General features: G+C 38.7%; 1 pseudogene; it reads right to left on the bottom strand.

Moving 5' to 3' along the window:
- Positions 1–44,798: 44,798 nt before the first annotated feature.
- Positions 44,799–47,022, bottom strand: LOC149240740 (importin subunit beta-1 pseudogene; annotated as a pseudogene).
- Between the last annotated feature and the right edge of the window lie 25,067 nt (positions 47,023–72,089).

Here is a 72,089-nt window from a genome sequence, read left to right as displayed (position 1 = left end):
TATGCTTCTAGGTATGGATTGTTTTTACCTCCATAGGACCAAAGTAGATTGCTATGACAAGTATATTGAGTGCTTGGATGACAATGGAGAACAAAGAATCTTGCAAGGTAAGAAGAAGGAAAGATCAGTGAGGATGGTTATAACTATGCAGGCCAAGAATAGTCGCAAAAAAGGATGTGTATTGTTTGCAGTACATAGTTTAGTGACATAGGTGAGGAAGTTGAGCATGCAAATGTCTTGAAGAAGTATCTAGTTTTGCAATGTTTCCAGGATGTATTCCTAGCAGAGATTTCAGATTTTCCACCTCACAAGGAACTGGAATTTTCTATTGAGTTGGTACTAGGGGCAACACCAACATCAAATGCACCATACAGGATAAGCACTCCAGAGTTAGTGGAACTAAAGTTACAGTTGAAGTAAATTCTTGACAAGGGACACATTAGACCAAATGTATCGTCATGGGGTGCACCAATATTGTTTGTAAAGAAGAAGGATGGTACTCTTAGATTGTGCATTGATTATAGGCAGTTGAACAAGGTAACCTTCAATAATAGTTATATGTTTCCTAGGATTGATGACTTATTTGACCAATTGAAGGGAGAAATTCACTACCCTTTCCAATTCTAAACATTACAATATCATTGAATCTTATGTTGTGTTCGATCGAGAATGGCACAAATGGGACCATGTTAGGTCCCTATAATATTGGTGTAGACCCTTATTGTGATTGTTAGTGTAGCCCCATTATTGTTATTGTTGCTTCCATGTAGTCCCCATATTGTTATTATTGTGCCCCATAGAAGGCCACAATTGTTATTGTTGTGCCCTTACATTATTATTATTATGTAGGCTCTGATTATATTGCGACCCCTTAGACTCCTGTATATAGATAAGAGGTCTTGTCATTTGTATGATCCAAGAATTGTTCATTTATGTGATGTAAAGGAGGTTTCCCCCTCGAACAGGCTAATTCTCAAGTCTTCGATCTATCTTTTATTCTATTTTATGAGTTAGTTGCTTAACATTTGGTATTAGAGCTTTGGATTTTAAGGTTTCTTTGCTTCAAACAGGTCATCTTGGTATTTTTGCTATACATTATTTTATACAAAGCTTTAGAAGCTGAAATTTCGACCACATGGAACCGAAATTGTGGTTAACTTCTTGTAAAAATTTTAGAGCTTGGTTCACTATATTTTTAGAGATATGATCTGAGGTAGTTAGGTTTTTGTAGGCTCTGGAATTCAATCTCAAACAAGTGACCTACATAAACTCATCATAACTTTCTCTCCGAGCATCAAATTTGAATTTCATAAAAAATAACTGAAAGTGAATGGACTTGAGTTTTTTTTTTTTTTTTTTTTTTTCCTGATTTTGAAGGCTGAAGGTCGAAATAATGACACATGGAACTCCATACAAGTTCACTCTACTAAACTAGTCTATAATCAGGCCATCGTGGGAGATCAGGAATAACTCTTTCTAGAATAATCCAATCTCGGTCTGACTTGAGGGGTTCCAAATAAGACTTAGAGGGCTACCACAGGATGAAATTTTATAACTTGGATATCTGAAATTATAGAGATACAACAACTTCAATCGAGCTCCTAAAAAGAAAGAAAAAGGTGTGTATTTTTTTTAATTTTACATAACTTTTGTTTGAAAAATTAGTTTGAAGTGATTCCAAGGGAATATTGAAGCATAGATATCAATATTGGGTTCTAAAATTCCTCCCAAACAAAAGAATTATACACCCATTAATCCCTCAGAAAGCTCTACTATGACACATGAAGAGGAAGAATTGCAACATGATATATCAAAATTACGGGATCAAGTGCAACAAATTTCACTCTCACAAAGAGCAACCAAAGATGAACTAAAAGGGGACATGGAAGGTTTGAAGTATGGATTAAAAACAGACATGGAAGGTTTGAAGGATGAATTAAAAGCAGACATGGAAGGTTTGAAGGATGGATTTAAAGCAAACATGGATGCTAATATGGAAGGTTTGACAAAGTTGCTACAAGAAATGCTTCCTAATGGCTAAAAGGTATTTGATGAAAATCATGCCATGATCAAAATGAATGTTAATCATGATTTCAGAGACTCTAACTTTGGATCGAAGACCCACCATATTCCAAAGATCGATATGAGGAAGTTTTATGGCAAAGATTCAGTAACACAGATACTATAGATGGAGCAATATTTTGATCTCCATAATGTGAAATACACACAAAAGGTACACATTGCATATTTATATTTAGAACCCAATCAATTTTTATGTATCGATGGCTTTGTTCTCGTAAACCACTTGTCACTTGGTTCTTTTTACATAGGAAATGGTAACACATTATGAGGATACAAAGAGAAACACCTTCTTTAGTCAGTTAATAAATCTTAAACAAAAGGGTTCAATGAAGAATCACATTAAGGACTTCCAAAAATTGAACATGAGAGTAAATGGTATTCTAGAGGAGCATGGGATTTATGTCTTCATAGGGACTTTAAAGGATAACATCCAACATGAGGTTTGCCTTTGGGAACTTGATTCATTGGAGAAGGCATTCAGGGTGGCAAAAAACGTTGAAAGAAAAATTATGGCAACAAGGAAGTCTACCACTCACAACTATAAACATCAAAGTGTTGATTCTCCTAGCCTTCCACAACCTACAAGGTTGACACCACAACAATTGGAAGAAAAAAGAGAAAAAGGGCTTTGTTACAGTTGTGATAGAAAATACACTAAATGTCATAAGTGTGCTTAGAAGCAATTATTTTACATAGATTGTGAAGAGGAGGAAGAAAAGGAACAAGAAACATCAAAAGAAGAGGATATACATTAGGAACCAACCCAAGATAAAGAAAAAACGAATATGACCATATCTCATAATGCATTAGCAGGAATTACCACTCCTCAAACTCTCAAGATAGAAGGACATATCAAGAAGAAAAAGGTAACAATGTTGATTGATTAAGGTAATACCCATAATTTTATTCATTGTAAGATAGCCAAAGAATTGAATTGCTTCCTATATCCAACACCACAGTGTCAAGCGATGGTTGCAAATGGATGAACCATAAATTTCTCTGGAAAGTGCCATAATATCAAGCTAACCATGGGGGAATATGTATTGAATAGTCCAATGCTTTCCATTCCAATGGGTGGTGTTGATGTTGTAATAGGAGTTCAATGGTTACAATATTTGGGTATGTAGCTTTTAATTTTCAAGAAATTTTCTTGAAATTTTTTTAGAAGGAAAGGAAGTTGAATTAAGGGGTATCGTAGGGAAACTGGGAAAGATAATCAACTCTAATGGCATTACAAAGATTCTAAAGAAAGAACAACGGGGTGTAATTGCACAAGTATTCTCACTAGAGATTCAAACATTGAAATCATCTATTTCTACAGATCTCCAAAAAGTCTTGGACAATAATTTCAAGGCTTTTGAGACTCCTAAAGGCCTCCCACCTATTCATGACCATGATGATGCAATTCATTTAATTCTAGGAAGTTTTCCTCCAAACATCAAGCCTTACAAATATCCTTATGCCCAAAAGAGTGAAATTTAATGTATGGTTGCAGAAATGGTAGAGGTCAGTATAATTCAACATAGTTAAAGTTCTTTCCCTGCTCCAGTAGTATTGGTGCACAAGAAGGATGGATCATGGCACATGTGTCTGTATTATAGGGAGATCAGCAAGATCACTATTAAAGATAAATTTCCCATTGATGTCATTGATGAATTGATGGATGAATTACACGGAGCAATTTACTTCACCAAGTTGGATCTTCATTTGAGATATCATCAAATTAGAATGAAGACTGAAGACATTCTAAAAGCAACATCTCGAACTCATGAGGTTCATTATGAATTTTTGGTCATGCCTTTTGGCCTTACCAATGCACCTCCCACATTTCAAGGTTTGATGAATTTCATTTTCAAACCCTTCCTTAGAAAATCTATGTTAGTATTTTTTGATGATATACTAATCTACAACAAGTCTTGGAAGGATCATGTTCAACATGTTGACGGGGTGCTAAAACTATTGGAGGAGAAACAATTATATGAAAAAACCTCCAAATGTTTCACTAGAGTACATGAGGTGGAATATCTAGGTCATATTATATCTCATGAGGGTGTTAAGGTAGACCCTAATAAAATTAAAGCCATTAAGGAATGGAAAATACCCACAACCATAAAACATATTTGAGGATTTCTCGAGTTGAGAGGGTATTATCACAAGTTTTTTAAGAATTATGGGAGAATAGCAGCACTTATAACAACATCACTGGAGAAATATGATTTTTCTTGGAATCCAGGAGCAACTAAGGACTTTGAACATCTTAAAGAGGAAATATGCTAAGCATCGGTCTTAGCTACACCAGACTTCACAAAAACCTTTATTGATGCCTTAGGAAATGGAATTGGTGCTATTTTAATCCAAGAAGCAACACCCATTGATTTAAAATCCATCCAATCAAAGGAAAGTATTTACACAAACCTATTTATGAGAAGGAAATGTTGGCAATACTGCATGCACTAAAGAAATGGCGACCTTACCTAATGGGAAGACATTTCAAGGTAAAAACAAATCATCATAGTCTTAAATAATTTTTGGAACAAATATTATCTTCAGAAGAGCAGTAAAAAGGGTCACAAAGATGTTGGGTTATTACATTGAAATCATCTACAAAAAAGGGAAGCAAAATGTTGTTGCAAATACATTGTCAAGAAAGGATGAGGATGTGGAAGCATTTCTTTGTGCCATTTATATTATCCAACCAGATTGGATAACCGAAGCAAGGGTTGAATAAAATAATGATGAAGAAGTGTGGACACTCATTCAAAAGTTGCAACAAGATCCCAATACATTTGATACATTTAGCTGGAAAAATGATTCATTATGGTACAAAGTTCACTTATATCTTTGTAATAATTCCCAACTCAAACAAAATATTCTTTTGGAATTGCACACCTTGTTACACAGTATTTTGTCACGCCTCCTGCACTTCCCTGTGACATACCCTGAAGTGCCTGAAACATGATCATTATACATTATACTCATCCATGTATACAGCTCAAATCCCTCCTTTAACTTTGCTTGGAAAATATCTGGAGCTTTCCTTGAAGAAATGGCTCTTGAAACCCTAAAATGAGGGTCATCGCCCTTATGAATATCAAAAACACGATGATCACCTGTTGCACCTTGTTAAGCTAGTGATGGAATCTCTCTATTCTCTATCATATCCATGATGGTCTCAAAAAGGAAGTTGTCCTAAAGAGGAAGAGAATCTTCGTGATCTAGAACCTTCCAGAGCGGCGAGATGGAGGTGGTTTCGCATAGATGAGGTCGAATCCTCCTAATTTGACCTCTTGGTCTCATCCCTATGAGCTACCTCCTTGAGATGTGGGCCTAATACTATCTTTATAGGAGTCCTAACTCCCTCTCCCAGCTTATAAATTCCCCCTCTACCATTCCCAAATGGTTGATCTATGTCCATTTGCACCCCTATGTTGAGCTTGTGCTTCGAGGCTATTCATTAGACTTGGAGAAGGAGTGTGTGGATAGTTTCTTGGCTTGTACTTGGATTACCACTCAAGGAGAGCCTTTCAACATCAAGGCTATGGTTGTAAGCTTCCCTTTATTCTTTAAATAATAATACAAATGCTGGTTCATCTTCCCAAAATATATATGTTCGTGTATGTATTGGCTTGGCATTCCTTGTTCAACTAAGTAGGTTATTATTGGATTTTCTATTAGTTTTGGCATGCTTTGTTTGTCTCTTGATCACTTGTGCAGGTACATAAGCGCTGAAAGAAGTAGGAACAAGTCTCCGACACAAGCATTTTGAGGATCTCAATAAAGGAAATTGGATTAGCATCAGAGCAAGGTAGGTCATCTCTCTTGTTCTACTTTTCAATTATAATCTAGGAAGATGTTTAGTGGATTGTCACTTTAGCTGCTAGACCCACTCATTAGGCTAGAGGGATCATCTTTGTCCGCAGAGACAATTAACCTTGCCAACGCACCTCTCCCTTAGGAGGGCACCTAGGATTTTTAGAAACTTACCACAGGGTCAAGAAGGATTTTTTTTGGGATGGCCTTAATATGATATTCAAAATTTTGTGGCAGGATGTTTGGTTTGATGGGAAAATAAAGTTGATACAATTAAGACCCTCGGCCTGTTACAACCTTTAGCCTTTCCAAGTCAACGTTGGGAGGAGGTCTCAGTGGATTTTATCATAAGTTTACCCAAGTCTGAAAGAAAGAGTGTCATCATGGTGGTAGTTGATAGAATTACCAAGTGTGCATGAGATAATGCACTTTTCTGCATTATCTCATCCATTTAAACCCATTACAGTTTCTATTGAATTTATAGACACAATTCAAACGCTATGTAGAAACCCACAGATTACTGTAAGCGACAGAGATCCCATTTTCACTAGAAATTTTTGGACAAAATTATATATAGATATATATTCTTTTTTCTTTTTTTTCTTTTTTTCTTTTTCTGGGTACTCAATTAGCTCATAGCTCATCTTATCATCCTCATTCTAATGGGAAAACTGAGATAGTGAACAAATGTTTGGAAATATATCTTCTTTGCTTTGTATCTGATAAACAAACACAATGGGTCAAGTGGTTACCTCAGATAAATGGTGGTATAACACTTCCTTCCATACTGCAACAAAAATGACCCCATTTATGGCACTTTATGGATATCATCTACCATCCATCACATAATATTTAAGAGAAAATTCTAAGGTTCAAGTAGTGGAAGATCACATCGAGCATCAACAAAAAAATTTCTAACTCTTAAAGGATAACCTCACTTTAGTGCAAAATCGAATGAAACAAAAAGAATATGAGCATCGCAATGAAAGAAGTTTTGATGTAGATGACTAGGTATTTTTACGACTACAACCATACAAACAAATGTCCCTAAAGCAAGCTACGAAGGATAATAAATTATCGCCAAATTAATATGGTCCATATAAGGTGTTGCAAAATATTGGTACTATGGCATACAAATTAGAGCTTCCTACATCTTCTCGAGTGAACCCAATTTTCCATGTTTCATGGTTAAAGAAGGTTATAGGTGACAAGCTCTGAGTTCAAACAATATTGCCAAAACTTGACAAGGAAGGAAAAAGCATATTGGAACTTGAAGCAGTCACAGAAAAAAACCCGACAATTATGAAATCGATCAATTTTAGAGTATCTCATTAAGTGGAAGAACTTATCCGTTGAGGATTCCACATCGAAGGATGATAATTTTATACATAAGCATCTAGAAATACTCAAACATTGAGGACAACACTTTTTTGAAGGAGAGGGGCATGTTAGGCCCCTATAATAATAGTGTAACTCATTATTGCTATTGTTAGCGTAGACCCCTTATAGTTATTGTTGTGCCCATGTAGCCCCCATATTGTTATTATTGTGCCCCATAAAATCCCACTATTGTTATTTTTGTGCCCTTACATTTGTATTGTTATGTAGGCACTGATTATATTGTGACCCCTTAGACTCCTATATATATAAAGGAGATCTTGTCATTTGTATGATCCAAGAATTGTTCATTTATGTGATGTAAAGGAGGTTTCCCCCTCGAAGAGGCTAATTCACAATTCATTGATCTATATTTTCTTATATTTTATTAACTAGGTGCATAAAAAATCATGTTTATTCATAGGGCAAGTGGGGAGGCCAAATTTATCTACATGATGAATCAATACTCCCTGAAGAACTGAGATATTTCAAAAAAAAAATATTGACCGAGAAAGAGAAGATGGAATTCCAACAGTGTGTCACCAAGTGTTGTCGCTACTACAACACCCTCAAAAAAAATTCCTGCACCAAAATTTCGAAGCCTATGTTGGTCTTGTATGTTTTCATCGCAAATATTGAAGTCTATTCAATGTGTTTTCTCTAAGTGTTTTGGTCCCTTTTTCAAGAAAGACAAAGTGTTGTCTTTTTGCATGTTAACTATCACATAATGTGTAGAAGATATTTTTGGTGGTTTCAAGAAGTTATATTTATACGAATGAGTTTATCTAACCATGTAAACATTTGTCACTCTCATTCCCAAAGTTTTTAGCACTGTCACACAAGTGTCATCACGATCGTCGCAAAGTGTACCTTTGGTGTTGCACTTGTTGTAAGTCATCACAAAGTTGTCGCACTTAGGGAAACATGTGGTTCATGTGTCACAAATTATCTATGTTGATGTGTCTTAAAGAATTCTAAGTGTGTGGTCACAGTCAAGTCATGTCACTGATTACATCAAAGGAAAGGAAAGAAAGCGCAAGGGAACAACGAGATCAATAGCTACAACGGGTTTTCTTTGCAGGTACCAAGTTGCATGTATGATTTCCTTGGTAGTTTTGGCATGCATGGTGTATGCATGTGGTTGTTTAGTTATGATATGTCATTGGCATGGTAGATTGCCTAGATTTAAAATGGTTTTATCTAGCCTTGCCATTTCATGGATATCCATTGTGTTGTGGGTTTTCCATTTTATTTATTTATTGATGTTCATATTCCTTATGGTTATGGATTGAGTTATTAGTTCCTAGAGACTTGGTTGGAAAAACACTTTGGAAGCCCTGGAACAACTTGGGTTGAGTTACTAGTCCTAGAAGCCTTGGTTGGACAAACCCTTTGGTGCTTTTCGTAGGTTGAGTTACTAATTCTAGAGCCTTGGTTGGACAAATGCTCTAGAGCCCTAGGAAAATTGTGGGTTGAGTTACTAGTCCTAGAGCTGGGTTGGAACAAATGATCTAGAGCCCTGAACAACTTGGGTAGAGACTGACCTTGTGATGGTTAATAATGTTTGACCATGAGTTGGAATCACGGCTTGAGGGTTGAGGTCATTTTTCCTCTAGAAGCCCTAGTTTGGTTTTAGTTGGTTTATTCCATGAGATCCCACATTCATGCTTGGAATATGTCATGAGGGTGATGGACTGAAAGAGAGATTTGGTTCAAATTAATCTATGGTTGGGTGGTACGTGGAAGTCCTTGACTTGGTTGGTTTTTCATATGTTAATAAGAGGTCCTTTTTTCCTATAAATCTTTATTATTTATACTTGAAATTATGTGGTTTTAATGATTATCTCATCATTGATATTTCTCTAGTTATAAGCATGGTTTTATGACAGACTTGAGTTATGGATCTCATTATATTTTGGTTAGTAAATGGAATTTTAATGAATGGATGACCTAATAGATGATATTGCAACTTTTGTGAGAGGGAATTATACCTTCTTGATGATTCTTAGATAAGTATGAGAGCCCTATGTTCAATTGTGTATTACTGACCTGTACATTGCTTGTTCATGATGTGTTTGACAAAATATTTGTCATGGTCGGGATGGGTCAGGTTACGTCCTTGTTCAAGTTTTATATTAAAGGATTTTTCTACATATTATGTATCATTTCTCAGAGTTTCAGTCAGTTCTGGGCAGAGGCCTGGGTCCTAATGTTGAAAACGTGGTTTAGATCTCACGGACGCTGGCACAAAATTGGGTAGAAAAACTACATTTGCTCCCTTGGAGGCTTATGCATGCGACTGGAGGGTTATAAACAAATTCAGGCAATGTTATTCCAATGTCTTGGAGTCCAGATCAATGAAAAAACAAGTTAACTCAAGGTTTGAGCACTTTGAAGGGTGTTTTAGCTCTTCGGAGTCTTGTAGCACCTAAGGGAAGTCAGTAACGTCTTGGTTTGTTGACTCCATTTCCTTAAGGTGATCCATGAGGTTGAGTCATATCATAGTAAATTTTCATCACATATTTACCCTGGTGGATTGGTAAGCTTGGGTAAGTGTGGGAGGAGGGTGTTACACACTCTTGCCCCCTCTCACCCCAAACTCTCTCCCACTCACCTTTCTCACTCTTCCCCACTCCTATTTTCATCTAACCCCCTCTCTCTATCCATCCTCCCTCTCTCTTCCTCCTTTCCTATCCTCTCTCCCTCTTTCCCCCATCCCCCCACCTTCTCTTACACACATGCCCCTACACCTCTTCCCCCTAACTTCCTCTTCCCCATCTCTCTCTCTCTCTCTCTCTCTCTCTCTCTCTCTCTCTTCCTCTCTCCCTCTCTCTCCCTCCTTCCGTGTGTCTATTTCCATGATCTACCTCTCTCTCCATCTTCCCCTCTCTCTCTCCCCCATCTCTCTCTCTCCATCTACCCATCCCTCTGTCCATCCTATATATCCCTCTCCATGTTATCTCTCTCTCTCTATATGCCTCTCTCTCTCTCTCTCTCTCTCTCTCTCTCTCTCTCTCTCTCTCAACCGCTTTATCCTTCACTCCCTCCCATCACCCCTCTCTCCGTCTACCCCTTTCTCCTTCACTCCATCTGTCTCTCCCTCCACATTCCTCCCTCTCTTTTCCTTTCTTTATCCTTCCTTCACAACAACCCCCGATCTCTCTCTCTCTATCTCCCCCATCCCTCACTACCACCCCCTTCTCTCTCTCTCTTCCCCTTTGTCTCTCTTAGTTTGTCCCTCCCTCCATCTCTCTCCCCTAATATCTCTTACACTTTGTTTTTATCCCCTATATATCTCTCCCCATTTGTCTCCCACAACTTGCTCCCTCTCCATTTCACCCTCTCTCCTTCCCTCCTTCCCTCTCCCTCTCTCTCTATCCAACTATCCTCCCTTGTCTCACTCTTCTCAACCCAACCCATCTCTCTCTCCCTATGCTTTCCCCTCTCTCTCCCCCATCATATTATTCGACAAACATTATCATCTTATCATGTAACAAATAAAACCATCTTATTGTTTAAAAATATACATAAGAAACAAACAAGGAATGAGCATTACATGCACAAACAGAAGAAAAGATAGGCGATAAAAATATACAAATATGAACATAAAATTCTCTAACAAACAGAAGCATGCCATCTAAAAAAACATAATCACCATCATCATAATATCATCTAAAAAACATAATAATGTAATCTAACTGTTATACGAAATCTACGAATGCGAACAAAAGTATCTTCCCTAGACCTAGTGGCTTAGTCTAGGACAAAAAAAATAAAAGACTATATAATTTTCCTTAGAATAATTGGAGAATGGAAAGATTCTTACTTGTGATTTGTCGCAAGCTCTTATCTCTTCTTGGCTTGTCATCTCCAACAGTAACTCTCATCGTTATAATTAGAACTCGCAAAAACAAACAACGCAAGCCAAAGATCTACGACATTTGTGTAGCATTATCCAATCATTCTATTTAATGGATCAACATAGCATTGAAACACATGTACATAAACATAACATAACACATGTAGGAAAAAGATATACTCTTTGTATTTAAAAGGGAGAGAGTTTACAACCAAAAGTGGACGCTGATCTTGTATAGAACCTTCCATGTTGACTTGACCTTCCTTGCCATAATGTACACCTCAAAGCCACCCTAATGCATGGGAATGATGTCTCTCTTATGATCAGAGTAGAAACATAAGGGTATGATTAATATCCAAAATCCAACCTCTAGCTTGTGGATGGTAGTAAATATATAAGAGATGATGGTAGTTTAGGAATTATTATCCATTTGCCAATCTAGGCTTGAGATCCACTATTGATGGGAGGATGAGCTCAATGCATAAGAGGTGAAAAATCCAAGGTAGGGGAGATAGGATTCAAATTTATTATCCAAGATAAATGGTTGCAACAACTCTTTGAAGCTTCAAGAAGAGGAATATTCAAGAATCATTTTATTTTTCCCAAATTTCTCGAATCAACGCACCCCGAGCAAGGGAAAAACTACTCTGATCAGAGTAGGTGTAGAAATGAGAAACCTGCCACTCAAAGTAGGTCCCTGAAGGGCCAAAGTGTGTTGGGCATTGAAAGCACTAGAATGAAGTAGTTAAGGTCAGAAAAATAGGGATTTTAGAGAGTCATTCTTAGGGCTTTGTGTAGGGATGATGACAAGGTATTCATAAATGTTGATGGATCCAATTTGTAGGCCTATTGACTAGATGCGACAAAATCGACTATAACATATTTCCCCCTAAAGCGCAAAGTAAAAAATAATGGTTGATGACTGAAGTAATTTACCTTGTGAAAAGTTTGGATCAAGAAGAATTGGTTGGATCATCATTTTTTACAATACATTTTCATCATGATATATTTGTTGAGGGAGACATACCCATTCTCAAGACGTAGCTAACATTACATGTACAATGATCAAGAAGACATGTCCACTAATGAAAAAGGGTGGACCCATGATTGGATGACCATCTGTATGATCATAACCTTCATACATTGTGATCTTGTATTAATCCTGAAACCATAGCATTAATGGATGGAACTAGATTTGGGGTATTCTCTCTCATTCACTCGATCGTCCAATGTACAAGTCTAACCATGTGAATAAATGAGCTGAAGTCGAAGATGGAAGACACCATTTGATTACTGACCAATGATGTAAGTCATTAAAAAATGCAAGAGAAATCATCGATGATGTTAATGGCTCTCAAGGTACTACAGTACAATTTGTATGGTGTGAATCAATGAGTTGAAGTCGAACACCACACAGAATCTGGCAGTCAAAGGCCAATGATGTAAAATTGTTGCCAAGATTAAGGAAAATTTCCATTGATGTATGTAAGTCCCAAAGTACTAAAGGAGGAGTTTCTAAGTCAACTCCCTAGATAATGAGCTGATGTCGATAGGAAGCGACACGTCACAGGAGGGCCTTGATGTATCCCCAATCAACAACATGAAACGAGTATCATGATTCAAGACAAAATAAAATCAATGTGGAAATGGTTCAGGAATGACATACATTGTATGAAGGTTTAAGAGTATCGTAGCAGATATTTACTAAATGACTTCTCTTGAACACATCAATGACACTAAATGGAATTGGCAGCGACAAAAAACTGAAAACGAAGGCTTTGTAATGGTATGATAAACCAATTGATAAGCAAATTTCCCAACCCAACAACCACGAAGATGAAGTGGAAGAGTGTCGTGTCCAAGAGTGACTCACTGCCATAAGTAGGTAGAATATCCCATTATCTAAATTTTCCCAACCATTTCTAGTGAGTACCTATTTATTTTTTAACAAGCTTGAGGAGGATAACATATTCTTGATCTGTAAGTTCATCCTTCGAACGAATCCCTATGAGTATGTTTAATGAATGATGAGAAAGAGTGGTTCAGCCTTGTCATGTTTGATGAGTCCATCATTGTTTGATGCTTGTACGAATCCAATGAAGGCCTAACTCGACGTCTTTTTCATATTTAGAGAGTTTGAAAAAGAGGCGAAAAAGAAAAGTCCAAAGGTTCCTTTTCATAGATAGTCTCTTGAGTTTGAAAGGGGAGAAAACAATACTTAGGAGAACCTCTTAGTGATGTTTGACTAAGGTATTCCTTTTTTGTAGTTAGTATATCTTAGTCCAGAAAAAGGTTAAACTTATACCGAGTAGACATTTTTTCATTTACTTTAACGAGGTTGAAAAGATAAGTGCTCGATAATATTTTCATGTTTAGGGAGTCTGAAAAGAGCTGAAAGAGGATTCCTGGGGGTTCTTTTTTTTTGTAAGTTTACAAAGACCGAAAAAGTGATAAAAGTATTCTTCCTGGTCAAAATGGCCTGTTTTAATAGAGACACCGTCAAATCCATTAAAACAATGGTCATAAGCTCAAAACACCGCCAAAAGATTAAAAATACCTATTTCATGTTAAATATGAGTCATATTTAGGTCAAAACACTAATAAACTAATGATGAAAATGACCGTAAAATAGGAAAAAGGTAACTCTTTTTTAACATTTCACATTTACCTCTTGGAGAGTGAGTTTTGAGTGTTTTTTCCCCCAATATTTTACCACTGATTGCAACCAATATAGTGGATTATTTCAAGTGTCATCACTTCTAGGGAGGAGCTAGAACCTTCCTCTTTATTTTCATGGTTCCATTTTGTGATTTCATGCACATTTTTCAAGGTTTTGAGGCCCCTAGGGCTCTAATTCTTTGCCCTAGGTCCAATGCACCCCTAGAAGGTAAAAAGATACATTGATCAAGAGGAAAATACACTGGGGACAATGTTGAAATGCACTGTCTGACCTTAGAATGGTGTGTTGGGTGCAATCCCCAACTTGGTTTTGCTTGTTTGCCTCAAATTTTCATTGGTTTTTTGCATGAAATTCATCCAAATGATTCTGTTTCAGGTGCCTATTGGAACAAAATGGTCTTGATGTAGAGGGAAAGAGAACGTGAATAACAAGATTTGACTACAAGTAATGATCCTGCCACAATCCAGGCTTAAGAGATTGTGGGGTCTTAAAATTATTCTGGCTTTGTGGTATGAGGCAACATATAGAGTTATTGAGGTACCTTGTTCGTGCATGGGATGTTCAAGCGCAAGCATTTAGATTTGGTGTACACATTGGAAATAAAGGTAGAGGACATATATTTATTGACTGATCTATCAAGGCAAGGTGCCCCCATCTCTTTGTCTGGTTCAAGGAGTGGTGGAGAAACAATCAAATATTATGTCAATACATGTTGTCAAACGAGATCCTAATCAACTAAGGATCAAAAAACCGACATGAAAGATGTAGTCTATTTGCCTTTAAGAACGATCTTGTTCCTTATTGTCATATTAGCCAACAATGCATCTCTCCATGTGGCGAATAAGTCACATATGCAGTATGCTTTAGAATGTATAGAGCCGATGATATTCAACTGGAGTGAAGGGGTACTGGTAAACATGAAAGAGTAGCTGACTAAAGCAAAAGATGGAAGGTTGAAAAACTTTGGATATGGTTCGATTTTGATCTCTTTTTCTCTAGAGAGGATTCCATTGCTCAAGCCACAACATATTGCACTCGAGCTTGCAAATCAAGAGTCTCACATATGAGGAGACAAGTGGATCTCATGCGTATGCAGGTCCTTTGTCAATGAGCTTCACACCTATCTTATTTAGCTAGTTGTGCATGCATCTTATCATGATAGAAGACTATCCATATGTAGGGATGGATTTCCATAGAGAGTTGAAGCTCACGATTCCTGAAGGAAAGTGATGAGGTGCCATAGGTAAGAAATTTTGACCATTTTTTTTTATTTTTAAGTTTTACAATTTTTTGTGATTTTTGATGTATCCGAGACTAAACTACTAGTTTGTGCACATGCAAATATTGGATCCATTCGACGAGCAAGATCTTCTTATCTTCATCATGCAAGAGACCCACAATAGGAACCAATGACAATACATGTTATTGCAGTAGGACAAGATGTACTACAACATTGCCGAGATCCTAGCAGAGGTTGAGCGTCATATGGAGGGGTTGACCCATGACATAGATGAGACTAAGGTCAACAAGATCCCTATGCGATTGAAGTGACATACTATTGACATGTCAGGCTGTATCAGTTACTGTGAAAGATGGCTCACGTAGTGGCGGGCTACCATGAGTACTATGATTATTCTACTAGGAGGCTTATAGCCATATTTTGACTGCATGTATATTTTAGGTAGTGTGGCCATCATGTGTCTCAGGCACAAATTTTGTAAAACCAAAACTTTGATATATATAACTATCTTCAGTTTTTCTTATGGTTCTATTATTCCGTTTCAATGTGATGTTATGTGTATTGGATCAATTTATATGTGTCGCAAATGTCTATCTAAAACATGATTAACAAGTGTATCTATCAATGTATTTATATTTCTAGAAATATGTTGATATTGGATGAAATCAAAATATCTTTCTAGAAGGCGAACCCTCATGAACATGTAAAACATAGTTGGGCTTCTAACCAAATAGACATTAGTCAATTGTAGAACAACAAGCTATGAGTCAAGTCTGATGACTATACGGTGAAGACCAAGTGATATTGCATCAAACAAGAGTTCAATCACTGCGCTATACTCAATGCTGTTATTTGGAGAGAGAATGATACAAATACCTTATAAACTCACTAACTTTCCATGGATCATATATGGCCCAAGTTGCGGAAGAGAGGTTCTGAGTACTACAAATAGCACCATTAGCATAACCAATGTATGGTTCGAGGGATACCGACATCTACAAAGCAAATGTAAAAGAAATTAATAGGAACTTAGCAAAATATGGAAGGAACACACTGCAAACAAACTCAATCACACCTATATATAGTATGCACATAGTGCACTACGCAAAACTCAAGCATAGTATTTCTTAAGGTACAACCCATTTCTAGGTTATGCCAAGGGAACTCCATCAAAATCAACTAGCTCATATGCCCCTTTAGCAAGAACATGTTTGACAATATATGGATCCAACCACATTGGTTCAAATTTCCATGAACCTAATATATCAGACCCTTGATCGTATAACAATGCAAGGTCTCCTTTTGAGAAGACACAAGGCTTGACACTCTTGTCATATTGCACCTTGATATGTTTATTATGGGCTTCATTAGCTATAATTACATCTCGCCAGGTTTCATCTAAGCATGTTAAATGTAAGAGACATTCCTCTTCAGTGAAAGTATCACGACGTAGTTCGACAACAAGTTTGAGGGATGGAATTTCACATTCAATTGGAAGGATTGCTTCTAGACCATAGACCAATTGGAAAGGTGTAAATCTAGTAGAAGTCCTAATAGAACTTCAGTATGCCCACAAAGTCGTGTAAAGAATGAGATTCTAGTCTGATTTATGGACCCCTATCATATGTTGAAGCATCGTTTTAAGAACTTTATTAATCGCCTCAACTTTCTAGTTTGCCTAAGGGTAGTAGGGAGTGGATCTATCATGGGAAAGTCCCAACATGGAAGTTAATTTAAAAATCATGTGATTGCGAGAATGTTTTACATGGTCCGTAACTACAACTTGTAGAACACCAAACTGCACAATGACATGGTTGAGGAAAAATAAAGCAGTTGTTTCACTGGTATTGTTATATGTAGGCATAGTCTCACCCCATTTGGTAAAATAATCAACCTCTATGATGATATAACCATGTCCCCCAACCGAGTGAGGGTTACATGTCATGAAATCAATGCCCCATTTTGTAAAAGGACCAATGACGATAACAAGATGCAAGGGAGTGGGTGAATCACAGAGATTTTGATCAAAAATCTGGCATGCATGACACTTCTAAACAATGAGGATACAATCACGAAATATGGTGGGTCAAAAGTAACCATCACGTAGGATCTTCTGTGTAGTGGCATATCCAAACAAATGATCGCCACATGCCCCAGAATGACATTCATTTAAGAATTTCTTAGCCTCCTCATGGGTGAGGCACCTTCGAAAAATTGTATCGATACCGCGATGATAGAGAGTGTCATCGATTATAATATATGTTTGGCTTGATATCAGATACATCGTTGGTTAGAGCGAGAGGTATCAAATAGGAAAGTCTAGGTCTAGAGATATATGAGAATGTCTCCATACCATGGGTCAGATGATGAAATCAGAAATAACAACTCATCTGAAATAGAATCGCTAGATGTCGTTTCAGTTTTAGAATTGGGAAGGTCACAAATTAACTCAACAAAAACTAAGGATTTCTTCGACTTGGATTTGAAGAATTCCAAATTAAAATCTTGCAGGATGACAATCCACTTAGAGTATTTTCTCCCAAGTAACTCTCGTGAGAGCATGTACATCATGGGGTTGCAATCTGAAACAACCATAATTTTACAGAGCATGATATAATGGAGAAACCTTTAGATAGCTTGTACAACTACCCAAGCTAACTTCTCGACATGAGTGTACTTGACTTCAGTATCATTGAGATTCTGACTCAAGTAATAAATAAAGTGTTCAGTTCCTACATCATCCTCTTGAACCAATACCATAGCAATAGTAGTACTTGCAGCGACGAGGTACAAGAAATAATCGTGTTGGTAATCAGGGGGTATAATAAAGATGCCCAAACCAGTACCTCTTTCAAGGCATTGAATATATTTTGAGCAATGTCATCCCAATAACAGGAACAATATTGGATACCCAATGAGTTAAAGGTACGAGATAGATGAAACTAGTTCGTAGAAGCTTTTCAACTTCAGTTTTGATAACAACAACCTTCTTGGGATTAATAGGGTGAAGGCGTTTCCGCATTGGTTTAGCATTAGGATACGTTTTAATTTAGTGCACACCGATGTTTAGATAGATACAAAGCATTTCTTCATAAGACTAGGCAAAAAAATCTTTGAATTCCTAGAATAGGGATTTATAATTCTTGACCTCATCAGGAGAGCAAGATGCATTGATATGTAGATTTTCAACAATGCCGGGTTTAATTTAAATGTCGAGAGGGATGGTATCTTCAATGTTCGACAAGTTCTTCTCAAAATTGACATCGTAAATGGATGTGGAATTTGTAGATAACTCAACAATATTGGGTCGATAAATTTCATTAAGGTCTTCCTCGAAGGAATCTGACAAGGAGGAATGATGATGATGATCATCCCATGGTGCATCATTCGACATCATGATCTCCATGATTCTCTCATTGGTGGAAAACATAAGAGAGAAAGGATCAGATGAAGGATTAAAATAAGTCGTGCAAGCCTAATGGATGGCTACGTAATCTAGCTCAATGGGGCTAAGCGACATATGGTCACCAAAACTATCAATATTAGATTGATCTAGTACTACCCATGGATCAAATGGAGTAGTACAATAAAATATCATATTAATATAAGCGACTGAAGTGGATTTGTCAGGCAGTTGGGGAGGAGGAAGCAGAAAGATTCCCATGAGAGAGGAATCCTTAAGCAGTCCAAATCCAACATGCTAATATAGGTGAGAGGTCTCCCCCAGAAGAGGGACACTTCAAGTTACTAAAGAATCAGTGGAAAATAAAGTGATTTGATCGATGGCTATGATACCTCCTTTATGAGGAAAAGTGATCATTTGAAAGTATGTGGAAACAACCACAACCATGGAATAAATCCACGTATGACCTAGTATAAGATTATAATCTAGAGGTCTGTTGATAACTTCGACTTCTATTGATACAATATTTCCACCTAATTCTACCTATAGAGAATTCAAAATCCCACATGGTTTGTAAGTTCTTCCATCAAAAGCTTTCAAAGTGGTAATTAAGGAGAACCAATATCCTTCCAGCAAGACAGGGACATAATATAGGTTGAGGCACCTTCGTCCACAATGGAATGATGAATATTATTAACATGAATAACAACCTGGATCATGAAGGCTAGCTGAGATGGAAGTTGAGGTGTATGGTTCTCATGGTTAAAGACTACCAGGTTGGAATCCAAAGGATCAATACATCCAATTGCCGAGAGAAAATCATTCTTTTGGGTGGGGAAATTTTGCAACACCTCAAGAGTGAACATAGCTGATGGAGCCTGAGTCAGGTCCTCAACTATGTTATAATTTTGAGCAGCTCTTACACGAGGGTTGAATGTCAATTTATGAATAACACCCTTGGGAGGCTTAATCATTAATTTAATAGGTACAACATTTGGAGTAGAGTCTGATGGAGATGCGATCAAATTGGTAGGTTGATCAATAGCCTGACCGTTCGAAGGATTCACATTACCATAGTCCTTACTTCGGGTAGCCACCAAAATATAATTTTTAGGCTTAGTAGAGGAAAGCATTAAAACCAAATTAGAGGAAGTAGGGTCCCAGGAAACCAAATTGGTCTCCTAATTTAGGAATGGATCTGTCAACATAATAGGTGTAGCAGAGGATTTAAGGAAATGATTCACCTCTACCTGGTGTGGAAAATCATGAGTGAAATGATCCTCAATACATATTAGACATGGGTAACAAGGTTTCCTCCTCTCTTAGGAGACTTATTCTTTTTTTAATCCTGCAGAGCATTGTTTTTGTTCTTCTTTCCTTTGCCTTTCTTCTTAATTCTAGTTGCAGAGATTTGCCTTTAGATGATTGAATGGCATTGATCTCACAAGTAGAAGTTGCAGGAGTGAAAGGATGGTTTTGACCAATGACAACAAGATTTGAACCAAATGGTTTACTCATTGATTACTAGCTGGCAGAACCAATCACGCTATCAACATCATGTGATTCTTTACTAGGAGTTTGAGAAACATTATTAGTAGGCTGCGGAGCATCCAATATCTTATCATACAATGTGCCAGATTGGGTATAAATGAGATCTAAGTATTGGGCACAAGCGATCACCTGTTCTTTGGTTACGAATTTGCTTTTGGCTACGTCTTTTGTGATAGATGGCAATAGAGACTTAATGAACTATTCAACTAACAATTGATCAAGAAGGAAAGTCTTCACCATATGACGATGACGTTGCCACTCATGAATATGATCAAAAATTTGAGTGCCCTTACTCTATTTGAAATTGGTTAAGAGTTCAGTCTCAGTTTCATATCTGATGGATAAATGAAAATGTGTTATGAATGTAGTAGCTAAGGCGCTAAAGTTATCAAACAACTCTAGTGGTAATTCTATGTACCATGTAGTTGTCATACCAGTGAGTGTACGCTGGAAAAGATGCAAACAAATACAATTATCATTTAGGGAGTTTGAAGAAAACCATAAATGATATGTCATTATATGTGTGAATGGGTCTTCTCGAAGATTTCCATTGAATTTAGGAATATCAGAAGGGAACTTTGTAGGAATAATCGACCACCAAGGAGAATGAGCAATGGGATCGTTGGCGAGCCTGGTGAAATCCAGCAATTTGAGAGTCGCCACGAATGACAACTTCCTGTTAAGGTCTGGTGGAGGGTGTCCATGACAACAAGGTATAACCTGAGAAATAGGTATCTATGTCTTGGGATAGGGAGGATTTTAATAGCCAGTATATACGTAACCCTATTGTCCAATTCCAAGATGACCTTGCAAAGGTCAGAACATATGAGTTTCGACTTGCTGACCGTAAGGAATCTAAGGGATACCTTGATACAATGGATATGGTTTCCATGTGGGATTTTGCATCATCCCAGCATAAGGTGGATTCAGTATGGTTGTGCCTGTGCCATACCATACACATTCTAACCCATATGAGCTTGAGGAATGGCTTGCTTGTAATGCCTACTTAATCTTATCATGAAAATTTTACTAGGGTTTAAATCACCTTAAAATATTGACTTATAATTATCAAGAAATATTGGTACATACCTACATTGGTGAAACTGTAAATTTAGTACTGATATAAATTTTGTTATTATTCCCAATTTACCTCCCCAAATTTTTAAATTTTGAGAAGACATAGTCCTCTCCAATTAATTACCAAATTATATATATTCATACCTCATTCCCAAAATGTCCTCTCATATTTACTTGGGAGAAGACATAGTCCTCTCCAATTAATTACCAAATTATATATATATATATATATATATATATATATATATATATATATATATTCATACCTCATTCCAAAAATGTCCTCTCATATTTACTTGGGAGAAGACATGGTCCTCTCCAATTAATTACCAATTTATATATTCATCTCTCACCCCCAAAATATCTACTTGGGAGAAGACATGGTTCTCTCCATTTAATTACCTAATTTTATATTCATATCACATCTCCAAATGTCCTATCATGTTTACTTGGGAGAAGATAAGTCAAATGTAAGGATGAGGGAGAAGTTATGACATTAATGAGAGGTGGTTGAGGTGGAGAAGAGAAGGAGGCATAAAAGGGGAAGGATGAGGGGAGGAGGGGGGATCCTTGGTCTTGCTTTGTTTTGGTTTGGTTGTGGTTTTGGAGCATTTGTTTTGAGAGGAAGGTGGAGAAGGGAGAAGGGAGAGAAGGAGAGTACTATTTATCTTAGACACACACTACATCTGGTTGGACTTGGGCTCGAAGGGTTAGGGAACCTGTGGAGGTTTCCTAGGCTAGGAATACTTCCTAGTTGGCTGGGGGGTAAATCTAGTCGGTAGTCAAGAGGAGCGTTCCAACACGATCAACGGCTCAAGGGCATCTACACTGGACTATCAGTACATGTATTCCTCTATGCATAGATTACTCATGTAAGTGATTGAAATGAAATGTTCACTATTTAAATTGCAGGAATTAGATTTTAAACAGTAAATTATCATCGTTTAAATATTTTGTAAGAAAATAAATTATTTTCCTTTTATTGCATTTAAAATTAGAGAATATAGATATGGTAGAGGACCCTAGGATGGATTCTTATACGTGGTATTAGAGCACAGTTTCAAAATCTGGACCCAAGGCCCACTAGACACAAATCTCCACTAATTTTTTTATATAAAAGTATGGGGAACTGATTTCTCCACCTTACTCTAAAACTATGTATGTTCAGTTGCTATTGTCCCAGTCATTCCATAGAGCTTGGGAAACTGAAAAAATAAAATAAAAATTAGTAACTTATTGAAGCCAGTATAACAGTCTCATTCTGAATCGGTAAACCTTCCTTTGCTTCAACTTCCTGATGTAAAAAATATACTCTCCTTCACTACATCTTTTGTCCCTTCTCTCTGGTTATCCGTTGCATCGATTTGATCTTCTACTCCCATATCAAAATTTTCCATAATTTCAATTCCATTGCGCTGGGCTTTCTTCTTCTTTTTCTTGTTCTTCTTGTAATATGAGTCGATATTCTCTCCCTCTTCATCAGTTCCACTTGCGATTGCCTCTTCCAAATTGTCAACCTCTGCAATGTCATCCATGATTTCCATTTCCAAATTGTCAACCATTGCATTCCCATCCCTTTCTTCTCTATTCTTCTTCCCTCTGCTTCTTGCGAGCTTTTTTTCTAATTTTTAGATCGATAATTCTCTCAGGAGCTGCTTCTTCAAGTTCCTAGTTCTTTGGACAATCTGCATTAGCTTCGATTCTCAACTCACCCTGCCTCCTCTTCTTCTTTTTCTTATTATGTTTCCACGCTAGTCCGTCATGATCCTGGTGCTTTGGAATATCAGCATTATCTTCGATTCCCAACGCACCCTGCCTCTTATTATTCTTCTTTTTCTTGTTCTTATTACAGTTCAGCGCTGATCCTTCAAGTTTCTGGTTCTTTGGAATATCTGCTTCATGTTCGATTCCCAACTCACCCTGCCTCTTCTTTTTCTTTTTCTTATGACATTTCCGCGCCAATCCTTCTTCGCCCTTGAAATATTCGAAGGTTTTCTGTGCACTTCCATGCTCGTCCTCTTCATTCACCTCATAATCTTCAGCGCCAATGCCATTACGATTTCCCTCCTCGCCTGAATTGTTGTTGTAATCCATCACTCCATCTTCTTCCCTACATGACATGACCAGTAAATTCATCCACAATAAGAACCTCTTTGCCACGAACAATGTAATTCACATCTCTCAAAAACAATTCCTTTGCTTTTATGGTGTTTAATACAAACGAAGCCCATTGTTCTTGAGGATCATGTAGATTGTTTACACCCAAAAATCTCTTCAGCATCCTCCTATCCTTCCTTCAAAACTGAGAGGATTCTTTTGTATACTTTTGTACGTAATTCAAGACCATTAAGCGTTCCCTGAGATAAATCAGTGGAATAAAGTCTGTTCCAATTTTCATCAACAAAAGTAACACGGAGGAAGTCGTCAATGTACTCTGCATACTCCCGTGTGACACGGTTGGAGACATTGACTTCAGGTCCAAAGAAATACACTTTGGATGGAGTTATTTGTACTCGGCGGACATACATCAGCCCACTGTCTAGAGAAAAATCTGCTAAATCGTGGTACCTTTTTGATCTTTTATTATTGAATTCCTTCATAAGTGATTTTACTGGATCATAACTAGGGTTCCTCAAATTACTAAGATTTAATAAAGCCTGATCTATGTAGGAAAGAGGCCTCCCCTTCACTGGCTGTAGCAAACTGAAGAATTCCTTACCAAGGCTTGGCCCATTAAGAATGCCAAGTTGAACAAGTGAATTTACTTTGAACAGTATATTAAAAGGCAACTTCATACCTTCAGGAGGATTTATAATTGGCACCAGTTTAGAAGTGGAAGAAGAAAACGAAGCACCAGGTTTCATGGCAAGTCTCTCTTCAATTTCTTTGTAGTGAGTGAAATTTTCTTTGATCTGAGAAACGTTTGTTCCATATGGAAACTCCAAACACATTGATGAAGATTTCCCTACACTAAAATAAGGTGTGAAATCCGTGGTTCGGATCCACTGGTTATCGTTTGTGTCTCTGAAGAAATCAAGAGCATTATTATTATCAAAACTTGAGCATAATTCCTCCTTGTGATAGATCTTCGGAGCACTGACCAAATGAAGAAAAGGAGCCCATTCCCATTTACTCATTTGTGGTGATGGATGTAACAAATATCTCTAAATGAAACTTCCGCCCTGTACTCAATCTTGCTTTCCTTTAGATATATGCTGACTTTTCTAATGTCCAGTCCAAAATTAGCAATAACCTCATTAGTTGAAGACCATAATAAATACATATCGTTCGCATAAAACAGGCAGCCCAAGTGAAGTTTCACTATTTCAAGGTGAACGGGTATAGACTTTGGTCTGGATACAATGTCTCTTGGTAGAAACTGGACCTTCAATGTAGAAAACATAAACAAAATCCTCGCTAGGGTGGCATGATTGATGAGCTTCATTGCCAACTCATGACTTTCAAATTGGACACAAGCATACATTTTTGATTTCGAAGGCTTGGTTGTCCTAGGTTTGCACGCATACACACTCCCCTGTCCTGTAATTTCTTCCAAAAGTGCACCAACACTTTACCATCTTCTAATATTGGTAAATTTGATACTTGAACTGTTCGTTCACTCCCCATGGTCACACTACCGAGAACTTAGAATTTCTGTCAGTTGCAACGTTCAGGCCTACATACAGATGGGATTCGCAGACCTTGGCATTCGATAGAAACAACTCTATACGGATGGGATTCATAGAGCTTGACATTCAATGCTTTAATAATTTCTCAGATGTCACATTCGCTGGAAATATGTTGTGGTCGGGTTTTGAACCCAGTCCACCCCACATAGCTCGCCTCAAGCCAAACTAAACAAGAAACTGCCAAATGAGATTAGAAAATGATAGAGCAATGCCAATTTGAGTACTTAACAGATGCAAACATTATAAATACTACTGCAACACTTAACATGACAGTTTTGGCCAATGATGATCCTATTCTATCACCTACAAACAATATTAAAATCCTTCTTCCGTCAGAAAACCCAAGAAAATGATTGAACGGACCCCATATAGAAGACTGAACAGATGTCAAAAAATTTAAAGGTCGATATGACGCCTGCTAATAAATAATTCTACTATCGTGGTCAAATTGCACGCCTTGGGCCAACAAAAATGGGAATAACACTAAAAACAAAACAAAACAAAAACAAAAAACCTTTAATTCTTGGCAATAAATACGCCTGAGCTTTTCCAAGAGCACAACTGCACCTTCTATAGGCTTATAAAAAAAAATTAGTATTTCGTTTACAGTTTCTGTGCTCTAGTAACTGCTTCTATATGACATCAAAACTCAAGATGCAGCTCTAAAGTTTCCACTGGATGGTGGAATTGCATTGCCTAACAAAATGTCATTAGTCGATACTCGATTTCTAATATTCACACGTCAATGTGTTATTTAAAGTCGTGTCTGAAGATATAGTGAAAACACAAAACATTCCTATATTGAAACAGAAAGGGAGTTTAAGTATAACATCCAATAATAACCTAAATATCACAAAGTGGCATTCTTTCATCCCACCATATTTTAGATTTTGTATATGAAGCTAGTAAAGAAGTCACATTTATTGTGGCAATGTAATTTTTCTTCTTTAAACTAATGATTGCAAATAGGTATATATATATACACACACACACACACACACACCTATTTGCATCCATGGATAATTGCTTAGGAACCTTACTTCAAAGACACTGCCTCTTCAAGAGGTGAGACCAATTGTTTATATGTCCTATAAGGGGTCCCAAGATTCATAAAATGGACATAAAGGATTTTAAAAACATAATATAAAATGGTGGGAATGAACAACTAATGGCCATAGAAGGAAGACATGACTAAAAAGGGTATTATTCACATTAGTATTAGACTTAATTATTTGAATATATTAAACCAAGTTATTAATTAGCTCAATATTAAATTATAGCTATGGTACTAAGGAAAACAATTTGTGTTAGAGCGTGACTTACAAGTACATTGCACCAATACCCTAGCGGGTCTCAAAAGAAAATTTGTAAGTTATGTAGAACTCACACATGAGAGGATTTGGTATATCCTTGGGAATCTTCTCAGTACTAATAATGGTTATTTACGAGCATAGTAAAAGGAAAGCTTATGACTATCATTATACACATGTATGTGAGTCAGCCAAGAGGAACAAGTCATAAGAGGGGTTAATGAGTCTTCCGCATCATGCAGATATTTGGACAATTCAAAATGGTGAGGACGCGAAGAAATCAAGGTTAGGGAGATTCATCACAAGGACCTTCTACAAATAATCCATTACCTTCACTGGAATTGACTCTCATCTTGCGTTCCCTAGAAGAAATTAATGAGACTTTAAAAGGGTGCCAAACAAATGAAGTGGAAGTGGAGCACCCTCCATCAGGGGTAGGAAATCTCGTGGGATTAAGAGACTCTGATAGAGGACCTCCAATCGAGGACATTACTAGGAAGCTCCAGAAGATTAATCTCCTAGAGTTTATAGGAGGTCGTGCCAGTGAACATGCAGAATCCTGGTTAGAAGGAATGAGAAGGTGCTTCGCACTAAGGGATTACAATTCCAATTCAAAAGCTAAAATAACAATATTCCAACTCAGAGATAGTGCTCTGAATTGGTGGGGTAACTTGGAGCGTCAACTACACCTCACTCCAGACACAGTTACTTGGGAATTATTTGAGGAGAGATTCAAGAAAAAGTACCTGCCAGCATATTATGAAGAACAATAGGTAGGAGCCTTCCATGCCCTGGTACAGGGAAATCGTACAGTAGAAGAATATGAAATTCAATTCATGGAATTGGTCAAGTATGTCTCCTACATGGATACTGACCAGTGCCAAGAAGATCATTTTATTTATGGATTGAACCCTAAGATTAGGGCAATGGTACGGATGTGGAAACCATCCTCAGTTGCAGAAGCTGTAGAACAGGCTTGTTATGTCGAAGAACACTTAGAATTAAAAGGTGGAGGCAAAGCCATTTTTCCACGCCAACCAAGGTTTATGGGGAAGGCCCCTCGTACCTTCCCCAGGGGAGGAAATTTGAGGCCATCACCATATGGAAATAGAGTTGCACCTAGAGCACCGACAGTGGGGATTTCAATGGTTACTAGCGTAGCTTCACCCGCAGCTTCAAGGGCGCGTACAAATCAAAGTCATACGCGAGGAGAAACAAGTGGGGATAGGGGTCCCAGGGGAAGGAAATCTTTCCAAAGAACTCCACAACATTCAATTCAAGTTCTACCACGCATCACTTGTTGGGGATGTAGAGGACCTCATTACCAGTGGGACTGCCCTGAGTTACAAGCTGGTAACCACCGTGGAGAAGGAAAAGCACTAGTGGGGGGGGGGGGCAAGTAGCCACCATCGAATCTATGCAGTAGTTGATAACCAGCAAGTTGAACACCAGTCTACCGTGGTAGAAACCTTAGGTATGATAAACAAAGTAAAATTTAAAATTTTGTTTGATTATGGTGCTACAGATAGTTTCATTTCACCAATTGCATTATAAAAATGTGGGTTGGCAACCTATGAGCATGATGAATTTAAACAAGTTGAGATGGATTCTGGGATGAAAAAAGCAGTAGGTCTGAGTGTTGACCAATGTCAGGTAAACCTTGGGGTGTGTATGACTAAGTTGAAGGCATATGTCTTAGCATTAGGGACGTATGATGTAATTATTGGAATGGACTGGCTAGAAGGTCATCGAGCTTTGGTAGACTATTTCAAGAAGAAGTGATTTGTTTAGATGGTGAAGGTAGGCCAATTGAGATTTTTGGAATCAAGAGAGGAGTGTCACTATGATTCATATCCATGATGAAGGTAAAACGTTGTCTCCGACAAGGTTGCAAGCTATATGTAGTCAAGGGCGTAAGTTACCAGAAAGGACCCTCCCTAGATCAACATCCAATTTTGTTAGAATTCAAGGATTTTTTTCCCTAAGGAATTGCCTGGATTACCTCCTGTAAGGGAGATTGATTTCACAATCGACCTAAAACCTAGTGTAGAGACAATATCTAAGACACCCTATAGGATGACAACTCCAGAACTTTGTGAGTTGCAGATGCAATTAAAAGAGATCTTAGACTTGGGATTTATTAGACCTAGTATTTCACCTTGGGGTGCACGAGTGATTTTTGTCAAGAAGAAGGATGGTTCCTTACGGCTATGCATAGATTATAGGAACTTGAATAGAGCCACACTAAAGAATAGATACCCGATACCTTGAATAGATGACCTATTTGATCAAACGAAGGGAGCAATGATTTTCTCAAAGATCGATCTACGATCTAGATACCACCAATTGAGGATTAAGGAAGAGGACATCTCAAAAACTGCATTTCGAACTCGGTTTGGGCACTATGAGTTCGTAGTTGTTCCATTTGGTTTGACCAATGCACCAACAGTATTCATGAGCCTCATGAATGGTGTGTTCAAGAAGTATTTAGACCAATTTGTGCAAGTCTTTCTGGATGACATTCTTGTGTATTCCAAGAATGAAAAGGAGCATGAAAATCACCTAAGGGTTGTATTGACTTGCTTAAGGGAAAATCAACTATATGGAAAATTGTCAAAATGTTCCTTCTTTCAGAAGAAAGTTCATTACCTTGGGCACATCATTTCAAGAGAAGGGATTTCAGTTGACCCAAAAAAAGTGAAGGCCATAATGGATTGGCCAGTATCGAAAAATACTCATGAGGTACATAGTTTTATGGGGCTAGTAGGGTATTATCGCAGGTTTGTGGAGGGGTTTTCAAGGATTGCAAAACCTATCACCACATTACAACAAAAGGGGGTCAGATATGAATGGGCATATAAATGTGGCATCGCATTCACAAAACTAAAGAGGTTACTAACTAGTGCACCGATCCTTCGAGTACCAAACATGGAAAAAGACTTCATTGTTTGCACCGATGCTTCGGCGCAAGGATTGAGTGCAGTATTGATGCAAGAAGGCGGAGTAATAGCTTACACATCTAGAAAATTGAAGAAACATGAAGAGTTATATGCTACCCATGACTTAGAATTAACAGCAGTGATGTTATCCTTGAAACTGTGGAGACACTACCTCATTGGGAGAAGATTTGAGTTAAGAACAGATCATCAAAGCCTGAAGCATCTCTTCACTCAAAGGGATTTGAATGCCAGACAAAGGAGGTGGAGCGAATTCATGAGTGAGTATGATTTTGAGATCTCATACATCAAGGGAAAGGAGAATGTGGTGGCGGATGCACTAAGCAGGAGACCACGAACCTTCTCCCTAGTAGCCTTAAAGGTAAATTTAAGGGAACGTGTGTTGGAGAAACTCTTTGAAGATAGTTGGTATCTAAAGGTCATCTCAGCACTCCAGAGTGGGAAGCAGATAGAACCAAAGTTTGAGGGATATGTCCTTGAACCAGATGGGCTATTGAGATTTCAAGGGAGAATGTACATACCTAAGGAAGGGGGTATAAGAAGAACCATCCTCGAAGAGTCCCATAGAGAACTCTATTGTGCACATCCGAGAGTAAAGAAGATGTACACAGACATGAAGAAACTCTTCTCTTGGGTAGGCATGAAGCATGAAATAGTCCAGTTTGTCACCAAATGCCTTGAATGTCAACGAGTGAATGCTGATCATCGCCATCCAACAGGACTCCTACAACCACATGACATCCCTATATATAAATGGGAGGTAATTTCCATGGATTCTTTTGTGGGTTTGCCACTCACTTCACAGAGGCACAATGCTATATTGGTTATAGTTGATAAATTGACCAAAAGTGCCCATTTCATTCCAGTGAGAGACACTTAAAATGTTTTGTATGTGGCATGAGTGTTTATAAGTGAAGTTATTCGACTACACGGGTTACCCACGAAGATCATTTTTTATAGAGACTCTCGATTTACATCTACGTTTCGGAGAAGTTTTCATTCAACACTAGGGACTCAGTTGAACTTGAGCACTGCATATCATCTAGAAACAGATGGGCAGACTGAAAGAGTAAATCAGGTTCTAGAGGACATGCTTAGGATGTACATCATGGATAATCAGATTCAGTGGGAAAGGTACTTACCATTGGTAGAGTTTGCCTATAATAACAATTACCACAGTTCAATCGGGATGCCTCCTTATCAAGCTCTATATGGAAGACCATGTAGGATGCCATTGAGTTGAGAAAAGTTGGAGGACCGAGTAATAGTTGGCCCAGAATTAGTTCAAGAAATGGAGGAAGAGGTAAAGCGGATTCAACAAAGGTTAAAGGAAGCACAAGATAGACAGAAGAGTTATGCTGATTCACATAGGATTTATCGTAGTTTTGAAGTAGGGGACCAAGTTTTTATTCGTATCCGACCCAACAAAAGCACCATTCGGTTTAGGAAGGGGACAAAATTGTCACCTCGGTTCGTAGGACCTTTTAGGATCAAGGAGAAGATTGGAACAGTGGCCTATCATCTTGTACTGCCACCCCATTTGCATAAAACTCATGATGTTTTTCATGTATCTATTTTATGACATTATATTTCTGATGATTCTCACAAACTAGACTGAAGGGAATTATAGGTCTCGGACATGGGAACCGTAGTGGTCGAACCATTACGCATATTGGACCATAGGGTTCGACAGCTTAGATGACGCATGGTGGACCAAGTTAAGGTCCAATTGGACATGTATAGCCTGGGATCTGCTACCTGGGAGGATGCAAAGACTATACGTCGTGACTGCCCATCACTTTTTGAGCATCTGTTATGCCCATTTTTTTTACTTAGACAACTACCTATGTTAAGGTTCTATTTTGCAGTTCCATGTTATTTATTTATGAACATTATGTAATATTGATGCATTTGGTTGGACACGTGAAACTACTTATATAAATCATTTGATGGATTTGGTATTGATGATGGAAATGGTTGATGTATGGCCTAAATGTATGACTCACTTAGTGATGAATTATCTAGTGCGTGACTTATCAGAATTATTTTGTTTCATATATGGCTCAAGTGGATATGATTTGTTTAATGAATGACTTAGTGAATTTATGATTTATTTCCAATATGAACTGCAATATTGACACGTGGATACTAGACTTAATAACATGATGATTAAAGATCACTTATATATCTTGTTGTTATATAAATGCATGAATGAGAGCTAACCCACAGGTTGGAAAGAACTATATGATAGCCAAGATCTACTCTTCCATTGAGGGAAGGTCGAGACATCTCATGGGGAAAGGTATAATGTACATTGTTCTATTACATTTGGTATCTACTTGATATGCACTCTTATGACATGAGTAAAATGTAAATGATGGGTGGCAAGATGACCTGACTGGATTATTCGATGACAAGTCCAATCAGCATTGTAGTGTGGTCCATATTAGGGCATTGACCCTAGTTGCGAGGAGGGGTGGAGGTATTTCCCACCGTATAACCTCCAAACCTGGAATCGTGGGAGGGCAGTGGTGGACACGCTCCCCTAGATGTGTGATGATGATTTCCAGTTGCCTGTTGGGGAAGTTAAGTCAATATAGTCAACGCTTCCAACATGTTGGTTTTATCAGTGTTAGATTGGTATAGTCGATGCCATCGTATCAAGCAGCAGAGGATGGATAGGGTGGGAACGGAAGTAGGTTGGAAAGGATAGGAGGATATAGATCAATTGGAGACTCTTGATGGAACACAATGTCATTGTCTGACTTATCAAATTTTACTACTATAACTCTCTCTCTATTTTGATATGCCTTATTTCCAAACTGCTTCGAACTCCTTGTATCTTTCACACTCTAACTTCGGGATGAAGTTTTCTGAAGGAGGAGTGTATGTAATGCCTACTTAATCTTATCATGAAAATTTTACTAGGGTTTAAATCACCTTAAAATATTGACTTATAATTATCAAGAAATATTGGTACATACCTACATTGGTGAAACTATAAATTTAGTACTGATATAAATTTTGTTATTATTCCCAATTTACCTCCCCAAATTTTTAAATTTTGAGAAGACATAGTCCTCTCCAATTAATTACCAAATTATATATATTCATACCAATTTATATATATTCATACCTCATTCCCAAAATGTCCTCTCATATTTACTTGGGAGAAGACATAGTCCTCTCCAATTAATTACCAAATTATATATATTCATACCTCATTCCCAAAATGTCCTCTCATATTTACTTGGGAGAAGACATGGTCCTCTCCAATTAATTACCAATTTATATATTCATCTCTCATCCCCAAAATGTCCTCTCAGATTTACTTGGGAGAAGACATGGTCCTCTCCAATTAATTACCAATTTATATATTCATCTCTCATCCCCAAAATGTCCTCTCAGATTTACTTGAGAGAAGACATGGTCCTCTCCAATTAATTACCAATTTATATATTCATCTCTCATCCCCAAAATTTCCTCTCATATTTACTTGGGAGAAGACATGGTCCTCCAATTAATTACCAATTTATATATTCATCTCTCATCCCCAAAATATTTACTTGGGAGAAGACATGGTCCTTTCCAATTAATTACCCAATTTTATATTCATATCACATCCCCAAATGTCCTCTCATGTTTACTTGGGAGAAGAGAAGTCAAATGTAAGGATGAGGGAGAAGTTATGACATTAATGAGAGGTGGTTGAGGTGGAGAAGAGAAGGGGGCATAAAAGGGGAAGAATGAGGGGAGGAGGGGGGATCTTTGGTCTTGCTTTGTTTTGGTTTGGTTGTGGTTTTGGAGCATTTGTTTTGAGAGGAAGGTAGAGAAGGGAGAAGGGAGATAAAGAGAGTATTATTTATCTTGGACACACACTACATCTAGTTGGACTTGGGCTCGGAGGGCTAGGGAACTTGTGGAGGTTTCCTGGGCTAGGAATACTTCCTAGTTGGCTGGGGGGTAAATCCAGTTGGTAGTCAAGAGGAGTGTTTCAGCAGGATCAGCAACTCAAGGACATCTCCACTAAGCTATCGGTACAACTATTCCTCTATGCATAGATTACTCATGTAAGTGATTAAAATGAAATGTTCACTATTTAAATTGTAGGAATTATATTTTAAATGGTAAATTGTCATCGTTTAAATGTCTTGTCAGAAAATAAATTACTGCCCTTTTATTGCATTTAAAATTAGAGAATATAGATCTGGTAGAGGACCCTAGGATGGATTCTTACATTGCCCAAACGGTTGTGATTGTAAGTTATCTTGAAGAGGCTGGGTATACATGGGTTGAGATGTGCCAGATACGGGAGAAATGGGTTGAGTTAATGGTATAACTTGTAGAGGTTGTATCACATTCATTTGAGTTTGGACAAGTTGAGACATGGGTGGTTGAAAAAAAAATTGAGGGGTAGATGGAACAAGTTGAGAAGCTAAAGATGAAGCCACAACTGAACTAGGTTGAATAGGGAAAGTAGGTTGCCAAAAACTAACATCCATCCTTGAATAGGGAGGACTCATTTTAGACTGAGAATGACGACGTTGATGCCAAGCTTGCAGCGAGCCAACCATGGTGTCTAGTGCTAGGTCTAGGTCAAACAGTGTCGAGTGAGTGAGAGAATTTGAAGAAACGTCCATCTAAAACCATGCAACATTTGACGACATACAACCCTGCAACAAACCGAAAGCACCCAAGGGTCAAAACCGTTTATTGTGCCCACCATCTCTGCAATCGAACAACACACTACAACAACCAAGCAACACAACACATCAGCCAAAGAATCAACCATGAGAACCGATAAACCCTCCCTCACCTCAAAAATACAACGTCATGTGCAGACAATTACCGGCGGAGCAGAACGAGAAGCAATCGACCCTAGACAGAAATGAGCTAACCCTAAACAAACTAACCCTAATCATCAGATAACAATACAACTTTCACGCCAAAACACAAGTGGGCTCCACGTCCGGGTGGGGAACACATGGCTGCAGTTGATGGACGCGTGTCATACCGCCACCTCGGACCACCAACTATCCAAATTCAGCCACGTAGGGAGGCCACACAACTACTGGCCTCCCTCCCCTATTCCTTAAACCTTACATTAAAGTGTATAACATGGAAATGTGTGCTTTCGTGTTAGACCATGGACCAATGAGAGCCACTTAGTGTCATGTCACTACTTATTTGTATATATGAATTGTGTGAACTAATAAATTTTATTAATAATATATTTATTAAAAAAATTATATTATTTTAAAGCTTTCAATTTTGAATAAATAATTTTTATTTCTTTTTAATTATTTGTTAATAAAATTTTATTTTTCAAATATCCTATAACTTTAACATAAAAATATCATCGCTTTTACTTTTAAATTAATGCACAAAATTACATCTTACTTTTTTTCAGAGGGAAAAAGCTGAATGTATTATATTAAGATGATATAAAGATCGTGAATACATTGGCTGAGATGCCACAGGCTAGATGATATATTGTTCCAGATATACAATGGAGGCTGAAAGCCTCAGCCAGGTACCAAAGCATTTTGTGCAAAGCCATAATATAACAATCGTGAAGATATAGAAGCATATATTGTCATCCAAAACTGTTGTAACCAAAGGTGCATGCAGAGGTAGATAGTGCCCCAAAAATGTCCGATAGTGCTGGAAGATCTGCCCAGGATGAGGCAGATAAATAGAGAAGATTCAAGATCAACAGATATATATATATAAAAGTCTGTATGTGAAATGTAGCAGTATAGTAGACGCCAAAAGAGCCCAGCTTAGGATGGATCAGGCAAAGACCCCCGAATAATAGGAAGAATGGAGAAAAGTGGAAGGGGGCAGTCCTGAAAGATGCGCCGGTTCCGCCACTTCCAGATATTCCAACAAGTTGTAATGTAAAGAGCCTGCCAGATTGGGCATTGGGCGCCCCACCAGGAGAAAGCTTCCTGTACAGAAGAAAACAACTTGTGAGGAAAACCGAAGATGCAGGAGAGTTCATACCAGAGAGCTGTGGATGCTGTGCACTGTAAGAACATATGGAAGTTCGATTCCAAAGCCACGTGACAAAGATGACATCTACCGGGCCCAGACCATCCTTTCTTTTGTAGAACGTCCCAGGTGAGATTCTTGTTGGAGAAGAGGAGCCATGAAAAGAGAATGGATTTGAGAGGGCAGGGGGCTCTCCAAAGAATGATAGGAAAGACAGAAGGAAGAGAAGGTAAAGCAGCAGTAAAAACAGAATAAAGGTTCCGGACAGTGATGGGGTGAATTGAGTTGCTGGAGGACCAGATTAGTTCATCCTTGGTGCCAATTTGGAGAACCCCGCGGTGAGTGAATCTGGATATGAAGGAGAGCCATAATGGACGGAGGGGGGGGGGAATGGCTAGCTGAAGGTCAGATTTCCAGTTAGGCTCAAGAGAGGACCAAGAGTGAATGAGATGGTTCCAGGTAAAGAGGCCCCTAGAGTGAAAAAAGGAGAGTAAAGACGGAGGGATCATAGACTCAAGGTTGTGAAGGGTAGGGTCGATACCAATGAAGACAGACGAGCCAGTAGAAAGAGTCCATTTTAAGTTTGTGAGGAAGAAGGGTTGGATCTTTTTGAAGCTGTGCCAGATAGGGGATCCACTCCTGATTCCGAGAGAGGACCTTCTGTGCCAGAACGCCAGATTCCTTCCTTTCAGGTACTTTTTGTTGATCAAGGTACTCCACGGACTGTTCCCAAAAATGCCCCTGTGCAGAGATTTGCAGATGAGCGCTTCTCCAAAAAGATTCATATTTAGAAGACCCCAGCCGCCCTTTTCTTTTGGTCGAGTAATGGTATCCATCCTGACAAGGTGAAGCTTTGAGTGGAAGGATCGTCCACCCCACAGAAAATTTGAAGCTATGGATTTCATTTTCTTGATAACAGAAGCAGGGAGGAGAAAGAGGTGGCACCAATATACCGCAAGTTGGGAGAGAACCGCCCGGACCAAGATATATCGACCAGCAAGGGACAGAAAGCGCAATTCCCATGAAGAGATCTTGATGTAGAAACGGTCGACCAACCAGGCCCAGTCCTGGCATCTATATCTCGTGGCTTTTAATCGGAACCCCAAATAAGAGAAACCTTCCTTTATCTGACGAAGATTGATCTGAAAACGTTCAGCGATCCAGAGAGCCAATGTCGGGTTTGTGTCATTGTGGTATAAAACAGATTTCCCGCAGTTGATCTTGAGTCCAGTGGCGCCTTGAAACCTCTTAAAAAGCATATAGAGGCAGATCCAAGAAGATTTACACAGAATTGCAAAAATTAAAATGTCATCGACGAAGAGGTTGTGGGAGAGGAGGACGTCTCTGCAGATCTTAACAGGCTTGCATCTACCGTCCGCTACAGCGAGGTTGATGTGTGCGCTAAGACAATTCATCACCAAAATAAAAAGGAGGGGAGAGAGAGGGCATCCCTGTCGGAGCCCTCTCTCTGCTTGAAAGAAAGAGGATGGGATTCCATTTATAATCACTGAGAAGTGGACACTTTCGACGCACGACATGATCCAGCTGATAGCCAAGGGCCTCAATCCAATTTTGGCAAGGAGAATTCTGAGGAAGCTCCAGTCCACGCAATCAAAAGCCTTTTTTAGATCAATTTTAAGTGCTGCAGCATCAATGTTCTTCGAGTATATGGAGTAGAGGCATTCCTGAGCCATGGCGACTGCGTCCATAATGAGTCTGTCCTTTAGAAATGCATGCTGTTCCTTTGTAATGAAGGAGTTGAGAACTTTCTTCAATCTTTCAGCAATTATTTTAGAAATGATCTTGTATAGCGAGTTGCACAAAGCAATCGGCCTGTATTCACCAAAAGATGTGGATTTTGCTTGTTTCGGGATCAATGCAATGAAAGTGGCCGAGAGAGCACTATTAATACTTCCGGAGAGGCGAGAGGCGTCGACCATACCCAGCAGATCGTTTTTAAATAGATCGTAAAAGTGGGAAAAAAATTCCACCGGCAGACCATCAGGACCGGGGCTCTTATCTTTTTTAAAGCCCCTGATGGTTTCAGATAGCTCCTCCTCCGTAACAGGCTTGTAGAAGTCGTCGTTGGCAGCATCGTCGAACATGATCGGCAGAGGGTCCACTGCCCATAGCGAATCAGTTATATCACTGTGTTGCCTCTGGTATTGCTCCTTGAAGAATCTAGTTGCTTCTGCTGAAATTTCCTGGTGGGAGAAGATACATTCTCCGTCATCCTTCTGGATTTTCCATATGGCGTTTTTAGATCTGCGGCCATTTGCAAAATTGTGGAAAAATCTGGTATTCCTGTCCCCCTCCTTGAGCCATGTAGCGCGACTTTTTAACCTCCAAGTAGCTTCCTCTTTTAATAGAAGTTGTCTTTTCTTTCTTTCGAGGGTGCAAATGAGGGAGGCCATATCTAGAGACCTGCCATTTTGCTGAATGGATGATGCAAGCCGGCTTAGTTGAAGGTTGATGTCGAGCAGGTCCTGTGAGTCTCTGCGCTTTTTTTCAATCTGCCATACTTTTGTTTTATCCTTGAGCAGCTGAATTTTGTCGCGAAAGGTGAGAAGAAAAGCATCCTCGGCCTGATTGATATCCTTCCAGCTGGACTTTATGAAGTCATTGAAAGATGCGTCCTGTAAATGAATAGAATTGAACTTGAAGGAGTATCCCATTCGTCGATCTGTAAGTCCCCAGTCGAGGAGGATAGGCTTGTGGTCAGATGTGAAGGCCCCTCCCATATTTGCGGACGGCATTCCCCATTGCCGGATTAAACTGGAGTGTAGAAGAAAGCGATCAATTCTCTTTCCAATGTAGGCAGAGCCCAGCCGGCCATTTTCCCATGTAGGAGACATATTTTCTGGGATGATATCGACTAGGTCCCGTTTTAAAAACTCAGTTCTCATCCTATCAGCCAATCTGTCAACAGGTCGACATTGACCCCAGCATTCTTCCGATGAGAGAGTGAGATTTAAGTCACCTGCAATAAGCAAGGAATTAATGTCTAAAATGTGAGAATTAAACAAAGAGTCCCAGAAGGAGATTCTGTGACTGTAGGGCGCATATATATTCAACATATTGAGAGTGTTTGGACGTCCTCTGATTGAAGCCGTGATGAGAATGCCAGCAGAACACTTGAATGCTTTTGCTTTGATCATGAGTGGATCCCACAATGTGACCAAGCCTCCTGACAGCCCATCTGCATTGGTGGCAGCCATATGCCATTGTGGAAACATTTTTCTGAAAAAAGCCAAAGACACCGAACTGGGGTGCATAGTTTCCTGGATAAAGATAATGTGGGCCCGAGCAGAAAGAAGGGTATCCCTTAGAGCCAAAAATTTTGGGCCAGCTCCAAGGCCCCTGATATTGTAGGAAATGAGGAAGGTCATTTAGAAGGCTGACCAGCCAAATTTGCTCTAAGGGGCTGAGGAGAGGAAGACTCGAAAATAGGAACATCTATCAGCGGGAGGTTTGTGATTCCCAAATCAGTGGCAATGGTTCGGCCTCTGAAGTGCCGGCTCCCCCCTCTTTGTTTCTTCCTGACAGTGATGTTCTTTGCAGAGTTAGGGCTGATGGAGGGGAAGGACGGCTTGTGAATAGTTAGGGGTTCCAGAATCGAGGGGTGGCAATTTAGAAGCTGTTCAATATCACTGTCACATTTATTGATCGGGGAATCCGATGGAGAGTTGTTTGGGGTTGGGGTCGTCTGTACTTCTTTCCCTTTGTGGGGGGCAGATGGCGATCTAATAGGAGAAGGCGAGGAGGAGGATATGAGAATTGGGTGTGATCCCACAAGAAAGTCAGATGCATTCATGGCCGGAGGGGGGGGAACCGCTTCCTCTTCAAACTGAGCAGAGACGGGAGGGCTATAGAAGAGTGACCTATTCTTGGGAGGAGGGGACGATGGAGCTGCTTCTTTGAAGGCCGCCAAACCTGGGGAGCTTTTAAAACCTGCAAAATTGGGAGACTCAGGCCTGAATTGTGAGTCATCCTGTGAGCTCCGAAACTCTGTGGATTTGAATGAGAAATTTTCCCCCCGGGGGGAGGCCTTTTCAGATCGGGAGTCAGAATCCTCTTTCGGCATCTTTTTCGAAGAGATGGAGTGTAACCTGTGGTGGTGGAATCTGCAATCTCTAAAGAGATGTCCCATACGATGATAGGAGGAACAGCGAAACGGGATGCCCCAGAAGTCGAGCCTTTGACATATCGCTGAGCCTTCCCATAAAATTTCTATTTGGTCAGGATAACCGCCCTTGTATGGTCTTTCAACAAGAATCCAAGCGATTCTTTTGTCCTTTTCGCCTCTGACCCAAGGGTCGACATAAATAAACTTACCAATGGTGCCACCAATAGTGGCAAGAATCTCCGGCGTCCATAGATGAAGAGGGAGGTTGGGAAGTTTTACCCAAATCATACTGTGAGAGGGGGTGTTTTTGAGGGGATCAAACCCCAGGTACCATTTTGACAGAGCAAGGAAGCTTCTACCCGAGACCCACGGTTTGTTCAAGACCAGCTCCAAATCGGCCTCCTTCTGAAAATGAAAAGAAAGCCAGTCCTTCATGAGACGGGAGATAATCGGGGTGTATCCAATGATGGGGGACCAAGATTTTGTGACCCAGCTCCGCATCTGTGCATCATCCAACTCCGGGAAGTACCATTTCCCCACCAGTGCATACTTTTGGAGACTTTCGATGCGCTCGACGAGGGAGGGACCAGAAATAGAGACCGCCTTTGGGGGAGGGACCGTCTTGACAGGGGCTTTGTGCTTGTGGCGCCCCTTGTGTTGATAATGGGAAGCAACGTTCCCAAGGAGGGGAGGGTCCCGCAGCCCCGGAGGCAGAAAGTCCGACAGCGTGTTGTGCCACCTTGAATCCTGACTAGCTTTATTCCGAGCTGACTCAGCCTCTATGGCCGCGGCAAAAAGTGCTTTCGTGGCAGGGGAGTCACTATCCTCTGCCATCTTGGTCAGAGGAGGAGTCCCGAACAATCAGAAGAGAAATCCAAAAAAGGATCCCCCGTACCTTGGAAGATCCCTAGGAAAGAAGCCTTTAGAGATTATAACCTGGATAATAAAAGTTCAGCGTGACAAGGACAGTTAGAAAGGACAGGATGAGGATGATCACCAGAAGCTCTGATAGGTATGGAGGATAATCTCTGTAGAGAGAAGACTCTAGAAATGCATGATGGGGGGAAAAGTGACGATATACTGCCGCCGAAAAGTCACGTAAGGCAAAAATGGAGGAGGGATCATTAATGGGACAGTTAAAGAGATTGCAGGGGATTGCAGGATGATGAGCTAGGCAGCGTCGGAAAAAGATTTGAATTAAGATTCCGGGGAGGATGACTGGAAAAAACTGATGTCCCCTGGGAGAAACGAAGGCAGAAACAGCAGGCTATTTCACTTTTGGACGACTGTTACAGTCGAAACAACAACAGTAACACTGGAAGACAAACCACCATTTCCCAATTCGAAAGCGGATGTCCTGACACGGACTGAAAATGTAGAAGGAAGCTCTAATTCTGTCGATGAGAGCACAAAGCATTTTTGCCTTATAGAGGAAATCAGAGGACGAAAAGTTAACCCTGCAATCGCATAGAACTGAAGAGAGACTAAAAATGGGAGAGACTGCTGAAAGTGGAACCTCTAAAAGTCATAACCCATCTCGGCCAGGGAGAGACACGTAGAATTATAGCTTTATTGAGAAAAACCAGAGGACCCTAAGAGCGTTGAGTTATCATAAGGAAGACAGAAATGGACTATACAGAACAGTTCCTTATAAATGCGTAGACTCCCCCGGAAGCAAGATATACAAAGCCAATCCCGGAGATAATATGTCCCATCTGAGAGCTGTAAGCGATAATCCTCAATAAAGCACAAATATTAACTCCATTAAACAAGACAGAAACAGAAAATTATAGGAAAGACCAAAAAACATACCTGGAGCCGCGCAGCGCCAGGAGCAGGAAGCCGAGACCATGCATGGAGGAGCAGAGACACCTTAACGAGCAGAGGGAGCAGAGAGATGTGCCTCCAGCCCACAGGACTGGAGGAGGAAACCCGTAGAGAATGTTAGGAGCTCGATAAATAGGAAAAGCCAGGGAGAGACTTGCATGCGCAGGTGAACGTAAAGATGCCACGTTCCCAGCACGAAGGAAGCTAAGAGGAGTGAGTGTCAAGTTCCATGCAGGGGAGAAAAGCCTCCCGGAAGACGCTTGTAATACCGGCAGAGTAGGGCGCCAATGAGCAAACAAGGGGTGGCAGAGCCGGAGCGCATGCAGAGCGTCGAGTAGGGGGGGCTAGAAAAGTCGCTCGGTGTATAGGCAGAGAGCTATTGGCGGATAGTTCACCTGGACAGAAACTATTTGGCAATGGCTGCCATGGTTCAGCGAATGGCTGCTCCCTTCCTGGCGCGCGCGCTCCATCCAAACCAAAATTACATCTTACTTTACTTTTTGCAACTTCTCCAAATGAGTTACTTAAAAGTTCCAATAATATTATAAACTAACATTTCATTTATTACTTCTAATTATTAATTTTGTTGTACTTGACTTCTCTAACAACATTTCATATTTAGCTAAAAAAAAAAAATTAATATTATTATATATACATAAAAATATTAATTTACCATTTAATAATTAAATTTTAATATTATAAAATATTTATACTAAAAAAATCTTAATAAAATATATAACAATATTCTTTTATAATTAATCATATTCTCTCTTTAAATATCTAAATTTTTGTCTTTTTTACCTATCGAAACTTTTGACTTTTATTATTTAAACTATAAAAATTAAAAATTAAATTATATTTTAATAATTAAATAGTTTATAAATTATCTTTTGGAATTTATTTATATTTAATAATTAAAATATAGAAATTATAGTTTTTTCTTACTTTTTAATATAAAATTTTCGTTCTTTAAAAACAAAAAACAAACCAACTTTATACTTACTAAAGTTCTTTATCGTAGAAATTTTATAATCTTTTTAATATAGGAAGTATGGTTTTTCATACGTTTTATTAAAGCTTTTGGTCCACAAAAATAATTCCCATGGGATGAACGCCTTTATTGAAATTAAAACCACCATTGCAGGCTCACAATGAAATTAAAATGAATAATGGTAGATACACTCAAATTAAAACTACAATTAAAATTAATATCAATATTTCAAATGCCAATTTGACTTAAAGGCCACTATTAGATAGTCCCATTTAAATTAAATCCTCCATTACAAAAATGTATTAATATTATGAACACTGCTACAAACCCATGAAACCAAAAACCATTATTGCAAAGACCCATTGAAACCACTATTGTTATAAACCCCAGTGAAATAAAACCACTACTATTAAATGCACTCAACAAAATAAAAACTATTATAACTTCTTACACACTAGTTAAAATTAAAACCACCAGTAACATAGAACCATTAAAAATAAAGCCACTATTGCTACATGCACCCATCGAAATAAAAGCCAATATTTCAGGCACCCATCAAAATCAAAGCCATTATTTCAGCTAAAGCCACTACTACAAGGCACACAATATAAGTAAAACCACTACCTAAGATACCCATTAAAATCAAAACACCTATCCATGGTACACAGGTATGGGGATATCATTCCAAATCCCAAAGGAAATCAAGAACTTACCATACTTGGGGTTTGAACTATGCTTCAAACAATGAAGCGACACTTTCAGCTTATCCAAGCCTTGTGCTAAAAAGCTGACGCGAAGAAAAAGTGCCACTGTGTTCAGAGATTTTTCTAGTACATCATTTGCAAAGTATGCCAACTCTACAAGATGTCTTCCTTGTAAAACAAAGCCAAAGTTGAAGTACTAGAAGAGGAGTTTGAAAAAATAGAATATTTTTAGATCCTACACATCTATTATTCAAGTGTAAATATCCAAGCCAATTTGGGAGTGTCAAATTAGGAATGATCACCTAATGCATGTCTGCACATCATAAACTGACTGCACCTAATCTGTGACTGCATGAAAAAAACAAACAAGAGTTAGTGCCCCTATAGAGGTGCATGCTCTTTTATTTCACACTCGCTGCATCAAGTGATATTAAAGGAAACAAAATTAGGATGTTCCTTGAATGTGGTTTTATTATTCTACTATGGAATGTTGGGTTGGTTTGCTCTTTTATTTCATATTGCATGCATAAGGTATCACTATGGGTAGCAAAATGAGGACAATTCTTGAGTAAGGTTTTATTGTTCCACTGTGGAATGTTGGGTTGGCAGGTTTGATAGCTTCCCTAACACTTTGCTGCAACCTTTGATCATCAAAATGCTTTAATGGGGTTGGATGGGTAAGGATTTTGTTCTTTGAGAGCTCTTTGTGTGTTGGATTCTATAGAACACCTAGCCATGGTTATGGTCTGTCTTATGTGTGAATTATCAGATGTTAGCAAAGGAATAAAGAATGTAAGCACCAAATTTCAAAGACACAAAGTAATATATCAAAATTATTCTAGGAGGTAATTGAGATGATAGAATGATTGGGAATATAAGTTCACGATGTAGACTCAAGTCCAAAACCAACAAGAAACTTAGATTGCACTTCAACTCTCATTATGTCAATAAAAGGAAAAGGAATTTATAGAATTCATGCACAGTCATCTGGGGAGGTATGAGGAACTGGCAAAAAAAATGGACTCCCTGCACTCTTTTGTTTCCAAAATGCCAACCCATCTTCAACTTCTAGCACTACCCATGTAATCATGTTCATCTAAAATTAAGGAGGAACCCTCTGAACATCATTTTCCTTTCAAGGTATCATGGAACTATGTTGTAGGATCAGACATAACAGGGTCATCAACAGATATGTGGATATGCAAACATCTGAATGCATCATGGAGAACCCAGTTGGCCTTAAAGAATCAGTCCCTTAAGGTCTAGTTTTAATGTAGCTCTCTATTTTTATCACATTTCATCGGGCAGATTTTTGCTAAAACAATATCTAAAATACTACAACAATATACTTACTAGACATATAGGATTAGAGCTTGGGAAGGGGGGATAAAACAACTTTTGGGTGAGAATTTTGGTTATTTTTGACTTTCTGACTAGCGGTTTGCAGTTGGTCTTCTTATATTTTTTTTTAACTACACTAACTATTTGGTTGTGTCAACCTACATATTCAAGTTTACATAGGTAAATTATTAAATTCCCAATTGGGATACCATCCAATCACCTTCTTAAATACTGGATTCCTCCCACTTTTCTATAAAGAGTACCATACTCTATATTTTAAGACACAACAAATTTAATACATGAAGTGACTCTCTTGTTCCCTATATTAGTTTTGAGTCTATGTTCATTTTTTGTGTTCCATTATCTGTATACGGTTAAGCCTGATATTATCATGCAATCTGTAATTTTATTTTACATCGTACTACAGTTGCAGGGCATCGATTTCCTGCATGTTCCTTGGCCACCTTAATTTTAAGATTTGGGCATTATTGGGTCACTGCAACACCATCTACCATTTTCCCCTCATTATGGTTGAATTAGTTTGTTTAGCATTGCTTACAACAACTATTCATGGTCATCATTGGCTACTGCTTGAATTTTTTTGCAGATGGTTTGGCTCTCCTTGTGATAGACCTCACACATCACAAACTTCCTCTTAACTGCTACACCTTCTCTTGCATATCAAGCTGCTCATTTCCCGTAAAATTGCTCAATGGTAGCCTTCGAGTGTTTGACCTTTTGACATAAAGGTTAAATAAATATTTTAAGAAACAATTTTTCCTATGCTAGGAAATTTCCTTTGTAAAACTTGGGTGCTTGAGAAGCCATGCATTCACCAAGAAACTCATTGTAGAAAGTTGAATTCTGGAATATTGGTGTAACATTGTTTCCAAGTGTGCTTGCAAGGCACCAAGTACACCAGCAACAACTCTTGTAACACTATCATCCCTACAAATAAGAAAATCCATGAAACATCAGTAGGTAAACCATAATGTATTATGAGAACTGCAAGTATCTTAATATTTTAGTCTGCTGTTGTCTTTGCTTTTTCTATAATAGGTCGTTGGTTAGTTTGGAAAATGGGGTTAGGGCTCAAAGGTAAATTTTGGGAACAGATTGGGGCTGAGTTTTGGGACGGATGAAGGTTACCTTTTGACATGATCCGATCCTTGAGGGAGGGGGGAAATTTCTCCTATAAAATGACTAATCTAGTACTAACTTCCATTTGGAGCCATGAATAGAAAAAATATAAAGAAATGGACTCTAATGAGGAAAATGTTGTCACATGCCTTTGATTAGATACACTTTCATGATCTGTGCAGGGAGAGAACAATATCGCTGATGGCATTTACAAGTAAGGAATTGTGATATCCTTTCATGACCCGTGCAGGGAGAGGAACAATATTGTTGATGGCATTTACAAGTAAGGAATTGTGATGGCTCATGGAGATGGATTACACAAAAAATTTCCTGGTGGCATATTTTTGAATATGCTTACCCTATGTTTTATTAAATCTATCTTCAAAAGACATTAAAAGTTTGCAGGTTAGTTATATATATATATATGAATTCCTAACAGAATGTTACTAAACATCTACTGATTGTAATTTTATTTCATATTAATGAAAATTACGATTTTTTTGCCAAGGAAGGAAAATGTATTGAGAATACTCATTCTCAAAACAAATTTTTATGCTATAAATGTACCAATACAAATAATGTAAGTCAAACAATAGCTAAATGAGACTAATAATTCAAAAGATGGTAAACTCTAATCACTAATTTAAAAGACAACAATTATTTTCGAAAACTAGAAGACTAAAAAAAACTCTTGCTACTACCTTTCTTTATCTCAAAAGATAACATCAATAAACTACAATATATGTACCACATATAGCATCATTAACTCGGTCTTTGCATTCTTGAATCCTTAGAGAAATCCTAAATATGCCTCAAAAATACCATTTATCAATTTATTATTGTACTCAACCATTTCATCATTTGTGCCACCTTGCTAGGTAGCAATCTCTGCTATAAATGGAAGATGGAAGCACTGGCATAACATAAGCAAGATACTTCTCAAAATTTCCATTAATAGCAAGAGAAATATCCCCAAAACATGAAAACATTGGGGGATGAACTGAATGGTTCAACTGACTACTTGATGAGTCTTTTAAAAGATGGGTCATAATAAGGAAAAATCTCATCTTCCAAAGAACGAGTAATGTCACCTACCACACCTACTATTACTGCACAAACTTGACGGTCTTCAAAATTCTGGAGACCCATTTCAACATACTTTTAAAATTCTAGCATATATTTACAAATTCAACATCACTAGCATAAGCAAGAGGACCTATAGCTAGCATGGCTTCCTCATGCATTGTTGCAATTCTGCAAGCAAACACTTGTAGAAAGAGAGCCATCATTTGGTTTGTGTATTGTAGAATAACATATATTGTTGCCTCTTTATAGCTAAGCTTCTATATAATCACCTGCAATACACCTCATAATAATGCCTGAATATCACCTTGTTTCTCTCTATCATCCAAAGACACTAGATTCAATTCCATAGTCTGGCCCAAATTTGTCATTATTAAAGGGAGAAATTGAATTATAACATTTTCAGTTTCTTGAGTTGAGCATCTCACAATTTCATTCAGTGTCTCATAACCAACTATTTTGATGTGAGAGTCAACAACATTTTCCTCTCTATCATTGCAAGAAGAGAAGCAATTATATTTAGAAGTAACAAAGATAGAGGACAAGATTTAACATTGACCTACTAATATCCCCGAGCAAGAAAATATAAATCGCCACAAACCTTATCCGCAACATTTGGAACATCTTTAATTCTTTCGAACAGTGCCGAAATAATGGACTGAAGGCTTTACAGAGTAATAACAGGGGACTGGAAAGTGGGGCCATGAAAGAACTCAAATATTTTACCAAGAGTCCAAGCTTTAGTATTTTTCCCATCGTTGTTCTCATATTTCAAGGCATTATGATTGTTTTAAATTTTAATCCTTAGTCCTTCCAAAAAAAAATTGGCTACAAGGGAGAACAAAATTTGACAAGCCAATTGTTAAAAACATTACAACGCAGTAATCTAAGCTTTTACACATTTCGTGTTGCATTTACCTTAGTCCAATTAATACTCCATGGATCATTAACTCATTGATGTTCAAACAAAATATTAATGACAAGAACATCCATAATAAGCATCGTGGTTGACACATTTGCAAAAAATGAAAATAAGACGGTTAAGTCAACTGCAATGCATCTCATTATAGTGAATTGTAGTGCAACTTTTATAGGCTGATAAAAGTAAATGTCTTAGTATGTAAAAACTAAAAGGCACATGGTTAAAACCATCCTTATATCATTTACAAAATTCCTTTTTAAATATTTTGAATTTCAGAGGATTCAACATAAAAATTATTCAATGTAAATTACTTGAGATATTGTCAATATTATTCAATGTAAACTCGTCAGCATGGTTCTTGACCCAATTATTGAGATGTGTAGCTTGGGAGCTACTCCTACAACCCTTGGGGTATTGGGTTTGTGTGGATTTGACCCAAAGAAATGTGGTTTTGTGGGAAGTGTACCTAAGTGGTGGGATTTATACACAAAGCTATGGGGCTAAGGGGCACCTATAGCTACAATGGAGTGGGAGAAAGTAAATGAAAATAATTTTGTTTCTATGTTAGTGTCGTTTTGACATGTAGGCTCAAGTTGGCTTTGGTTAGAAGACGTGACACTTGGTGGAAAATAATTCCACCTAGAACACTATAAGAAGAAAAAATATTGATGTCATTTGACATCTAAGTGCAACACATCTAATGTGAAGACAAGCCTTAGATAGCCGCAAATCCTCAAAGAGCCGAGTTGTAGTGAAGGAAGGGGAACAATTTCTCTTTTCTTGTGTTCTAGTATAGGCCAAGGTTAGGAGGGTTGGATGTGTTGTATCTGCCATGGTTTTGTGCATACGACTATAGTTTATCTCTATGTTAGTGATGTGTTGAGTTTTTTCACTAAAGGAGGGTCGAGACCCTTGTATTTACTAGAAAGTAAGGTCGTAAAACCTATGGTGTAGCATAAGTGTAGGGTGAGTCTCCTCAAAGTAATGCGTAAGTGATCTGAGGGCTGTTTAAGTGATGTAACCATAACAAGTTGAGGTCTAATGTGGCCATAGGATTAGATCCATCATGAGGTAGCTGCAACAACCCTAATTGGGCCAAAAAATCCTTAGAACAAAGTCGCACAAGGATGAGACTTTCAATACTATGTAGAGATCCTTGAAAAAGGTATTAGCTAGGTTTTTTTATGTTGACGATTACAAGCAGGAAGATGAATTAAGGATTGTCCAATAAGATGCTTTGGATACTGTATTGTATGCACTATGTACAATCACCTTGGAGAAAGAAATGTGGATATGAGTGTTGGTATATATAAGCCTATGTATAGTGACAATTGAAGTGGAAATTCATTATTAGAAGGCAGATTATTGAAGGCCCTAAGCACAATGATGTAGGAGGAGTATTATCATTGTTAGAAGAAAACCTTTGAAGACCTTATGAACAATGATTTGAAGAGGAAAATTATTGTTAGAAGCCAGACTTATTTGAAGCCTAATATCATTATCTTTGGAGCAGCTTAGATCACTGAAAGAAGTCAAAGTGTTGAGTTGCTATGTGCAAACAAATCTAGAGTAGCAGAGGACCTTGTGAGTATTTGAGGCAAATATATTGGAGTAGCAATATTATCTGCATGTTCAAGACAAGCTGATTGAAAGCATTGGTGCAAGTGCTTCTTCAAAAAGTAAGTCAAGTTTTTTCTTGTTCCTGGGCAGATTGAGTGTTAAGAATTGTTGGCATCAAGACCCAGTTTTCATTTTATTAGGGCTAATTGTAAGGGACATGATCCTTGTTATGAGATCCCTATGTTTGTTTTATTAAATTTGTAATACAAGAAAATTTTGGGCTACATAAATTATTTTGTACTTGGTTGATTCATTGTTAGGTTGGGCGAACACACCTATGGTTTTGTGCATGATTTTTGTACATGTTTTTTTTGGACGCGACGGTTTTTGGTCCATGGTATTGGACGCGATGGTTTTCGGTCCATGGTATTGGATTCTTCGGCATGTATAAATATGTATTATAATATTGAAAGGAACAATAATGAAAAATCAAGCTGGTAGTCCCGGTTTTGGAATCCAGGGGAAAATCTCTGTGTATATGTGTTTTATGTGTTATGCTCTCGCATTGTTTATTTTATGTGTTTTAGAATTCGTATGTAGGTAATTTTTGTACGAGGTTAAAACCTACAAATTTCCACTGTGAAATTTACTTGGAGTTATGGTATTCCAGTGTTGTTGTGATCGTGTTTTAGACATAGACCTGATTCTAAAGTGCCAAGGAAAAATCAACATAGTATGAGAACTACTTTGAAGGGACAACTGAATCAGAGTGTGCACAATGAACAACTCAAGAGAGAGTTGGTTGGTTTCTATTGAAGGACTAACGATAATGGTGAAGTAGTTTCCTGAGACTCAAAGGGAGTCAAGTTTGAATGGGAGTTTTTAAGTTGATAGGGAGAATCCATAACCCAAGAAGAGCACATGGTTAGTGGGTAGCAAGGAGACTTCTATAGCTAGAAATAAGGCACCACAGATTGGCCTGAAGGCCTCTCAGGAGAAGAAGAAGTGAGAGGCTTCTGGTGGTAGGGACACTACTGAGGATAGTGTGGTTCATTCTACAAGGTATGCTACAATGGTGGATGCCATAGATTGAGCTAGTGTTGTTGACTAGTTACTTTAGAGTAGTGGAAGTATCTCCCTCGCTAAGAGGGAGTGTTGAGATGTGTAGTTTGGGAGGTATTCCCACAATCCATGGGGTACTGGTTTTTTGTGGATTTCATCGATAAAAATGTGGTTTTGCTGGCAACGTACCCAAGTGGTGGTCTTGCTACCCAAAGATGTGGGAGAAAGACCTAAGAGAAATAATTTTTTATTCTATTGGATATGTTGTATCTCCCAGAGACAGCCTTGGATTGCTTCAAGACCAATGCCTGGGCACATCTAAAATGGTGTGTCTGAAATGATTACAGGAAACTGGAGACAACACTTATGATGTATGGATACATATGTACATAGAAAATAGGTCGGTTCATTAATCCAAAGAAACGAAACATAGATTTGTGATACTTCTTCACTAGTTCAAATCTCAGAAATAAGCATAAAAATAGTGGAGGCCAAGAGCTTCAAGGTCTTACAGCTTAATAATCTTTTGCAGAGTGGGTGAGAGAGGATAAGAGAGAAGAGTAACCCATCACATAGAGCATAAGGCTTCAAGACTTCTATATTCAACACACAGAGATTGGGGCAGTAAGGATTTCTATGCTTATTTGGGTTACAAGAAAAAATAATGAATGAAGGGAGAACTGAAAGCTATGATTCATGTGCTACAGATTTAAATATCTAATCTCAATAGTCCTCATGGGCATATACACAAACAATGTTCAAGGAAATGAATCTGTGAAAGAGTTACAGGCATTTGCATTAACATATAGATATTAATGAATCTTTGAGGGAGCTTGAAACACATCTAGCAGCAATAATTACATGAATTTGGGGAAGAAGCATGAACATAAAATGGGTTAGACAAAGGGGAACACATACTATAATCCTTTGAAGAGGGAATCACCATTTTTTCCTTGATATTATGAAAAGATTTGTATTGCAAAGGAAATACAGTCTGAAATTATAACATGTCGTCTTTCTCTAGAATTTTTGAAACTAAGTCTTGCATTCCTCTATTTATATGGAAAGAGGAGGAAGAACATTTATTACACAAAATATCTAAGGTCCCTACTCAGCTGTCTGGTCGACTAGCTGTATTAGTCCTAAATGGCTCTATGGCCCCAAAAATATTACAGAGTTGAATGCCTCCGGATTGGAGATACGTTACAGTACAACATAGTAAATAACCACAAGGAAAAAATACATGAAGATCCCATCGCCCATCCTGTGATCATATCGATTTGCAAGAGTTGTTCTAGCTAAGGTATGACCTCCTGCACTATTTCACGAACCACAATCTTTTATTCCTTTACTCCATTCAATGCTAACTCCTGGACCCATGTCTCATTGATCTTCCTCTAAATCAACCCATTATGTGCCTTGAATGCACCACCTACTCCTCTTAAAACAATAGTTGTCATCCCATCACGCCCTTTAAACCTTTGTACTGCACTTCCAGTGCCCTGACATGGTGGTTGAGCAGCATTCCATGTGTAACAACGCAGTCTCACAGGCATGGGCCTTTTTCCTCTAAAACAGGTGAAATGGGCATTTTTGATTTTCCTCTTAGCCCCCTTTATTATAACCCCTTGTGTGGCTTTTCTCATATGACCGGGGGTTGGAACGAGGGGCTTAGCCCTCAGGCGCTAAGGCCTTTAGACCCGTGTCTCAGAACCTTTTCCTTTGTATCACAAAATCCTGCATACCGACGTTTTACCATGCTTTTCCCTTTTCCATAGTGCAGGCTGATAGTCTGGACGTGAAATCCTTATAGACCAATCTGTAATAATTTACTGTGTCCGGGGGAAAGTCCCGCACATCACATTTGGCCTTGCACTACTGTCTTAAGATTTTCCCTTTATCCGCTTGTAATCGCCAATAACCTGTTGACGTCATTGCTGAAGTCATCACTGCCACATGTCATCCTAGAGGAGAGAGAAAAGGGCCTACCCGACCCTATTTTGTCAAGAATTTCTTTGTTAAACTTTTTGACCCTCTCCTAACGATTTTACATTATATTGGAGGATCATCCCCTACAATGTATTTGAAGCCTTAGAACCCTGCCGATCTGTCGATATGCGGGATGCGGAGTTGCCGAGATGCGAGACTCTGATATCGGCCTTTGGCGCCGAAAACTGCCAATAATCCTTAAGTGTGAGCCATGACCTCACCGATATGTGGGATGTGATATTGCCAGAAGTGCGACATGTGGCCCACATGAAGGAGAGAGAAAGGGAGTCTACCTGCCCTATTTTGCAAACCTTTTCCTTTGTATTTCGGAATCGGCCCCTCTTGGCGGTTCAAAACTATATTGTAGGGTTGGCCCCCTACGACATCTGTTAAGTATGGAGCCCGCATGTCCGCTAATATGTGATGCACTCTGCATCAGGCCTACCTGAACGCCAATATAAGACCCGCGATGGACCTCCCAGGCCCAATTGCAATTTTCTCCTCAGGATTAGCCATTTTTTATTTTTCCTAAACTTTCCAAGGCAATATTTAATGGGCTCTAACTTTTGCTCTGGAAGACCATTTTCAGACTTCTATATACCATTGGAAATATATTTCTGAGCATTAGGCATTGGAGTGGGATTATTGCAGCTCTGGGATCTTCTGTGGCTTGGGACAGTGGCTCCAAAATTTCACTATTCTTGGGAAACCTCGACCAATTGAAACCTACAATGTAGTGAGTGACAACATTGGCTCCAACTGGGGATAGTGCCTTGCTGGTAAGGTGATAAGGACCTGCAGACCAATAGCTTTTCCTTCCATTGGGCATGGGGTTATTTTTAAACAAAATGTAATTTTGTGAAAGAAAGGACTTTTTTTACAATAAACTGAAAATTCAAGTAACAATTTCAAAATACACACACCGAATATTTACAGTGAGAAAGATACAACTGTCTCTAATTTTGAAAATAAAAGTTTAGGAACTGACCATTTACATGTAGTTCTGGTAGTTCACCATCCAATTTTTTGAGCATGTAAGTGTTATTTTGCCTTTCTTCTGCAATCTTGAAGGGGCCAAACCATAGCGGATCAAATTTCCCATGTTTAGCCTTTGTCTTCTCGTCTGACATCCCACATAAGAACTAAATCTCTTCGCTGAAGAGGACTGTACTTAGCGTTCTTGTCAAACATAGATTTCATCCTTTGTTGATAGTTTGGTACCCACTTTCTCTCTATTCTCATTAAGCTCCACCAGCTTATTTATTCTTCTAGTCAAGGCGCTAGGTTCTTCCTCAGATTCTTGCAGCAACATAGCTACTGGCATTACTAATTGGGTAGGGAAGACAACAACCTTTCCATATACTATCTCAAAAGGAGATTTCCCTGTGGATCTTTTGGGTGTTACACGGTTAGCCCACAAAGCAAACTTTAGTTGACAATCCTAGTTCCGTTGATTTTCGGTGATGGTCTTCTTTAGAATTCTCACCACAGTTTTATTTGAAGAATCGGTGAAGACATTCCCTTAAGGGTAGTATGTAGTGGAGTGCCCAATAATGATGTTGAATTTGTGGCAGAAGTTGGTGAACTTGGCAGATTTGAAGACTTGTGCATTATCCGTGATGATTTTAAAAGGACACTCAAAGCGAGACATTATGTTCTCCTCCATAAATTTTATCACTACTGAATCAATAGCATTCCTAGCTGGGATAGCCTCTACCCACTTGGTAAAATAGTCAGTGGCTGTTAAAATCCACTTGTGTTGGCTGTTGGAAGGTGGGTTGATTTCTCCAATGAAGTCCAATCCCCACTGTCTAAAGGGTTCCTCTACATGCACAGGAATCAAGGGGAGAGGAGAAAACTTATGTTTTTCAGCAAACAACTGGCATTTTTGGCATGACCTAACTTGAGAATAAACATCTCCAAACAACGTGGGCTAGTAAAATCCTGCCTTGAGGATTTTGTGTGTTGTTTCCTTCCAATTGTAGTGTCCTCCACATACTCCCCCATGGAAAACCTCAATCACTTCACGGGTTTCTCCCTCAACGGCATATAGCAACAATACCCCCATCGAGTCCTTCCAATAGAGCAATCCATTAGATATAATTTATTTCTGTGCCTATAACCTCAGACTCTGGTATTTAGATCTATCTAGTCCCAATGGGCATCTCAGGAATAAGAGGCAATGAACAATGTTCTTATACCTATTCAATCCCTCATATTTGGAATAGATCTTTTGCTCAACCGTTTTTATTTTGCTCTGTTCATCCTTTGGACTACCCTCCTCTATGATCAAGCTTATCCTCAGGGCTTGGAAGTTGGATTCAGACAAGATCTTGGCCAACCCTTGACCTTTGATGAGCTTGGTAGGCTTGATTTCTAGCTCATATTCCTGTATTTTAGCTATCCATCTGCCCCTCTTTCCTTTGTTGTCTCCCTGCATCAGAATGTCTTTGACTCCTATCATTAGGATAAATGTTATGATTTTGGATTGCAGCACATACATATGAAATGACTTCAGTGCCTTGACCAGTACATAAGCCTGTTTCTCGAATATATCATACTTCAGCTTAACGTCCCTTAGGACTTGGCTAAAAAAGGAAACAAGCTGCTCATAACCATCTTTATTTTTCTGTAACAACACAACAACAATGGTATGTGGAGAGGCGAAAGAAAATATGTAAAATGGCATTGAATAATCGAGACTGGCTAGAACTGGGGCCTCAGCCAAATCTTGCTCAATCCTAGTGAAAGAATCACGGGGGGTGGAGCTCCATTCAACTTCATTCTCCTTCTTGAGCATATCTATGATACCTTTAACTATCTTAGCATAGTTGGGCACGAATCGCCTTAAGAAATTTATCCTCCCCAAAAAGGCTTGGACTTCTTTCTTGTTTCTGGGCAAGGGAATGAGGCCGATGGCTTTGACTCATTTAGGATCAATCTTTACTCCTACCTACTCTATTATGTGCCCAAGAAGCTTCCTCTCACATTCAGTTAATGTGGGATGGACATATTAGATTCGAAGCTGAGTGGGGTGGATCTACGAATTGACAAACACATGGTCTAGTGGTCCTTGAACCAGATTGTGGATAATGGTAAATCGACTGGCCTAGTAACCCCTAAACCAGACTTCGGGTTGCGGTAAAGCCATATTGTGTGCCTCGGTGGGCCTAGGAATCCTTACCGGTTAATGGCAGGATATACGGTAAAACCAAGAGGTGGATTTTCTCTCTGTTGGGCGTAGTAGTCCCTGGATGGGATGTACGGTAAATCTTGGAGAGTATGTCTCGGTGTAGAGCCTAGTGATCCCTGAATCAAACTATGGATTGTGGTAAAGCCTAAGAGGCTAGGAGGCACTCAAGTTCCTCATGGTGTAGGTGGAGAACTCTAGTGGCATCCATGCTTGTTGGTCTTTTTGGTGTGTTATATGAGTCCCACTTTCATGCTTGGAATATGGCATAGGGGTGATTGGCTGAAGCGAGACTTGGTTCAGCCAATTTATGGTCAGGTGGAATGTGGTAGTCCCATCTTCGATTGGTTTATTGCATTCATTAATGAGAAATTCATTCCCTTGATTTTCATGTGTAAATATACTGATGCATATATGGATTTTGTGGCTGATATGTTTATGATATTTTTGTCCCTATTATGTTGGTTATATGTATGTTTTATGACAACAACTATGTATGGATCTCAGCATGTTTTTACTTGTAAATGAATGGATAATGTGTATTTGACCTAATAGATGATAATGCAGAAAATGACACGAGGGAACAGTGGTTCTTAGTGATTCTTAGATAAGTACAAGATCCCTATATTTAATTTTGTTGATTACACCTGTAGATTACATGCTTGCGACATGTTTGACGAAATGCCTGTCATGGCTAGTAGGGGTCTGGTTAAAGTCTTGTTTAACTTATTGCTTTGGCATCATTATTTCCCTATGCTTTTACTGATCTTAAGCTATCACTCCATTTTGGGCAGTGACTTGGGCTCTAGGCCTGAAAAAGTGGCTTAAATCCTGGGGCCGCTAGCACATAATTGGAAATTTTAATTCCTGGTTGCTAGCAGAAAATCCTGTGAGAGTGACTTTGGGTTTTTGGATGCTCTCTTTTCCCATAGAATGGGAGAAACTGAGGCATAAGATGTCCAGAACATCAGTGGGACCCAGGGACTAGCTATCTGAGTGGCTGACATGTCTTGTGAGGATTCTGAAACTGATGTTGGATGACTCTGTGTGATGTTTCTGTTGATTCAAATTCCTTAAGGTCACATAGGAGGTTGAATCCAATCATAGTAGCATCTCGTCTCATGTTTATCCCGGTTGACTAGTTACTCGGGTAGAAGTTGGAGGAGGGTGTTACAGAGTGATATCAGATCATGGTTCAACCCTTAGACTAGATGGGCAGTGTGTGTGGGTCATGCATGCATGTCAGTTGCATGTGTGTCTCTTACACTTGCATTCCATGTTCTTGTTGCATTTTCTTGATTATGGTTGTAATATGGTTGTCATGGAGAATTTGATGTTGATTTTGTGGAATGAATTTGTCATAAGTATATGGTTGGTTACATATTGTTACATGTCGCTTACATGTTGGTTTTATGTTTCCTACTTACATCATTGTATGTTAGGCTGCATTCTTGTAGATTTGATTACATGTATCAGTCTTGTAGTTTGATTACAAGAATTGACGTTATGCTCGAATACATGCATCTATGTGTATGTGTAGTTGATTTGGCATTGCTTGTGCATGTTGATGGTTGCATGTGGCAATGTGTACAATGGAGTAATGATTACTATCATGCATGAGGTCATATCATGCATTGTTGATATGACTTTGAATTGATGACTGAACCTTAACTAGAGTGACGTTTATATGTTGATACATTTATGGTGAATGTACATATGTTGTTATGTTTATGTTATATATGTATCACGCTAATTTGGTGATCTTGCAGACAAGGTGTCCTCCCCGAGATATACTAAGGTACATTGATCTATTTTGATTTGGTTTATCTGACACATTATTCATTGCAGGAAAGAGATCAAATGGCTAGCAAGTTGGTAGACTACATAGAATCTCCTTATCCATCACATGAGAAGCATGGTGCGGGGCATAATTCTGATTTGGCCGATACATTGAAAATCTTGAAGGAAAAGATAAGGAGTTGTAAGGCAGATAATGACCGGATCATACAAACACAAGAGAAACAAGAAGAGGTTAATGCTATACTTCTTTAGAGTTTGTCAGACTTGCAGCAACAAGGGCCACTTCGGATCAACCATGGACATGAGGATACAAATAATGGGGCATATGGCAGTAGGTCTCCTAGTAGACACAAGTTAGATATATCTGACATGGTGAGAGATGGTAGGTTGATGGACACTCTAGATAGGAGGGCCTATGAGTATAGGTACTATTCTAGTTTTGGTTCTGATAGACATCATGATCGTCATCACTATCATCCTTATAGGAGGAATGATATGAAATACTTACCGGGTGAGTTTAAGAAAGTGAAGCCACCTACTTTTGATGGAGATGTGAGGAAGCTCGAAGAGGAAAAGGCTTGAATACTTGGGATGAACAAATTCTTTGAGTTGCATGAGTACACAAATAACATGAAGGCCAAAATAGCTATCTTCAGCTTGAAAGGTAAAGCAGACATCTGGTGGGAAGATGTTAAGCAGGTCATAGACATCGGGACAGATGATTTGAGTTGGCAGGAGTTCAATAGACTTTTCAGGAAGAAGTATTTATTAGAGAGGTACTATGAATGTAAGGCTAAAGAATTATATGAGATAAAGATGGGATCAATGACAGATGAAGAGTATAGGACCAAGTTTCTAGAGCTATTGAGGCTAAAGTTCAGTGATTTGTGAGTGGTTTTCCATTAGCTTTTATAGATCGGATTGAGTATGATGATCCTCGATCACTTGAGGAAGTAATTGGGAAATTGAATCATTGATATGAACAATCAAAGCGTATGAATGAATCTCAACATGGATGGAAGGAAAAAGACAAAGGTAGAGGTAAATGGCAACCTAAGAGAACAAGGCCTCATAATACAAATGGGAAAGAAAAATTGCACTGCAAAAGAAGTTTAATGTAGTTAGACAGGGACATGGGTCACTGTTATAGACATTTTTGGACACTGTGACCCCAATCATACATGTCCATAAAACAAGGGCTCCTAAGTCCCTAAAAGTGTTGCTTCACACCCTAAAGGAACAAGGTCAGCTGATTACATCATCTCCCAGAAGTTCTCCATAGAAAACTGCTCAGAACTGGTCAAAGCTGGACCATACAGACTGCCCAGTGCAGAGGGTGCGATGCATCTCACCTGCTCAGTGTAAAGGGTACGATGCATACTGGAAAGCCCTTCTGTAGGGTGCGATGGGCGAGAGTAGACAAATGGCAGAGACAGTTTGCAAGGTGGATCGTCATGGAATCTTCCAGAAACTTCTCCTATGACACTTGCCTCTCTGAATTCACCCAGGGATGAGTAAGAGATCATCAATCTCCAAGTGGAATCAAGAACTATCAGAGAGAGGACACTAATCAAAATCCCAGAAGCTGACTCACCCCCCTGCAATCATCTATATATGGATCCCTCATCACAGAGATCCAGAGGCTGGAATTTTGTATCTTGTAAGGAAGTGTTGTTGGTTTCTTGGTGGAATATCATAGTGTTGGGTGATCTAAGCTTTTCATGAGGTGAAGAAGGGCTTTCATGCTGGGAGGATGATGCTGGGTCATATCAATGGGTTGTAACCCTCTCTTCTAATCTTTATATCAATAAAGCTATTCAAGTTTTCCTCCACATTCTTGTATGTCTGATTGTATATGCATTTGTGTGGTCAATATATATCTGGTCCTATATTGTTTATGATTGTAGATCTATGTACTTTGAAGGTATTATGTTGCTTTGACTTTATAGGTACTCTTTGAAGCAGAGTGTTCAAGGGAGAAGTGGCAAAGACCTGTCGGTGAGGAGAAGGGACAAGCAAAGAACCGAGCGAAAGGTCAAGGTTGGTTTTCTTTGATCCTCTCCTATCTACTTCTCATAAAGGAAAACGAAAGTAACTTTAATCTGTTTGTTTCTAAGATAGCTACCCGTCTTAGTGGGACTAGCATCTCTGCATAGACACTAGATTTCCCGATAACAGTCACAACAACAACAACATACAGGTGAGGACATTGGTCAGTTATAGTGTTGGAAATGTGGTGAGGAACACCTTAGGAGAGATTGTCCCCAACATCAGGGTGGTAGGCTTAATATATACAGTGATTAAGAGGCACAAAATGTTAGGGATGTTGGCCAGAGTATTCCTCGTATTTATGCAAATATGGACAACATACAGGTAGAACACAAAGCATCTATCATTGAGATGTATTGTAAGCTTTGTGATCAAGTTATTTATATTTTTATTGACCCTGGATCTAATTATAGCTATGCTAGTCCTGACTTGGTGGATACATGTGGTTTGAGTAAGGAATTTCATGCATATTCTTAGTTAGTGCAGTTGGATACAAGTACAAAGAGGTGAGTTCATCATTGGGTAAGAGCTTGTGCATTTGATTTAAATGGTATGCCTACCGCATCACATTTAAAAATATTACAGTTGGGATCATACAACATGTTTTTGGGCATGGATTGGTTGTATCTTCTTAGAACCAAGGTAGACTGTTCTGACAAAGACATTGAGTGTGTTGATGACAATGGGGAACCAAGAGTCTTATAGGGTAAGAAGAAATCCACATCAGTTAGGATGGTGAAAACTATGCAAGAAAAGCATAGCCGCATGAAAGGGTGTATGTTATTTGCAATACACATTTCTAGTGATAAGGGTAAGGAGGTTGAAGATGCAGATGTGTTGAGCAGGTACCCAGTTTTGTAGTAATTTCAGGATGTATTTCCTGAGGACATTACAGAGTTGCCACGTCACACGGAGGTAGAATATTCTATTGAGTTAGTGTCGGGGGCAACTCTAGCATCAAAATAACCTTACAGGATGAGCACGCCTGAGTTGGTTGAGTTAAAGTTGTAGTTGAAGGAAATGTTGGACAAGGGATACAATAGGCCAAGTGTAGCACCTTGGGGTGCACCGGTATTGTTTGTGAAGAAGAAAGATTATGCTCTCAGACTATGCATTGAATACAGGCAGTTGAAAAAAGTGATCATCAAGAACATGTACCCTTTTCTAAGGATTGATGACTTTTTCAATCAGCTGGAGGGAGAAACAGTGTTCTCGAAGATTGATTTGAGTTCTAGATACCATTAGGTACGCATCAAAGAGGAGGACATTTACAAGGTTGCATTCATGACTAGGTATGGGCATTATGAGTTGTTGTTGTTCCATTTGGCTTAAATAATCCTCTAGCTACATTTATGTGTTTGATGAATAGTGTGTTCTGTACATATTTGGATAAGTTTGTCATTGTGTTCATTGATGATATACTGGTATATTCTAAAATGAGGAAGAGCATGCCAAGCATTTAGTAGCAATGTTGAGGTTGTTGAGGGAGCATCAGTTGTATACTAAGCTCAACAAGTGTATTTTCTTTCAGAGTGAGGTACATTACTTGGGGCATGTGGTCTCCAAGGAAGGCATTGCAGTAGATCCAGAGAAGATAAGACCCATCATGGAGTGGGTAAATCCTAAGAGTGTGGATGAGGTGAGATATTTCATGGGTCTGGTAGGCTATTACAGGAGGTTCATCAGGAACTTCTCATAGATTGCTTATCCTATCACATCATTACTAAGGAAGGGTAAGAAATTCTAATGGATAGAGGAGTGTGAGGCTAATTTTGAGCAGCTCAAGCAACTGTTGACACATGCACCAATGCTAAAGATTGCAGATATAGAAAAAGATTTTGTGGTATGCACAGATGCTTGCAAGAGAGGGCTTGGTGGAGTCCTTATGCAGGATGGACAAGTGGTACACTATGAGTCCTGGAAACTAAACGAGAATGAGTAGAACTACCTCACACATGATCTTGATTTGGAAAATATTATACATGCATTGAAGATGTGGAGGCACTATCTTCTTGGCAAGAGGTTTGTACTTATGAGTGATCATATTGGGTTGAGGTATTTTTTTGACCAACCAAATCTAAACGCAAGGCAGGCTAGATGGTTGGCCATGATCAACGAGTTTGACTTTGTAGATCATATACATCAAAGATAAAGAGAATAGGGTGGTAGATGATCTTAGAAGATGGGTCCATGTACATCACTTGGCAACTATGAGCTCCTATGGGACAGATCTGCATGATAGGATCTTGCAGGCAGGTCAACAGGATGTCAGGTATATGGAGATTGTGCACAAGTTGTGGCAAGGTGTTGGTACAGGTACAAGTAGTGGTACAAGTATAGGTGACAATACATGTATGGGTATAGGTGAAGGTACATGTACAGGTGGCAGTACAAGTACATGTATAGGTGCAAAGGGTATGGATTATTTTCGTATAGCAGATGGATTGGTCAGGTCCCGAGACAGGATATATGTATCAAATAATAGTGAACTTAGGAACTTAATCTTGAGGGAGTTTCATGTGAAACCATATTCGGGTCACCTAGGATATTAAAAGACACTAACAGTGGTGAAGAGATTTTACTATTGACCGAATTTGAAGAGGGATGTATCAGAGTTTGTGGTGAGGTGTTTCAACTCTCGGTGAGTGAAAGCATAGTGTAAACATCCAAGTGGACTGCTATATCTGATTGCGATTCCACAATGTAAATGGGAGGTTATTTTCATGTATTTCATCACAGGGTCACCAAAGACAATGAGACAACGTGATTCCATCATTGTTATCATGGACATGTTGACAAAGGTTGCATATTACATTTCAGTGAAGTCTACATTCTCAGCTAGTGATGTAGCATAGGTATTCATTAGAGATGTGGTCAAGTTGCATGGTGTTACAAAGAATATTTTGGCAGACAGGGACGCGAAGTTCACTTCCAAGTTTTGGAAGGAGTTATTTTTAGTTTTGGGCACATAGTTGGCCTTTAGTACATCTTATCATCTGCAGACAAATGGATAGTAAGAGAGGGTCAACAATATATTGGAGGACATACTGAGGATGTCTGTGATGCACCATCAACAGAAGTGGGAAGAGTATCTCCCTTTGGCATAGTTCGTATACAAAAATAGTTATCATGAGTGATTGAGGACAAGTCCTTTTGAGGCATAGTATGGGTTGAGTTGAAACAGTCCGATCAGTTGGAGTGATATGGTTAACACGGTAATGATTGGGCTAGATATGTTGGTAGGCATGGAACAAGAAATACAAGTGATCAAGAAAAATCTAAAGGAAACACATGATAGGAAGAAGAGTTATGTAGATAGGAACATGTTTTTCAAGGAGTTCCAAGTTCAGGAACATGTGTGCTTGCACATCAAACCAAAGAAGAGCTCCTTGCAGATTGGATCATGTGCCAAGCTCACACCACGGTTTTGTGGACCCTTTAGTATCATTGAGAGGATTGGGATAGTAGCCTATCTATTTGCACTGCCTTCGATAATGAAAATCCATGATGTTTTCCATGTATCTTTTCTTAAGAAGTATGTTAAGGATGTTGATCATGTGATTGAATGGTCTGTATTGCAGGTGGAACCAAATGGAGAATTCCAACCAGAGCCTCAGTGTATATTGCAGAAAAAGGTGCTCATGCTCTAGAACCAAGCAATCGAGAAATTTAAAGTACAATGGAAGCACTTGGGCCCTGATGAAGCTACATGGGAGATAGCAGATTAGATGCAGGCTATGTATCCTTCCTTGTTTGTCGATTGAGGAAAAGAAGCTTTGATATGGTGTTATTGGTATATGCTTTGATATGGTGTTTTGGTATATGCTTAGATATGGTGTTTGGTATATGTTTTGGTATATGATTTGGTATATTTTTGGTGATGTTGCTATGTGTACATATGTATATGGATGTAAATACCGCCATGCACTAAGTTATAAATCTCCACTAAGCGGTATGGGTGTCATGTCATTATCATTATGTTGTCATGTAACTATGCTATCATGTGGTTATGTTATTATGATGTTGTGATGTCATACGGGTTGGGATTCAATAGGATGATCATTGTAAATACCATAATGAGCTATGTTATAAAGCTCTAGTCTGCAGTATGTTGTTATGATGTTTTGTTTTGAGCAGGTCTTTCATTGTAAATACTACATCGAGCTATGTTATAAAGCTCCATGAGCAATATGTCTTCTTTTAGCAGGTTGTTGAGGTATATATGTGATTGAGGGAGGGTTCTGTAATAGCCTTAGTGAAAATTCCATGTAATAAAAGTTAAAAACAATAACCACGGCCGATGGGACACTTATTCCAAGCTGAATATTGGGAAAGACATCCTAGCGGGTGTTCATTCGATTGTTTATCACTAAGGAAATTGGAAAAGGTGATGGCTAAGGTTTTGGAAACACAAAATGGAGTTTTTGGCACAATTATTTATAAAAATAATGGAAATTAGGAGAAAAAGGAGGTGAAAGGTTATAGGTTGCATGTGAGGAGGAAAATGAAGGAAATTAATGGAAAATGAATAAAATAGAGGCCTCATTCATTAAAAGACTTCTAAGGATCAGTTGGTAACCTTTTTCAATTCAGTGTTGGAGCTCTCTCATTATTATCTCTCTCTCTCTCACATACTCTTGGACACTTAGAGTTTTCTTGGAGCACTTTGGAATTGGAGCGAAGAAGGTAAAGAAGATAAGAGGAAGAAAATATCAAGCAAGGAAAGGCATGGTCAAGCAGTTACAATAGGATTCATTGCAAGTATTGACTTGCATGTGTATTTTCCTTGCTATATTTGGCATGCATGGGATTGCATGTGGTTCTTTTCTATCATGGCATGGGTTTTTCCAAGTGTGACAATATTCTTCAGCCTAGCCTTTCCATTTCATGATAGCTTTGATGAGATGGGTTCTCACATTCGGTTAATGTGGGATGACTGGATTGGATTTGACGCTAAGTGGGGTGGATCGTTGAACTGAAAAACACATGGCCTAATGGTCCTTGAACCAGACTGTGGATCACGGTAAAGTCATTGGCCTAGTAACCCCTAAACCAGACTGTGGGTTGTGGTAAAGCCATATTGTGTGCCTTGGTGGGCCTAGGAATCCTTGCTGGTTAATGGATGGATATACGGTAAATCCAAGAGGTGGATTTTATCTCCATTGGGCCTAGGAGAGCATGTATCAGTGTAGGGCCTAGTGATACGTGGATCAACCTGTGGATTGTGATAAAGCCTGAGAGACTAGGAGGAACTCAAATTCCTTGCGATGTAGGCGGAGAACTTCGGTGGCATCCATGCTTGTTGGTGTTTTTGGTGTGTTATATGAGGTCCACATTCATGCTTGGAATATGGCATGGGGGTGATTGGCTGAAGAGAGAGTTGGCTCAGTCAATATTTGGTTGGGTGGAATGTGGTAGTCCCATCTTCGATTAGTTTAGAAATTCATTCCCTTGATTTTCATGTGTAAATGTACTGATGTATATGTGGATTTTATGGTTGATATGTTTATGACATTTCTATCCCTATTATGATGTTTATATGTATGTTTTATGACAATAACTATTTATGGATCTCAACATGTTTTTACCTGTAAATGAATGGATAATGTGTCTATGACCTAATAGATGATAATGCAGAAAATGACATGAGGGAACAATGGTTCTTAGTGATTCTCAGATAAGTACAAGATCCCTATGTTTATTATGTTGATTACTCCTATAGATTACATGCTTGAAACCTGTTTGATGGAATTCATGTCATTGCTAGTAGGGGTCTGGTTAAGGTCTTGTTTAACTTATTGCTTTGGCATCATTTTTTCCCTGTACTTTTACTGATCTTAAGCTATCACTCCATTCTGGGTAGTGACCTGGGCTCTGGGCCTAAAAAAGTGGCTTCAATTCCAGGGTCATTGGCACAGAACTGGAAATTTTAGTCTTTGGTCACTAGCAGGCAAGCCTATGAGAGAAACTTTGGGTTTTTAGATGCTCTCTTGCCCATAACATGGGACTGACTGAGGCCTAAGATGTCCAGAACATAAGTGGGATCCAGGGACTGGCTGTCTAGTTGGCTGACATGTCTCCTAAGGATTCTAAAGATGATGTTGGATGGTTGTGTGTGATGTTTCCGTTGATTCCACTTCCTTAAGGTCACATAGGAGGTCGAATCCAATCTTAGTAGCCCCTCATCTCATGTTTACCTCGGTTGGCTAGTTACTTGGGTAGATGTGGGAGGAGGGTGTTACACTTGGAATTCCACTTACAATTAATTACAAATAATAATACATTTTACATTCATACCTATATAAGAAAAAATAGGGTAGAGACAACTTGATAGCCTAACAAGACAAAACACTATATGCTTGAGTTTGGGGAAACTCTAGCTCAACAACTTCCACTCAATGTTTATCGGTCACGTAGTGGTACCAAGATTGGTATTGTGCGATGACATCCCAAAATTGTGTGATGGTGTCTGGATGGAAGCGGAGTCTAGCCTACATGGCATCCGAGTACAATTTTTTGGAGCCATTCTCTTCTTCCCTCCAAAACATGATCAACATTGTCCGCACTTGGACAGGACCACCAATGTAGTTGTTCATGTTGTATATGTTCCCCTCCAAGTCCTCCTTCATGGCAATATATTTCAGATAATCCAAGTATTCTTCTACCTCCTTTCTAACCTAGTTCCTCTATTTGGCTTCAATGAGTAAGCCAACTGATGGGATCTTATGGGTCTTCACCAAGGAATCCAGATTGTTTTATATCCATGCATACGAGGCCTGAATGTTGCCAATGAATGAGGTGAGCTACTTTTTTTCTTGATCAGCATCAACACTCTTGCTTTCTCACCCTTTGCATGTGGCTTCATCTTCTTACCTAATTCAAGTGGTGCCCTTTATATCGCATTTTCCATTCATGCATGACAACGATTGAAACTTGCACATTTATGAGAATTTTGATGAAGTATTTACATTGTTGTTGTAATCAAAGCACGTGGACAACTTCCTTATGCACATTAACCATCTCCTCATAGAGATATTGCATGGCATATCCAAGTTTAGATACTTCATGAAGTATCGTTGCCTTCATTTCCTCCAAGGGGACCTGTGCAGAAGCTACATTCTGAGCTGTTGCATGGAAATTTTCAACCTCTTGCCTGGGAGCCTACAAGTTCTTTGCCAATTGCTTATTCTCGACTGTCAGACACTAGTGTTTGACTTCACTGCACTTGCAAAGGCCACGTTGGCTAAGGCAATGGATTGGGGATCTCTCCGCATGTTGGCCATAAGCACCCTTTCTCTCATAAAAACAAGAGATGCAAGATCATCTAGAAAATTATTCTTACATGCTTGTACAATATTATTATGGAGTTCATCGTATGAAACATTGTACATATCCATAACCAAATCATCATCAAGAGGAATAACTTCCCCTTCCTTTCCTAGAGCTGACTCTATTGCTAAGGGTAGTGGATACTGAATAGTGACATGTTGTGTGCTGGGCATCAGGTCAACATCCTGATTCTGCAGCTATGGTTCCACCTTTGTATCATCAATCTCTATCATTTTTTCAATCTGTTGAGCAATATATTGATCCTGCATCTATCCACCCTCCTCCTCTATTAGTTGCTAGCTCTATTATTTCTATTCATCTTGTGTCCACATTGTTTCTTCTGCTATTGCGCATTGCCCTTCCTCTTCTTCCTTCTTCTGCTTCTCTTCTTGTTCTTAATTTTTATTTTCTTCCTCCAATATTCTCTACTTCTCTTCCCTATTCCTTCATTCTTCTCTCTACATCCTTTGTTTCCTTTTTTCCTCAATTTATAAAGCCGCTTTTGTAACCATTGGATCTACTTTCATCTTGCGGCTTCTTTCTCCCCATAGATTGTGAGCAATCTTTCTCTTTCCTTTATCCAGCATGAGGTTCCTCCCTTCTGTTGTCACTACTTCTAGAGTTACTACCTTCTATGGAGTGGCCCGTGAAGTTCCTACTATACTGACTGGTTCGTGGGGTCCGGAAGCATTGTATCAACTCTTCAATGGATCCTCCTCCTACCAATGAAATGTCCCTATGAGCCACTGAAAGTGAATTCTTGCACAATGGTTCTTACAAATACCTCATGGATAGTACATATTAAAGTCTCGAGTACTGAATCTAAACTTCTCTATCACCTTTCCTTTGGTATCCATGACTTTCAGGTTCTTTATCTCGTACAATCCAATTTGCATAGGAAGAGTTGGCTAAGGTGCTTTCTTATTCCTATGCAAAGCAGCTAATAACCCTGTGGCGAGATGATATGACACTTCTTGCATGACGAGCTTGTTGGTGGCATACCTTAGCAAAACATGTGGAGACTACTCTCCACCAAATAATCCAAGGAAGGTGCCATCCGGTAAGGCAAACCAATCTGTGATATCTAATATTGCCTCCATTGCCGCAAGCGACATGCAAGGTGGTTCTTCCTCAAATATCGTCTTGTATAGTGGAATGAGGAAGTGGTTATTTATCTCCTCCATAACCCCTCGATGGCTGCAATCTGAGAGAAGCTAGAAGTATATGTGCACGACAAGTTCTCAAGGTGACCAAGCCTAGTTCATACTAAGGAATGCATTATGTGCAAAGATTGCATGCAACAAATATGCAGACGTATACAATATTGCTTGCATGCCCTTGGGAGGATTCAAGGTGTTACCTACATGGATCCTTAACTATTGAACCAACAAATTTGACCAGCTGAGTGGCTTCCCATTGTTCACAATCTAGTTTAGAAGTACTTCCCACCCTTTTGGAAAGGTCTGTGCATTCTGTTGACCATCGATTTTGCAAGCTAAAATGATCAACATTTGATATACCGTCCTAAGAGACCTTTTCTTATATTTTTTATTGGGTGTTTGTCGAAACTTTGATGGCTCCTTCACCCAACTCTTAACAACATCCCTCATGACCACATAGCTATTGGTGGCATAGAAGAGTGAATCCATGTGTGCTTATGGCTTAGGAAAATGATACATACGTCGATAATCTGCTACCAGAAAAGTAGCAAGCCTCCATCCGCTGGTACTGCTCAAAGTCATGGTCTTCACATCAATATGTGAGACAATCCAGCTAATGAAATATTTACATGGGAAGGTTGGATATCTTCATGAAACCCTATGTAACCTTAATCTGTAGACATTAATGTATGCCTACTGATCCTCTATATCTGCTACGAAGTACTTTGTGGAAAAAGATTCATTAACGTTTTTCCATGTAAGATCTAAGTACTTTTCTACATACAGTTGAGTGTCCGAGTATACTGACAAGTTCTTTGGCAATTTATCAACTACCGGTACTGCTCTCAGTGGTATCTTTTGAAGCAGTTATCTTAGGTTCCATAGTAATAGTGACTAACAGAGAGAAGTGCTCAACAATTGTGGTACCTATGGGATAGAAAAGACACTCATGGCAAGAAAACATTAGCCTTTTGCAAATCTATCTTCATAGAAAGATCAGGTATAAAACTGATGCACTGGCGAGAAAAATCGTGCAATTCTCTTGGGAAAGTGAGAGAGACTAGTAGTGGGAACTATGGACTGCACAGTCTTAGTAGCGAAGCGATAGCCTAAGGCTTGATACTGCACAATGCGTAGTCCCAACTTAGGCAGTGACTAAGAGAGATTGCACATTGCACAGTTTCAGTGGCCAAGGGGCATACTGAGCCCTGAAACTACGTATTGTGTAGTTGGGCCAGCCTGTACTGTGCACTACGCAGTCTCAGAGGCCAAGCCCCATCTTGTTATTCTGAACTGCGTAATGCCCAACTGGGCACTGTGAAAACCAACCGAGGAAATTGTGGATCTTCTCGGTGCAAGTGTGGAAAACAAGAAGATCCAAGTGATGGTGCAAGTTTAAGTGTATTTTTGACTATGTATCGATGTTTCAATGTAAATAGAGTGAAGAAACTTAAAAAATGGAAGGAAAAACGAATGTGTGAGGAGAGTTGCCGCAACGATGATTGCCAGTGTGCAAAAACAAGAAAATCAATGTGACTCTTAGAAGGCAAACAAAAACTTGAAACAACACTTCTACAAGCTAATACAAGTTAAAATGCTAGCAATCACAAAGAGAAACAAGTAAAACAACACTCATAGGATCAAAATGATAAAAGGCGACATAAAAAGCAGCAAAAGACGAAAAAACTAAAACTCACCCAGAAAAATGATGAAAACTCCATCGAAGGTTCCTTGATCTCCTTGGGAATGCTAGAACTCCAATATCGAATGTACAAATGAGCTCAATAGGTGTCTATTAAATAGGTTTGAGCGAATTAGGGTTTATGGCGGACATGCCTAAAATCAAGGAAAAAGTGACACTTGGAAAAGTTTCTAAAAATAAATACAGTGCCACCTTCGAGAAAGTAATGATGAATCCCTATTTTATAGGGACTTATTTTTACTTTTTTGCTTTTCTTCTTTTTTCTTTTTTTGGAAACTCGCCATGCATATTGTCGGGAAAGATTACACAATTCTGGGGAACTTGACAACTTTCCAGCTTAGTGCAGTGCGTAGTTTCTGAGCTCTGTGATGGATTGCATAGTTTATGGGCTTATTGTTGAGTTTCCTTCCATGACTGTGTAGTTTCTGAGCTAGAGGGGAAACTGCCAGTTTGGATTGCGCAACTCTGATCATCAAGGCAAGATTTCCCTCATGGATTGCATAGTTTTTGGAGGCAATCCCAGAATTGTTGTGAGGAAAAGTAAGGAGGTTATATTGTGACTCAGAAATATCATCTAAGTGTAAAAACAAGCACAAATGAAAGGGATAAGTCTCAATCATAACATAAATACTTGATGGAAATCAAAGGCAAGCACATCTCAATAGAAAGGAACGCTCCAAAATCAAAGCATGGGAAAAATTTTGGAGGGTGGTTGTGGCCATTACAACACCTTTATAGCAACAACATACTCTTCTTCTGTTATTGAAAGTACAACGATGTTTTTCAATTTTGAAATCCAACTGATAGTTGTTCAACCTACAGTAAACACATACCGTGTGGGATCCTCCTATTATCTCTTTCACTTGCCATATCTACATCAAAATATCCTTGTAGAGCAATGTTTGAACCACCAAAGCATAATTATTGATTTGTGGTACCTCTCAAATACCTCAGAATCCACTTCACTACCATACAATTCTCTTTTCCTTGATTTTTCATATACCTTATTATAACTCCCACTGAATGTGAAATATAAGGTCTTGTGCATACCATTGAATACATTAAACTTCCAACTACTGATGCATATGGAAATTTACACATATAATGCATGTCTTCATGGGTATTGGGACATATCTCCTTAGTTTGGAATGGCTAGATAAAGGTGTACTAGTTGGTTTTCCATTCTGCATATTAAAGCTTTCCAACACCTTTTCTATGTAATCACTCTGAGACAACGTTAATTTGTGATTTTTCCCATCTCTAGTTATTATCATACCGAAAATTTGTTTTGTAGAACCCAAATCCTTCATTGCAAATGAATTTGCTAATTTTCTTTTGAGCACATTTATTTATTGCATGTTAGACCTTGCAATAAGCATGTCATCTACATACAATAACAATATAATATAGTTGTGATCATTTTTCTTTTTAAGGTAAACACAATGGTCATAGTGACATCTAGTATAACCTTGTTCAGACATAAACCTATTAAATTTTAGATACCACTACCTTGGAGCATATTTTAATCCATACAAGCTCTTATTCATTTTTCACATTAATTTCTCCTTCCCTTTGACCTCATACACTTTAGCTGTTGTATATATATTTCTTCCTTCAAATCCCCATGGAGAAAGGTTGTCTTTACATCTAACTACTCAAGATGTAAATCTTCTGCTGCCACTAGAATTGAAATAGTTCTTATTGAAGTCATTTGAACAATAAGATAAAAAAAATTCATGAAAGTCTATACATTTATTTTGTGCAAATCCCTTAACCAAGGCCTGATCTTGCACATGCAGTGGGAGTTGTAAGCAGGTAAATGAACAATGATATGCAATGTTATGCACAAGGCTTGATATTGCACATGCAGTGGGAGTTGTACGAAGGTATATGAAAAATCCATGGAAAGAGCATTGGATGGAAGTAAAGTGGATTCTCATGTACGTGAGAGGTACCACAAATCAAAGATTATGCTTTGGTGGTTAAAACATTGCTCTATAGGGATATGTTGATGTAGATATGGCAGGTGATAGAGATAACTAGAGGAGTACCACATGGTATGTGTTTACTGTAGGTCGAATAACTGCCAGTTGGGTTTCAAAATTGCAAAACATTATTGCACTTTCAACAACAGAAGTAGAGTATGTTGAGCCTACTACAAAGGCTAGTAAAGAAATGATTTGGTTACAAAGGTTTATTGATGAATTGGGCAAGAAGTAAGAGATGGGTACGTTATACAGTGATAAATAGAGTGCCATTCATCTTGCAAATAATTCAACATTTCATTCCAAGACTAAAAATATACACCTTAAGTACGATTTCATATGGTCAATGTTGAAAGATGGACAGTTAAAGCTAGAAAAGATACACACTAGCTAGAATCCTACAAATATGTTAACAAAAGTTGTAATGAGGGAGAAATGAAGATTCTTTTTAGTTTCAATTGGACCTCTTAAAGTATTATGGTGTGAATAAGAAACAACTAAGTTTAAGTGGATTCATTGTCTAGCAAGTCAAGAAATGATGGAGTTTATATAATCAATCTCCAAGTGGGAGATTGTTGGGTGTGGAGCCTTGTTATCCTATTGATTATTCAGAGGGATTTTTTATTTTTTTTAATCCAATTGAATCCCTATTCCTAACGAGGCTGCAATTCTTCTCGTTTAATCCGTCAGGGGGTCCAGGGGGGCCTAGAGTGGTGATTTTATGAGAAAAATATTGGGATTTTAAAGTTGGAGGCTCTCTTGATTGTTTTGAGTATTTATACAAAGTTTTGGGTATGTCCATAAAAGTACCAATCACAGATTGGAACATTGTTGGTGTGTTTGACTTTCTAAAAATGAATACTACATGTCCATTTCTCACCAAAGAGATTTGTAACTTAGTTAAATATTGTGGGTCACAAATTTACCCATTTTAGATCAATATGATATGCAACAAGAAAGGAAATTCCAAGGGATTGTAAAGCAGTGAAGGGATTTATCCATTGGTAGGCTAGCTAGTTGAGAGGCATGTGAGATTTGTGGATACCCCAGGCTCAATGAGAAGAAGGGTTCTCTATGTTTTTTCTTTTGTGAAGGATATT

Source organism: Pinus tabuliformis, chromosome 8 (assembly GCF_031772625.1).
Source record: "Pinus tabuliformis cultivar Carrire ecotype Pingquan chromosome 8, CPIR1, whole genome shotgun sequence".
Lineage (NCBI taxonomy): Eukaryota > Viridiplantae > Streptophyta > Pinopsida > Pinales > Pinaceae > Pinus > Pinus tabuliformis.
Note: the sequence above shows the minus strand (reverse complement) of the source record. Positions and strands in the feature narration are given on the sequence as shown.